Source organism: Gossypium arboreum, chromosome 4, assembly GCF_025698485.1.
Source record: "Gossypium arboreum isolate Shixiya-1 chromosome 4, ASM2569848v2, whole genome shotgun sequence".
NCBI classification, from domain to species: domain Eukaryota; kingdom Viridiplantae; phylum Streptophyta; class Magnoliopsida; order Malvales; family Malvaceae; genus Gossypium; species Gossypium arboreum.
Window position 1 is genome coordinate 115,446,776 of NC_069073.1, and position 72,089 is coordinate 115,518,864.

Consider the following 72,089-nt stretch of genomic DNA (forward strand, 5'->3'; position numbering starts at 1 on the left):
TCTTCTCTTATCATAATTTTCTTTTTTATTCCCACTTTTTAATTTACATAAATATTCTTGATTATCTTTTGGGGTTCTGCTTTAGTATTAAAGTGAAAAACAAGAGCTTGTGTTGGTACAGTTCGGAGATAGTGAAAGATACCGAGCAGGTTGCTTCCATAGAGATAGGAGCAGAAGGCATATATGCATGTGAGTGTTTACGAGTACCCATTGACGTGTTCGTCAACCGGATAAGCCTGACACATTAAGTAGGCAGACAGCTTTCGCCTTTGTTTTCTCCCTTTGTTTGGTTAAATCAAATTTATTCATCATCGAAATGAGTACGCACATTGCTTTGCGGGTACATTCAAACAATATATTTCATAAATTGAAAATAATGTGAATGTTGATATTTGAATATCAATTTCAGTATTCATTTTATTTTTATATTAATGTGTGGTTTATGATTCTACTTTTTATTAATATAATTTTTAAAGATTAAATATTTATTCTTTTATTAAAAGTATAATGTATCTTATTATTACACAAAACGTTTATTGATATCAATTTTAATATATAACTGATGTGAAATTCATGTCTTTTTATGATTGTGTATTTTTCCTCACCAATGAAGGGTAATGGTTTTAATAATTGTTAATATTTTAAAATGTTACTGATTACTTTTTATTAATATGTTAGTTATTTATTTAATAACACATTATCTAAAAAAAAGTTCATGTGAAAGTATTCAAACCTATATCAAACTTGTACCAAGCCAAATCCGACTTTATAATAGGATCTAAGTATGGTGTGTCACTACTTAAAATCAAACTAATTTTAATATATTTCAGCGAGAATTTTGGATAAATCTTACACAGTCAAATATTAGTACTTCATAAAAATCTCATCAAAACAAAGTCTTAACAAAAAGTTCTTTGTACAATTCCATTTCAAAATATAGTTATGCGCCACCCCCATAAGACCTGCATGATACAGACACAAAGTAGCTAGTTCACAATCCTAACAGCACTCAGGCGTAATCCTTGAACAAAATCTTCATTCTATCAACAATCCTGAGAAGGGAAAAAGAATAATCGAGTAAGTTCATTTGAACTTAGTGAGTTCCAAAGAAAAATCATATAATACATTACTTAGTACATTATCCAAACCTTTCTGAAGATCGTACATGAATTACATAGAGTACGCCCACTAGCGAATACAGAACACGGTTAGACTTAGAATGCCAACTTACTTATCATTTAGGCATATACTGTACACTAGCTTAACATAACTCAAACAAATCCATCTTCATGCCAGTCACATACCTAGAATACAAAATTAAAAGTGTATCATTTAGACTTATTCAAAATCATACTCCCCCTTAACTCCTCATCTCATTTCCATTTAGAACAACATGTTTTATCGTGTTCTACCAATCTGGTTTGCAATATATCTACCCTACCAAAGGCTACACAAATATATCTCCACATCCTCATCACCATATATCAGATCATATCTTATCATACATATCAAAAGTAGATGGTAGTGGATTAAGCATGAAGAATGACGCTTACTTCACTTTACAGATAGACTGTACTCCGACTGATAACTATGGATAACCATTATCCACACAAACATCTTTCATTCATTAATCACCCACACACTTTTCATACTTTACAAAGGAAGAATACTTACCTTACATAAAATATAAAATAAAGAAACTACAAAACATCGAAATAAGTTGGAACTCACTAGAAATCCTAACATAAGTCTATAAAAAAGGTCTCTTGCCATTATCGCTTGGACCTTCGTTATCTTCTTGAGCAGTAAGCTGGTACTAACGTATGAGTTAGCCTAATACTATGAACCTTACTTCAAAGAGGTTTTCTGAACTTCAGTTTTCAAAAAGTTTTCAGAGAAAATCAAGAAAGAAGAAGAAAATGTAAAAGTGTTAAAAAAGATCACCGCTATCCTTATATACTTAAGCTCGAAGACAATGATTAGTAGAAAAATTAGATAATTCCACTAACTCTCTTGATTCCCGTGATTAAGGACTTTTAAATTAATTTAAGTCTTATCATCTATAGTAGTTTAGTTTTCTTCTAACTAAGTCTCAACCTAACTAACTAAATTACCATACTTAAATGATAAAAATCTAAACAATTACGAACTTACTGAGTTAGCCCAAAAAATTTAAGTTGGATTGATACTTACCGAAAAGTTTGCCAAACCACAGAACACATTAAAACAAAGAGTTTGCCAAATGGTGCATTAGACAGAATTCTATACTTAGTCAAGCAAAACACTTTTACTTACTCATATTTATCCTTATTTCACCAATAACACACCAAACAGTAACCAGATACAGAGACTTCGTCGAACGGGCTATTACAATTCTCCCCCACTTAGAAAATTTCATCCCCGAAATTCATACCTGTGAATAATTGTGGATACTGCTCTTTCATTATACTTTCTCTTTCCCAAGTGGCTTCTTTTATACTATGATTTCTCTACAATACTTTCACTAATAGGATCCTCTTATTCCTTAGCTCTATTACTTCATTTTCCAGAATACAAATGGGCTCTTCTTCCTAAGACAAATTTGGTTCTACCTCTAATTTTTCACTCTGCACAATATGATTTAGGTTGCATCTATATCTTCTCAGCATAGACATATGAAACACATTGTGAATCTTTGACAACTTTGGAGGCAATGCCAATCTATAAGTAAATGGTCTAGCCCGCTCTAAACTTCATATGACCCTACAAATTGTGGACTTAATTTTCCCTTTTGACCAAATCTAATAATCTTCTCCCAAGGAGAAACCTTTAAAAATAGTTTATCATCTCAAAAGAAATTTCTTTCCTCTTCAGATTAACATAGGCTTTTTGACGATCCTGTGCAGCCTTTAAATGACTACGGATAACAAAAATTGTTTCTTCTATTCACTGCAGCAAAATTAACTTTTAGCGGCGTTTTTTAAGGTAAGCGCCGCTAAAACTATTTGCGGCGTTTTTACAAGCGCCGCAAAAAACGCTGCTATATACAGCGCCACTAAAGCTTGTGGCGTTTATTTAAAAAAACGCCGCTAAAGGTCATGACCTTTAGCGGCGCTTTTCCCACAAACGCCGCTAGAGGTCAAGACCTTTAGCGGCGCTTTCCCCACAAACGCCGCTAGAGGTTTTGACCTTTAGCGGTGCTTTCCCCACAAACGCCGCTAAAGGTCTTTACCTTTAGCGGCGCTTTTCCCACAAACGCCGCTAAAGGTAATGAAATTTAAAAAAAAAACGCCTTCAAGATGTTGACATGCTTCACATGATGCCCACATTAAGGATGCAAGTAAAACATAAGGCATAGGCAGAGAGAGAGTTACAGAATAATAAAATCACTATATGTTAACTGATTTTAGTCATAAAATAGACTAATAGAACAAAAGAGTCTTGTTATCACAAGCAAAGATCAACAAAAATCCTGAAGAGAAAAGTTCATAAAAGATATAACTATGATTGCCTTAAAGCGGCTCCCTAGCTTTGCTACTGACTACTCTTTTTCATTTCAAAGACATATAAAGATATATAGAAATCACCAACCAATACCAACATTACATAGAGACTACAATGAAATTCAAACAGGGATAAATCTTGAGCAGAAGAATTAAAAAGCTCTAATAAAATTTGCATACCAAAAGAGACAGTGATACATTGAATGGCTCTACTATATGTTCAGACTTATCACCAACACCGTGTGAATTGAACCAGATTCGAACCCCAAAGATTGCTCCAAATCAAATCCTTGGCAAGATCCTTGCAGATGCTACAATAAATTTCAAACCTTCAACCTCCACAACTTTGCTCACCTGACCCATTCTCAGCCTGCATTATAAGGTAAGAAAAAATTTATTTGAAATTAGAGCTAATTACATATCAAATTAAGAATCAACATTTGGACTTAATTTTTGCAAAACTTATGAAAAAGCGAAAGAAAACAAAATGAAAATTAAATTTGTCATTGGTTAGTGGTACTTCACAAAATTAATGCAGAACAAGGTAAATTTCACATGTAAGCCAAGCCACAACTATTATTGCCATTAAGTTGAGGAAATTCAAATAATCGACTCCTTCGTGTCCCTATGACAAAGTGGAAAAGAGTATGTGTCTGTGAAAATTACAATGAAAATCAAGAACATTACAAGAGACATAAGAAATTACCCAACCGAATTTTGCTTTAACATTGTCAAGCTAGAGAATCTTAAACCAAATAAAACTCGCTCTTGCAAAAACATTTAAGTAAATAAATGTTTTAAAATTTTAAATCAAATAAGTTGCATAATAACATAACAAAGAGAAATGTTAATATAAAACCTAAAAACAATTTAATGCCAATTTTAAGGAAATTACATATGGTTCTAAAATTCAAAACAAGTACTCCTAAAAGCATCCAGACGTTAAATCAAATAAGTTGCATAATAACATAACAAAGAGAAATGTTATTATAAAACCTAAAAACAATTTAATGCCAATTTTAAAGAGATTACATATGATTCTAAAATTCAAAACAGGACTCCACAAAGCATCTATACATTATTAAGCCTCCGTCTTCACTTATGCATATAAACATAAACAACCCAAGCTTTAAGCTTAATTTATCAAAGATCTCTAAATTCCACCTCCTCACTTCATTAGTAATTACCCTTCATAAACAACAATTTCCTTTATTCGAACGTTCTTATCTGCTCCAAACCAATTTATCCTCAATTTTGAGTTGATGAAATCTTCTCAAGAAAATTTAGAAATGGAGTTTAGCTTTGAAGATTTTAGATGGACAATTTAAAGAGATTAGTTTGCTATGATATGAGGTTTACCCATCAAAGTTCCTACCAGTCATTTTAGAAGTAACTTTAGAGACTTTCTCTCTGCATTGAGCGCACCTGCTTGCACTCATCACTATAACTAAACCGGAGTTTAAGCAATGTGATTTCTAAATTAGTGAATTAAACTCTAAAACAAAGAATACTTGCATGTGTGCAATTCACACGTCGCCGAGATTGCGAAGCTTGAAGTTACCCTTTTTTTTTCATGTTCATGATGAAACTATTAGAGGGTCTTTGATAAAAAAAAAATCAATATAGAAACATCATATAACCGTGAAGGAAGAACCAAAAGAAGTTAAAGAAATCTGCAGATACTACCACTCAAGAAAACCAAAAAGTTATATAACACCAAAGGTGTTCCTAAAAGTAGAGAAACAAGCCAAAGATGCAGAACCAAGAAGCTAAACCTTGGACAATGATGATCAATGGAAACAAACTTTGATGAAAAGAAAAGAACCCAGAAAACATACCAAAGGGAGAGCCAGATCCTCGAAATGCAAGAGAGTTTTTGTATTCGATGCCATATGCAATAATTAAATCAAGTCTTTGTTCTGCTTTTTCAAACATATGATGAACTCTCTCTCTTTCTCTCAACCTGGTTTTTTGCAAAATTCATGAAACCTATTAAGCTTCAAACAATCAAATCCTTCACAAGAAGAAACCGTTGTATCTAACATTATAAAAAGAAAAAAAAAAGTGAAGTTGCTATTAAGAAAATGAGGGATTATATTAGAAAAAAATGGAATTAGGGATTATATTTATATTAAACCATTTAAAACGAACCTCCTCTTGTAGAGCCTTAAGCTTTTCATCAGCAAGTAATGAATCATCTTGCAATTAACATAATATAGAAATTAAAATTCATAGCCGAATAAACCCTAATTTAGTACACTGTACTCTTCAATCTACGCTTCTTTAGGGAAAGACATTCAATAACTGAAAATAATTGAAAACATAATAATAAAAAGCAAAGCTTTTTAGGGAAATTTGGGGCAAATTTTGAGAGTAAAAGGAGATGAGAAAGAAGATGAGAAGCGGGTAACCAAAATTTTTTTTTTCGTTGTGAGCGGATTTTGAAAACGGATAAAATTAATAGTGTTTACTGGCGCTTTTAATAAAACGCCACTATAGTCCAATTTTTTGTGGTGTTTTACTCAAAACGCCATTATCGCTCAATTTTGATTTTTTTTCATTTTAACATATTTTTTCTATTTTTCTTATAAATTTTTGTCCGACATTATCATTTTTAGAATTTTTTAATTTTGAATATTGAATTTTTAACTGAAATATGAACTAAAATATTAAATATTAAATTTTTAAGTTTTTTATTTTTTATTTTTATTTTTATTTTTATTTTTTATTTTTAATTTTAAAATTTTTTGAAGATTTTTTAATTTTTAAATTATCATATAAAATACAAAAGGAAACTTTAATGAAATAAAATGAAATCGATGAATTAAAAAATACAAAATGACACAAGAATACAAGTATTATTCTTTTAAGTATGGTCCGCTTTAGTTGTTTAGATTTTTATATAAATGGCATTTAATTATATGTATACACCTAAATTTTAATAGAGATACATCTTAGAGTTATATATGAATTTCGGTTTAATGTGTAATTGTAGACGTGAAATTCTAATTGTGGTTTAAATGTATAGTTAAAACTTTAATTTTGATTTAATCATACAAATTTTAAAAATAAATACATCAATATATTTTTCTATAGGATAAATATAAATATTTATGTATGCAATATATAAATATAAAATGATGTTATATCAATAATTGAGTTAATAATTTACAAGAACTGGATCAAATTAAAGTTCATGTATACAATTGCACACTAAACCATTGTTAGAAAAAGAAACATTTATCGGGATTTTGGATTTTGAATTGGGGAAAAAGGGTGATTATTTTAAAGATTCGGATTAGGAAAATGGGAAATTATCTCTTACATAACCATAAATCATAATCCCTAAACCCATAATCCATAAACCTTAAAATAATAACTCATACACTTTAAACCTTAAACCCTAAACCCTAAACTATAATGATAATTAATTCAATATTTTAAAATTAATACTATCTCTTTTATAATTATATAAGAAAATATTTATCATATAATTAAAAATACTAAGTAATCTAAACCCTAAACTTCTAATCCCTAAACCTTAAACCTTAAAACATAAGCCCTGAACCATGAACCCCTCACCCTTAACCCCTAACCCCTAACCCTAACCCCTAACACCTAAATCTTAAACCCCAACCCTTAAACCACCTTTAAACCATAATCAAATACATTTAAAACAAATACATTTAATATGGGCCTAAAAATTTGTCCAAGCCCAGCCGAAATGAAATAGTTAAGCTCGAAAGCACGGCCGGCCCTACCTATATTAATTTTTTAACTTATTTAATTAAATAAAAATTTTAAAATATAATAAATCATCAAATACATTTAAAACAAATATTAAAACAAGAAACAAATAAAAATGATATTAAAACAATTATTAAAACAATAGACAAATTGAAAATATAATAAAAAGTGATTATATTAAAATTAAAATAAAATATCAATATGATTAAAAATAAAAAATATACATTTAGTATATAATTGGTAATGCCCGGCCAAAAAAGTTTTTTTGAGCCCGCCCATTTTCTAAACGGCCTCATTTTTTGCCCAAACCCATATTTTGGGCCTATATTTTTACCCAAAATATATATTTAGTATATAATCCCTTTTAGGATTATATGACTTTAGCTGCGTTTTATCGAAAAGCCGCCATCGCTCTGGTTTTTAGCGGCGTTTACCAAAAGCACCGCTAATTCTCTGTTTTTAGCGTTTTACCAAAAGCGCCGCTAATGCTTCTTTTTAGCGGCGTTTTAACAAAAAAGCCGCTATTGCTCTGCTTTTTAGCGGCATTTTTGGTAAAACGCTATTATTGCTCGCTTTTTATAATTTTTGTATGCTTTTTGATAAAACGCTAAAGCCCTATTTTCCTGTAGTGATTTCATACACTAACTTAGGACCTACTAATTTTCTTTCACTTAGTTCCATCTAGAGGTGATCATGGGACGGACTGGCCGGGTTCAGCCGGCCTGACAAAATTTTAGGCCCATCTACTAGGTGGGGCCTGCCTACCAAATATGGGCCTAAAAATTTGTCCAAGTCCTACCGAAATAAAATTACTAAGCCTGAGTCTGCCCTACCAAATTTATATTAAATTTTTTTACTTATTTTATTAAATAAAAATTTTAAAAATATAATAAATCAAATATATTTAAAACATAAAACAAATATTAAAATAAATAAAATGATACTAAAATCATTCTTAAAACAATACACAAATTGACAATATAATAAAAAATAGTTATATTAAAAATTTAAAATGATTAAAATAAAATAAAAATATATTAATATATAATTGGGTTGGCAGGTGATCCGGCCAAAATATTCTTTTCGAGGTCTGCCCATTTTCTAAACGGCCTCGTTTTTTGCCCAAGCCCATTTTTCGGCTTATATTTTTACCCAAACCCTCTCATTTTTCTAAGCGGGCCTTGCCGTGGTCAGCCGCCAACCCCATGATCAGCTCTAGTTCCATCCAACATGTGGGCGTTTTGCACTTTCTACCATACAGAGCTTCAAATGGAGACATTTTCAAACTAGCATGATAACTATTATAATACATAAATTCAACCAAAGGAACATACCTTTCCCAGTTTAACCCAAAATCAGTTGCACAACTTCTTAACATATCTTCTAAAACTTGAATAACTCTTTTAGACTGACCATTTGTCTGAGGATGATGAAATGCAGTACTAAATTGCAACTTAGGTCCCAATGATCCCTGTAATTGCTTCCATAATCTTGAAATAAACCTTAGATATCTGTCTGAAACTATGGAATATGAGGTTTCATACAAGCTAAGTATCTCATAAATATAAAGCTCAGCTAACTTTTCCAAAGAATAAGTAGTGTTCACTAGCAGAAAATGAGTTGACTTAGTAAGTCGATCTATTATCACCCAAATTGAATTTTTCTTTGAAGGACTGAGGGGTAGCCCTGACAGAAAATTCTTGGTGATCCTATCCCATTTCCACTCTAGTATTTCCAAAGGATACAACTCACCCGAGGAAACTTGTTATTAAATACTTTTAAATAAAAAGACAACTTTATTCCTTACTATTTACTTATTATTTTATTTTTTATCTTCAATCTTTATATTAAATAATTTTTAATTTAAAATAAAAATATTAGTAATAAAATATTTTAAATATTATTAAATTAAATTATAAATTGCATTATATTCTAATATAGTCATATGTTAAAAATAAAGTATTGTTCAATTAATATGTATGTTTTTTAGAAGTTACATATACAAACACAATTGCAATTACAAATAATATATTCAAATAATTATAATTAGCACTTATAATAATAAAACACGATTAGATTGATAATTGGAATATATCTAAACCTATACTAAATAAATATATACAGAGTTTACATATAGTGGGACATAAACCAAAATAAAAATAGACTGAGAACCTATATATGGTTAGGTAAAGTGAGATTCGAACTTGGGATCTTAAAGTTCCTAAGGCATTAACCTCACCATTAAGCTAAGATCTTGTTGAAGAAGGTCAATTTTGTTGGGAGAATTTTGCAAAATGTTGTTTACCGAGAGCTGATGACCTCTCATCGTGTCAGTATTATCTCTGGTGGGAGTTTACTGTCCTTAATCTAATGAGAGCCCAATTGCTTGAAAAGGCAATGAATTTATAGAGTGGGAGTGCCTTGTCAAGTGTCTAGAAAGGTGATAGCCAATGGACCCTTCAAAGGGTCAGTGTTGTCCCCAGTAGAAGGTTTTGTCTCTCGAATCTAATGAGATCCCGAGTTCCTAAAGAGGCAATTAATTCACAAAGTTGAATTGCCTCATCAAGTGCTTGATAAGGCAAAGCATGTGGATGTATCATGGGCCGAGACTTTAGCTCCACCAATTAATGTGAGACCTTAAGTTAGGGTTTTATGCCAATAATACTTAAGTAAACCCTACTATTTAGATCAAAGAGGCACTTGATAAGTGTTAAAAATAACATGTTTTAATCTAATTTTTAATGCGTTTTTAGTTGATTATTTGATGTTAATGGTGAATTTTATGCTTCTAATCCTTTAAATTCATGTTTTTATACTTAATAGGGCATTTAGAAGCAAAATGAGCGAAAATTAGAAAATTGGAGTAAGGTACAAGATCCACACGGGCTAACCCCTTCCACACGGCCGTGTGAGCCACATGGGCTGCCACACGGCCATGTCGATTTTATGAATTGGCACTCTGAACTGCGGGAGAACACGATTTTTAGGTTTTTCAAGCATTCTAAGACATATATATGACAAAAATAAGAAGGTAAGAGAGAGTCATCATAGAATATTCAAGAAAACAACTCAAAAAACACCATTGAAGTTGATTTTGAAGCAGATTCCCGTCAAGATTGAAGACTCCCAGTTGATTTCTTAAGAAGCCATCATGAGTTTCTTTGTTTCTTGTGGTTATACTGTATCTTGGATTTTTTATTTTAAGCATGAACTAATTTTCTAAATCCCTATGGAGATGAACCCTATGATGGATTATGTCATTTAATTTTTATTTTATGCAATAAATACTTAGATATTGTTCTCAATTATGTGTGCTTAATTTTTGGTTTGATATTTCTAGATTATTGACCCATGTTTGATGTGCTTAAACCAGAGGAGGAATAGACCCTATTTAATAGTAGATCTTGCGTGATTGAGTGGAGTTACATGCAATCCTAGAAATAGGATGACATAAATCTGCCATATTAGAGCCAAATCTAATATGAGAATCCATAGCATGAGTTAATGCGATACTAGAAGTTTTAATTAGAAAGAAATTTCAATTAATCAACCTAGAGTCAGTTGTTCTTACTCTTAAAAGAGATATTAGCATAATTTAGGAATTTCTACGAATCAATATACTAAGTAAATAAATTGTGTAATTGAGATTGATAGTGACAAATGAAGTCTAGCTGAATTCTTTTACTGGGTATTCTTTTTGCTTCTTGGTTGTTAATCAATTATTTTCATATTTTGTTCTTTGTCGTGTTCGTTAGTTAATTAATTTAGTTAATTTTATTTTTTAATCAATCATTCGAATTTATCAATTAAATAAAAGACAGTAATTACAGTACTTTTAGTCTTCGTGGAAACGATATCTTTGCTTACCATAACTATACTATTAATTGATGGGTGCAATTGTCTAGTCAAATTTTTAGTTAGTTTAAGACACATCAGCACTCTCTAGCCTTTGAGCCTTACATGCACACTAAGAGTGCACTCTCTAAGCATACTAAGGGTTGGGAGAATGCTAGGAGATGTATTTTGTAAGGCCTAATTTTTGCCTGGGCCCATACCAAAACCAAAATAATAAATAATAAAACTAATAAACTAACAGTCCATTTTACAGCAGTCCAATTACAGATAAATTTATGGCCCAAATTATATAACCCATAATGCTATAGACCCAAATTCCAAGCCTGATTGTCAAGCCCAATACCCAATGGCCTAAGACACCAATTGATACACTCATTAACCCAAACAAGCCCAAATCAGAATTAACCAAACCTTAACAGCCCAAGCCCAAAACAGAAATAAACCCTATCTTCAGCAAAAGAGCACAGGAACCCTATCCTTGCGCCAAAGAATAGCACCACTCATCAGACGGCCTTCGCACCTCCAGACACCTCCATGTCGCTCAAGACTGCAAGAAGACAACACGACAAAGAAGAAAGAAAAAAAAAACAAAATTTATATTTTTCCTTTTTCTTCTTCTTTTCGGCTATCAAAGGCTAGGAATCAAGCTATATTTTTTTTGGAGAACGAACGAATACGATACAAAAAAATCAATAAATTCAGAAAACAAAAAGTTTTAAAAGGTGGTGCCTTTATCTTTTGTTCAATTTTTTATCGTTATTTCTCTTATTTTTATTGATTAGAAAAAATAAAATATAAAAAGGGGAGGAAAAGAGAGTGAAAATCTCACCTGGGTTCGTCCGTCGCCACCACGGTGGTTTCTTTCGCCGGAATCAGCGCCCGGATGAAGGGGAGTTTGAGAGCATCTCAGGGGCGTTTCAATTTTTTTTAAGGGTTAACAGAATGAAATTTTTTAAAAAAATTCACTTTTATAAGATGATCAGACGACTCGTTTTGGGCCTATCTCAATGCCTTAAAACGGCACCGTTTAGGGGTCATGACCTGCGCTTTGACCCGACCCGTCAAGGGATCCGTGCGTTTCTAGCTTTTGGGTTATTTATGGCCGCGGTCCTTCCACCTTTTTAGATCTTTCAATTCAGTCTTTTTATTTATTTATTTATTTTTTAAATTTACCCTACCATTTTATTTGTGTGCCATTTTAGTCCTTGGGTAAACGCTGCGCATAATAGGGCCAAGTATATTTTCCCTTTCACCCTTCGGTACTTTTAGCGCGTTGCGATTTCGCCCACTTTATTATTTTTTTAATTTCGCCCGATAATTTCATAATTATTTCATTTTGACCCATGTTGAAATGCAACGCATAAAGGCTGAGACTATTTTCCTAGTCAGTCCCTTATTCTTTGCAGGTTTTATTTAGGCCTGATCTCCTTTTTGTTTTTCTTTTTTTATTTGGCCCCTTCAATTTTATTTTAATTTCAATTCGATCTAGGATCATTTTAACTTCATTTTTTTAAACTGTTTTGTTTTTTTATTTTATTATATTTTATTTATTTAGTCCTTTTACCTTTGTTTGGTTGCAATTTATTCCTAAAATCCTGCTTAAACTCCGATTTGGTCCTTTCCATATCTTTTTTATTTAAACCCAAAATTCGTATTATTTTCAAATTTAATCATTAGTCTAGGCGATTTTTATGCTTTTATTATTTTAAAATTATTACATATATCGTGTTGATTTATTTATTTAGTTTTTAATAAAATGTTTTAATAATACTCTTTTATTTATTTAATATCGCCTTTATTTAAATTTTTAATTTTTTTTTGCATTCTGCCCTTTTGTATTTTCTTTTATTATCCCTAGTTGTTCGTCCACTTATCTACCCTACACCAAAATTTAGATTTCATTACTTTTATGACCTTTTTATTATTTTATTGTTTTTCTTTTGTGTGTTTTCAATAATTATTATCATTGTTATTATTCACATTATTAGTTATTTTATTTTATTTTTATTTTGTTTTCTTGGATTCCTTTTATGTTAATGTTAAAAGTTAGTATGTCATGCGATTATCGTGAACTGTTTTATTAATGTATTCATATTCTTGTTGTTTATTAACACAATAATTTTATTCATAAGTCATTGTTTTAAATAAAATTTACACATCGTTTAAATATTACACCTATCATTATTCAAAACAAGTTCTGTGAAAACCGACAATATTTCGCATTTAGGAAATACGAGAAATCGTACCCTAACTTACGAGGTTTCGATTTTATCGTTAAACCTAGATAGCCAAATATTTTTAAATTATTAAAAAATGATATTTTTAAATAAAGGAAAATTTTTGCGTTTGGAAATTCGAGAAATCGTGCCCTAACGTGCTAGGTTTCGATTTACCGTTTGACCAAATAACTGAATATCCTTTTAAAATTTCAATGCATGACTTTTGGAAATCATGAGATGATCTTGGTATCGAGGGTTTGAAATGTCGTATCCTAACATGCTAGATATGATATTTTATTTTTTCAGAACAAGAGAATCTTAATATCCACTTCGAGTTATCCAAACTTTTTTTAAAGGGGTTGTATTTTAAAATCTTTTTTAAATTTTCGACATTAGGACATTAATTAATCAATAAGGTACCAATTTTGGGCTCTGCGAGGGTGTTAATCCTTCCTCGCACGTAACCGACTCCCGAACCTGTTTTCTTGAATTTCGTAGGCCAAAATCAATATTTTAATAAAATAAAATGTTTTATAGGTGATCCGATCACACCTAAACAAAAAGGATTGGTGGCGATTCCATATTTCTTTTTAAAATCGATCCCCTTTTTTTCAAAATAAAAAAATGGTTTCAACATATTTTACTTAAATGCGAAGTTATGTAAAAATGAAGGAGGGGTGCCTCCTATTTATAGGTAAATCCCATTGATCCTACAACCAAGATCATTTACATTTGATGGTCCACAACATGTCTTTAGAGTATTCTACACTAGCCTAGACTACTCTATACAAGGCTACAACATTCTAGAGCTTTTGAAACATTCTACCATGTTCATAAGGCTACAACATGTCTTTAGAATCATGCTATCTCTCTCTAGCCAAATAAAATAAGAGTAAATTACACCGGTGGTCAACCAATAATCAGTAAGTTTTTTTAGTCACATAATTATGAAAAGTTACAAAATGATCACTCAACTATTCGATTCTTTTCTTTTTTTGGTCACTAGACTGTTTTTAAAATTGGCATAATAGCAATTTTAACCCTTAAACATTTATACATTGTGCCAATTTAGTTTTGATTCTAAAAAAAAATTAACAATCAACATTCACACATTGTGCAATTTAGTCATTTTTGTAGTTTTGCTTTTCTTTGTGACCATTTCACCTAAAAAACTTTAAAAAGCAAATTTATCAATAAAATTTGACAAAAAATACCAAAAATAGAAACACCCAAAAACCTAATATCGTAATTTTCACATTTTCAAATTCATTCTATTGATTCTCCGATTTTTCGCAATTGGATGGGAAACTAATGACTAAGATTACTTAGTCTTCGTCGATTCACTCTTCATCGATTTTAAAAGATTTGCACTTGACTATATTAGGTATTGTGTAAACGTAGGTATTGTGTAAACGTTGAGGATTAAATTTGTTATTATAACATTTTTAAAAGTCATCATGTTTCCTTTCTGTTAGCATTTAACGGTTAGTGAGTAGAAAAAAAAAAGTCAAATAGTTGAGTGACAATTTTGTAACTTTTTATAGTTAAATGTACAAAAAAGAAATTAATAGTTGGGTGGCTACCAATGCACTTTACCCATAACACACCATGCACTGTAGCTTGTAGGGTTGAACAAGAAAATAAAAAATTGACCCAAACCAAGGTGTTTGGACGTTTATAAAATGTCAGTTTAAAAAATGTGACTACCCATAATTGAATTGAATTCTATTTTGTTTATTATATAATGAAGATATAAAATAAATACTTTATATTTAAAATAGTGAAATTAATTTAAATGTTTTTGAATTTTTTAGAAATATATACATAAAAAAGCTTTGAAATTTTTCAAATATCATTTAAAAGGCTTAAAACAAAACTCATTTCGTTAAAATAAATCTAAAATTTCAAAATAAAAAATTGATATGAAAAAATTAAGAACTGAACCGAATTATTAATAAAGATTAAAAAAATCTAAAAATCAAATTGAGCCATAACATCACTACTGCGTTGTCTCCATCCTTGACACAACTCTAGGCAGCGCCTTTCTTTTAAATGTTCATTGCATTCTACTAAAATCACAAGATAAAGCCCACCCCCCAAAAAAAAAAAAATAATAAATAAATAAATAAACCTGCCCGCACCCCCACCAAGCTATATATGAATGTCATGTTTTAAATTATTTCAAAAAAAAAAGAATGTCATGTTTTAAGAAGAAACAAGAAGCCAAAAAAAAACAAAAAAAAACTCTAATCTCAAGCACCTCAACAATCAAAACAAAATTAGTGTAAACAAGGGACCATGCCCATAAAGTAGTCCTTTTATTTAACAGTTAACCTACCCACTTTTTTTTTCTAGTTCACATGCATAATGCTCATCTCTTTGCTTTAGTTTCCTTGTAATTTTGTGACCATAAAGCATCCAAATAATTTTTCCCATTCCGCTGCTTTGATAAAAGAAAGATCAACGATCCCTCAACTTAATTGTAGCCTCTTGCAACATCAGTGATTGAATCTGCCTCAAGGTTTTGCAGTCAAATTGCATAAGCTTAGAACACATGCAGTGTTCCAAGATTCTGTTATAATAGAGTTTATAACCTATGGGAATCTAAACATGTGATCATTTTGTAGCACCCCTTTTTTGTTTTGGCAAAATCTTATCTTCTTCTCCTGAACGATGATAAGCGATAGTGGGCCTATCCCATGAGGCTTGAGAGCTACTAACAACAAGGTTGAGTCAATTGAAACATTGATGATCCCCCTTGTTTGCTTGGCTTGCTATACTAGATGAGTCCCATTCTTACTCTTCCTTTCATCGTCAGGTTGTTTGTAGCGTAGCCGCTCAGCTATCTGTGTAGCTCATAAAATTGACCACTCGAGGCTGTAAATTGGCCTATTCCAGAAGAAAATTATGTTAACCGGCCCAATTAAACTTGATTGGATTATAAAAAAAGTCAATAATTTAAATTTGAAATGACTTAAACTTAAATATTTTTTTTCGAGAGGTTACTTATAACATAAATTGTTAATTTGTAATAATTTATAGTTTGTAAATTCTACTTGCCATTGACTATTTTCATAAAATATACAATTTAAACTTATATCATATTATTTTGATAGACAATTGCAAATACAAGAAACAAATAAAAAAATATTATCTTGTTATTTGCAAGTAAAATTAATGAGTGAAGAGAAATTATTAAAATATAATGCAAAATATTTTTAAAAATCTAATATATTTCAAAAAATTGATTTTGATTTTGTTTGACTTCAAAAATTATTTTTACAAAATTGGAATTTTTTACATGTGTTTTAAATCCTAAAATCTAATTGATTTCTACTTACCCACAAATTTTAAATTAAATGATGTTATTAACAATAAAATATCAAAATTTAGATTAAAATATTATTAATAGTAAAATATTTGCAATGACAATTTAAAATAAATTATTGATTGAGTTTTAGCTCGATTAGCATAAGCATTCTTGTCAATATAACAAGACATGAGTTCGAGTGTGCTGAAGCGTATTATTTTCCTATTTATAAGTTGGGAGGAACTATAGATAGTTCAAGGCATTGTTTTTGTATAAAAAAGAGTTGGATATGATTAGTACCTATTATTTTTAGGCTCAAAAACCAAGGGATTTCCCCAAGTCACTATAAGAATGGTTTCATTTCGTGAATCTTTACTATCCCTATATTTTTCTTAAAGCTTAGATAAAGCACTTCACTAAATAGTAACTCTCCAAATTTACAATTGGTACAAAGATTGAGTAAACAATAAGAACCTCTAAAAAGATGGGTGTTTACAAATTTGACTCACTAAAAGATAAAAAGTTATTTATGAAAGATTTAACAATAAACTCTACGAGAATATGTATAAGAGAATGAATAAAATGAAGGAATAAATTTGATTCTATTGATTTTAATGCTTGGATATCTCTCTTGTGTCTTGTAGTGTTGTTGAAGAGTATTTATATCAAGGAACTCTTTTCTAATTGTTTTGAGTCGTTAGAGATGAAATTATAGCTATTGCAAGGTAAAAAGTTGAGTTGAAAAAGTGTCCCTACAACTTAGGTATTGATACCTACAAGGAGGGTATGGGTACCTTGGTTAAAAGCTAGTTGTTAGTAATTGTTACAAAGGCCATGTGTCAATACTAGTAAGGCATATAGCGATACCTAAAGAGCAAGTATCTATACAATGCCACTCTAGTTTGTTCTATGGCAACTGGCTCCTAATGTATTGATACCTAAACCCCTAGTATCGATATTTAACCATCAAATTACTTTAAAAACCATTTAAATCACTTTAAAACAATTTGGAATTGACTCAAAAACATTTGGTACAAGATGGAACACATTTAGAACATGTTTTTTTTTAGTATTATGAGGCTTTGAAAGAATACACTGAGATTCTATTTGGCATTACTAGGAATTTATGGAAAATATGAATAAATTGTTGTTTATTAATGTTGGGTGGGATTCAAATGAACTTTTAAAGAATGGAGTTAAATGGGTAAAATATGTTGGGACTACAATTGATCTGAACGAGCAATAACACAAAAAAATGTTGAGGTGGGTAGAATGGTTGCAGCAAAGGAAGGATGGGATAAGCTGAATACAGATAGATAAAAAAGATGAGGTCACGAAGAGCTTATATCGGAGGGGTCATCTATGATGAATGTGCGAATTGACTAGTTGGATTTTACTAGTTTGTTGGCACCAGTATTGTTTACTAGGCTGAACTATGGGCGATATATAATGGTATCTTGGTTGTATAGGATAAGAGCTACAAGAAAGATGGTTGATTGCAAAATGCTAAATGATTGAATAGGAACAAATAGTCCATTGGTACTTGTTAGAAGTATTCATGAGCTGATTTGTAGGACATAGGAAATTCAATTTCAACATGTTTTACCAAAAGGCAAAGTTTGCAGCTGATCACTTAGTAAATATTGCAATAATAAGAGGACCATGTTTGATCATTTTAGATAATTTGCCAACTAGATTGAGGGCATGGTAGTCGAAGATGCAATGGGAATTGCCTATAGACACTATTACTTGGGAAAATTTTGAGTCAAAATTAAGGTATCCATTGTCGGTAGCAGTAACTATTCCCCTTGCTATAGGTGCTTAAAATAGTTTGTAAATAAAAACCTTTGAATGAAATAAATTACAATGATATTTTTAAAAAAAATACATATTTACAATAATTAAAGTTAAAGTTAAAATTTAGTATAAAAATGATATGGGAAAAAATATATAATCCAAAACTACACAATGGTAGGAGTATGTAGCTTCAAAGGCTTTTCCAAATTCATGGAAACCTTTTGATAAAAAAGAAAAAAAATTATGGAAACCTAAACCACACAAGCAAGAGAGAGAAGGGAACACAAGAAACAAAGGTCCACGTGTCGAATCCTCAAAATTCTCCCTTCCTAAATTCACAAAAAATCCCCCATTTCCCATTTTCTAACGCACTGGATAAGCCTCTCTATCCTCCTCTCCCTTTCCCCTTCTTCAATTTCCAATTTCAAAAACCTCAGATTTCCACTATGATTTAACACCCAATTTCAAAAACCCAACCTTTCCCAAAAAATTTCCCCCTTTTTCTGTACATTTATACATAGTCAACAATATCCGTACTGATAGATTCAAAACCCAATGGCGGCCGTCAGTTCCCTGTCTTTCCCGGCAATCGGCCAAACTTCCGGCGACAGAAAACTTAATGTCCCATCGCCTCGTTACTTGGCTTCCAATTTCGAAGGATTCCGTTTCCGTACAAGCCTTTTATATCAATCTGTTGGACTTCGGGCTTCCACTACTGCTTCTCCTTCCGTTGTTTACTGCATGTCTACTGCTACTGGTTAGTTAATTTTCAATGCTGGAGCTTGGCTAAAGGGGATTAAATTATTGAAATGATTCGATTTCTTTTTATTGAGTTTGATTTTCAGCTACCCCGACTGTTTCTGAAACAAAGTCGAGCTTTTTAAAAGCGTATAAGCGTCCCATTCCCAGTGTGTACAACACGGTTTTGCAAGAGCTGATTGTGCAGCAACATTTGATGAGGTACAAGAAGACGTATCGATACGATGCCGTTTTCGCCCTTGGTTTCGTTACTGTCTATGATCAGTTGATGGAAGGGTACCCGAGTGATGAGGATCGAGATGCCATCTTCCAAGCTTATATTAACGCCTTAAAAGAGGACCCTCAACAGTATAGGTTTGTCTATGGAGTTTACTTGCCTTCATTTACGAATCAATGAATTGCATTGAAGAAAGTATGCTGAAATATAGGGAGTAGATTCTGGAATTTCTTAACTTGTTCATGAAGCTGGGATTATATTGCTTTTAATGTCTGCAGTTTTTCGAATTATGTGTTGAAGTGAAGGATAAGAAGGTTACTTTGTAATGCTAACTTTTTCCTGTTTCGTGCCTTTACAGAGCTGATGCGCAGAAATTAGAAGAATGGGCGCGAGCTCAGACTTCTAGTTCGCTAGTCGAGTTTTCATCTAGAGATGGAGAGGTTGAAGCGATACTTAAAGACATTGCAGAAAGAGCTGGTAGTAAAGGGAGTTTCAGTTATAGCCGTTTCTTTGCTATTGGGTTGTTTCGTCTTCTTGAGCTTGCCAATGCAACTGAACCTACGGTGTTGGAAAAGGTAGAATCCTCTTTTCTTTACACCTATTGGTTTATTGTTGGACTAAGTACCGAATTACTCACACCTCAGCACGATTTATATCATTGAAGTCTTAACCGAATCACCATTAACAATTCATGAATGAAACTTGCAATGTTAAAGTATATGCAATGACAGCACCTATGATTTTAACACATGATATCCGTACAACAGCTCTGTGCAGCCTTAAATATCGACAAACGAAGTGTGGATCGTGATCTTGATGTGTATAGGAATTTGCTTTCCAAGCTGGTTCAAGCTAAAGAGTTGCTTAAGGAGTATGTCGATAGGTAAATTCCCTCCTCCATGTTAAACTTTTTCTAGTCCATAGTATTACACTCTTTTCTTTCACCTGCTCTGTACTATGCGATGCGGTCTCCTCCATGTTAAACTTTTTCTAGTCCATAGTATTACACTCTTTTCTATCGCCTGCTCTGTACTATGCGATGCGGTTCAATATATATATCTGAGGTGGACCATTTACACTGTAAAATGTTGCTAAAGCGAACTTCCTTCAACTCTAAATGTGCTTGGCACATTGTATCTTTTCCGAATTATGAATGTACTTGAAATGCTCTGCACATTACAGATGTGATTCATTGCTTATTGTGTTGCTTATGTTGTTGCCTGAAATGTTTTCGGAATGCAGGGAGAAGAAGAAAAGAGAAGAAAGATCGGAATCACCCAAAGCCAATGAAGCCGTTAAGAAATGTTCGGGCGAATACCAATACCTAAGCCAGTAATTCAATCCGTCTACTCTCGATGTGCTTATCATATTTTGTGATACTTCGATCCCGTTTTTGTTGTCTGAGGTAGAAACAGTGACATCCATGGCACAATTTGTGAGCTTGTGTAATGTTTCCTAATTTGGTGGTTAAGATACACATCCTATATTTGTGTTTTTTACGATACAGTCTTTACTCTTCCAAAATGTATCTTTCCTTCATAGTCCATCAGCTATTTATGGTTCATAAAAACTTGTCTCTCATGTCACTTAATATTCTTTCATATTAGATTTTTATCATGCAAAAAGTTTCACCATTTAAATTATTTCATTTTTTTTCACTTTTTTGACAATACCAAGGCTTCATTAACTGATTCTTAGCAATATCTTATTTTTATGCAAGAACATGAATGATATAAAAATTTAAATAATAAATGGAGAATATATAAATTTAAGGCTTTTTAAAAATTGAAGTTAATTGTATTTATTTTAAAACTTCTTTAAAGATATCTTTAAAGAGAGTTCTTTTATGCAACTAACCTAAAATAAATAAATATTTATGAACATGATTCAAGTTGAAATTTACAGTGCCAGGCGATGCCGGTACTAAAGTCCATCATTGTGTAATCATTACTTTGTGATTGAGTTGAGGATAAAAAATTAACTTTTTTGGTGTTAACCATAATGCAATTTTTCGAGTACTTTTTAAAAAAAATTTGGTATTTCTCTTTTCAAAATATTTTAATAGTTGTCGGCATATAGGTGGCCGGCACTGAAAAATAATTTTAATTTTTTTCTGTCAGTGTTTTTTGGGGTCAGTATTCTCGTCACCAGTTGAAAAACAATTTTGCTGGGTGCTCTAGTTGCTAGATCCGGTGACCATTTATAAAAAAAAAAGACAAAAAAAAAAATCAGAAGACACTTCACAAAATGAAAAGACTTAAGAAGAAGAAAAAAAAAACAAAAGAAGAGAAAAAGAAAAAACTTGACAGTAAAGTAAAATGTGATTTCTTTTAAAGGGTGAGTTTTACTAGTTGTTGGATCTGCTTTCCCCTTGAAGCCAGGACAAATCCTTTGCCTAACAATTTCGACCATTTAAACCTTCTTTAATTTCCCCTTTCATTGCGGAGTCAATTTTCAATCTTTTCTTTATTGGAATTTGGAACCTGTTGCATAATTTTGGCCATTTAAACCCTTTTTAATTTCCCCTTTTATTGAGGTCAATATTCAATCTTTTCCTTGATTGGATTTTGAAAATAGGTCATTATATTTTTTTTTTGGTAAAGTAATAACATACAAAAGACTTAACTCTATGAAAATTCTATGGGCAGTGTTGTCCCTTGCTTGATCCATAAGGGAAAGTGCTAGCACTTTCTTCAGTATTTCGTCAAAAATCTTCAAACTTTGGTTTATATCAAAGGTCATTTTAGCTAAGCAGTTAACAATTTTATTACGGTCTCTAGACAAATATTGAATGGCCAACAAACTTACATTCAGCAGCAGGTGATGAATATGTCTAATGAGGGCAAAATTCAAGCTTGAGAAAGAGGAATCCTGAATGGCTTTAAACACATCCAAACTATCAATTTGTATCAATATGCTATCATAGCGCCCTTTCTGAATCAAAGCTAATCCATCAAGAACTCCCCATAGGTCAACATTGAAGATTGAGCATTTGCTCAGATTTTTGTTGTATCACATAATCCAATCCCTTTTTCCATTTCTTATGACTCCCCTCACTGCAGCATCACCTGAGGCAATCTAGATCGCCCCATCAGTGAAAAAACTGATCCAACTTTTTGACATCTCGATTGCTGACCTTTGTTCCTTCTGTCTAGAAACATCTTCCCTGTGAAAAGAAACAAATTGTTTTACCCAAATATATAAAATCTTAATAATCTCACTTGTACTCCGAGACGCACACCCTGAAAAAGAAAAAGGTTTCAATTTTTCCAAATACACCATATTAGTAAATCAAATAGACATGACCAGTTTACGTCACCAACAACTGGACTTGTAGGACTCTACAAATTATACTTAATCCACTGAAAATGATCTCTTGTAAAAAAACCTCCCACAAGATTCATTTGGAATAATTTGCCTCCATATTTTTCAAAAAGATTCTACAAATTATACTTAATCATAAAGACTGATGTTATACCCCTAACTTTTCATACTTAGCAACTCTTAATTTTATCTTTATTTAATGATGATGATAAATATATCGATGTATCATAATTGAAAAATTAAACAAATAATTTTATTTAATGATGATGATAAATATACAATCGTATCCATATCCCAATTTAAAAGAACACATTAATAAAATTCATCATTTAAAAGAAATGACATTTTACTTTATTACTAAGTCTTTTCATTTTCCCAATTTATTTTTCTTCTCTTCCTCTCTTCCCCCAAGTCTTTTCATGTTCTCAAGTGTCTTTGGCTTTTTTTTTTAAAATAGTCATCGATTCTGGCAACCAGAGCACGTTAACACCAACATTGACAAACTTTTTTAAAAAAATATGAACCGGTGTCGACAACGTGAATGTCAACATCAAAAAATATTGTAAAAAAAATTGAATTTTTTCCCGTGTTGACCACATACACGCCGAAACTTATTAAAAAATATTTTTTAAATCGGAAAATACTCGTATTTTTTAAAAAGTATACCAAAAATACATAGAGGTGCCAACCATTGTAGTGCCGACACCAAAAAAATTATTTTTTTAAACCCTAACCCAATCAATAAGCAATTATTACATGGTGATTAACTTTAGTGCAAGCCATCGGGGTGCCGATACCGCCCAACACTATAGATCTCAGGTCTTTTTCATCATAATTTTTCAACTTGAATCATTTTCATAAAAATTTATTTTTTTGAATTAATTAGATAAAAAACCTTAAATGGGAACATAAAAGAAAATATAAATGGAAAGTCAAGGAAGTAATCAAGGAAGTAACCAAGGGGCTTTGACCTTAGAAAATAATATATGCATCATCATACTATCAAAGCATTTGAAGAAAATACTGCGAGATTAGATAGGGTGTTAGAACGGATGATTGCCCATTTAGGTTTAAAGTCTCGTTTGAAAAGTGGGAGGATTTGGATAAAAATATAAATTCGAAAAATGAGTTTAGACAAAAAATAAGGATCGTTTTCTAAATAAGTTAGGCCTCGAGTAAGATTTTTTTACCCGGCTTGGCCCAAATTTGTCTAATTTTTTCCTGTTGTTTTTTGCTGCCATATTACTGTTATTTTGCTGTCATTTTGCTATTATATTACTACTATTTTGTTGTTATTGTTTGAATATTGTATAACTCTTGTTTTATTGTTAATGTTGTTATTATTTTAGATGTATTTGATTATTAAGTTACAACTATGTTAGTGTTATTTAATATAAAGATTTTTTAATATATTTTTAATTTGTTGGGAAACATTTATTTTAATGTTTTTAGTGTATTTGATGTATTATATTTTTAATTTTTTATAAAAAAATTTAATACGGGCAGGTCAGATTAGACTTGAGTTTAACATTTTTTATTTAGGCCGAATTTGAGTAAAATTTGAAGTTCATTTTTTAAGTCGAACCCAAATCTAGATAACACGAACCTAAAATTACCACCAACCTAAAATTTGACATTGAACTATAATCAAATCTAGGGTGAATCAAATTATGCACCTCTTTCATGATCGTCAATACCTAATTGTGGTGCTGGACTTAAAAGTTTATGGAATCCCATTTTATATAAATTATAGATGAATTCTATTTTAATTTATTTTAATTTAAATTTCTTAGGTATAAGTTGTTTTTTTAGAAGTAATATTTTGTTTTTGTTTGGAATACCAGTTCTCTAATTTTTTAATCTTTTATATGAATGTTAAGGGAGGTTTATTGTCTCAGTTCGTATACACTTAAAGAGTTCGCATGTGAAGCCACAAAGTCTAATAAGCAGTCTAGAGAAGTACACGTGTCTTATATACATAGAGTTTATTAAAAATATTAATTTTATGAACAATAATTATATATAAATATTTGATTGTCTCCTCTAATGAGATACAGCGGAAAATTATTCAACAACAATTAAAATATTTAATTTTATATATTATTTTAATTAAATGAAATTCAATATCCGTTAAGTATTCGAATTGGAATGATGATGTTAGCATCCTAGCAAAACCACAAAATTTAACTTTTTATAGTGACAACAATTGTCGAAAGTAAGCAAAGACCACAAGTAGTGAGAGGAAATAAAATTTGACTTTTGAAGTTTGCATACGTGTTTAAAATATAGTGGTCTGTTAAGAATAGGGTCAAGCAAGGAAAGTTAATTGGTAGCGTGGCGCCTGTCAACAACTGTCCTTTTGCATGGGTGCTGACGTACGCGCCACCCAAAAATTCAAATAAAATTATCAATGTTTATTAAACGGGATTGCTAATAGAACCGATTAGGTTATAATTTTTTTAGTCTAATCTATTTAATCAATTTAATTAAAATATTAAATTTAAATTAAATTTTTATTCGATTCAATTTCTATATCAACTTATTGATCAATCGTTTTAAAACGCTTCAAACTTGATTTAATAATTCGATCAACTATTCGAATCAAAATTAAATAACATTAAAAATTATATGAATACATGAATAATATAATTTTATATAATAAAAATATTTAATTTCCAAGTATCTGATTTGAGGAAATAATTCAATATTACTAAGATAACCCCAATCTATAATTATGATCGTAATGGATTTAATTTTGACAATATTACTAATCAATGTTCCTAAATTATTTGCTTTCATACACTGCAACATATATCGACGTTTATGCTTAATTTCATGTGCATATTGTAAACACATGTATTGTAATACTTAGAGAAACAGGCACGCGCATGAAGGACGGCACCAAATTCCGTTGACCTCAATCTTGTTTTCCAACTATATATGTATGGTGGTCATCGTTGCTTTTTTCATCTACCATTTCCACTTTTCGCCACCTTCACTTCTTTTCCAAGCCATCTCACACCTTCACGTAAACTTCACCATCTTTTTTTTTTTCCAAGGAAAATCAATGGGGAGAACACCTGGCTGCGACAAAAATGGCCTCAAGAAAGGTCCCTGGACTCCCGAGGAAGATCTTAAGCTTATTAATTATATTCAGATTCATGGCGCCGGACATTGGCGTAACCTCCCCAAGAATGCTGGTATGTATATGTATAAACTTGTTTTCTTTTGTATTTTTAAATATTGTGTTTTTCAGGCTGTGATGATGGGTTTTGTTTAAACTGTTTAGGGCTCCAAAGATGTGGAAAGAGCTGCCGTCTCCGTTGGACGAACTACCTGAGACCTGATATAAAGAGAGGAAGGTTTTCATTTGAAGAAGAAGAGACTATTATTCAACTACACAGTGTTTTAGGAAATAAGTAAGGTTTACACTACAGTGTTTTATAATATTGTTATATGAGTGATGAAGTTGGAGTTTACAAATTCATTTTGTCTGTAAATCAGGTGGTCCGCCATTGCTTGTCGGTTGCCGGGGAGGACTGACAATGAGATCAAGAATTACTGGAATACACATATAAGGAAAAGGCTTGCAAGGAATGGAATCGATCCTGTAACACATGCTCAACGTCTTGATTTAGTTGACTTGTCTTCTTCCATTATTAGCTCATTATTAGGTGTCCAAGCTCTCCTAAATCCTCAACTGTTAAGCTTAGCTAACACCCTCTTGTCGTTAAAACAAGAAAACCCAGAATTATTACTACAATATCTTCAACAAAACCAGCTTCTTCAAACTCCCACGTTAGAACCACTAAGCCAACTTCTTCAAGCTCCCATGACAGACTGTAGCGATCAAAATTCCCAGAAAAGTAATGTATTAGTTTCGCAACCAAATTATGAACATTCTAATCCAAATCCAACGGTACCATCACTTGTATCTGACAATTCAGATTTCCATTCAATGGATGGTAGCCAGAATTTTGGGTTGGATTCAGTGAGGTTCACGCCGATATCAAGTCCAACTCCGTTGCATTCATCATCTACATTCATCAACAACAGCTACACTACCCATTACGAAATAGAAAGATTCAACAGTTTGCTCAAATATGAAATTCCAGAAAGTTTGAATATTAATGACCTTTTGTAAATATATATACATACACACACATTATTTGTAGCTTGAGTCTCAGAGTTTTGGCTTGTAAAACTGAAGACACCATCTTTATTTTTTCTTTTTTAGATGTTTTATTTTATTTTGTTTTTTTTTCTCAGTTTATTGTGGGTTCCTGGGTTTGTATTATATATATATATATTATAATTATTTGATTGTGTTACTTATATTTTAAATATAATTTGTTAATTTTCACCGATGCATGCTCATGAAGATAAGCTAATATTTAATAATATTTGGAGTTATATATATGCATTAGGATATGTAAATTAATATATTAATAATAAATTATTTTATATCACTTTTTTTAATTATAATAATAGAGCAAAACTCAAACAACCAACGTAATTAGTGTGACTGGAACTCAAGCCTTTGCAAACTGCAAACTCATAAAATAGAATAACAGTAAACCAATCTCAAAAGCTATAATATTCCTTTTAGTCCTTTAAAAATAATAAATTAATAAATGATAAAATTATATTTTAAATTTTTATAAAATTATAATTAAATTTTGGCCTCGAGAATTTAAATTAAGAAATCATTTTCATAAATAGTAAAAGGACTATAAAGAATAACTTAATAACCAAAGGAGCTGTGTGATTTACAAACATTGTGTAATAATAGATGGTTGGATTAGGTGCAACAAAGTTAAACAAAAAATTAACAACAAATTGGAGAAAGGAAAAAGTCAAAGAAAATTATATAACTTTTATTTCTTCGATTCCAAAGGGTATGCATCCCTAGACACCTATGTCTGTCAACATTTTGAGGAAACATTATCGAAATTATTATCATTATATTTATTTATTATCACTTAATAATAAGAGTTTATAGTTATTCTTTTAATAATATTATTTTAAATTTATTTGTTTTATTATTGTATCTAATATTTATTTAAAAGTTAAGATTAATATTTTATTATAAACCAAATATGTTTATATAGTCAAAATTTGTTTAGAGTAGTAGTTAGAATTTCTGTTTAATACTTAAATGACACAAATTCAAATTTTAGAGTAGAACATCATATGTTAAGATTGATTTGAGTGCAATTAAATGTCTTCTTCTATTCGTAACTTTTTAATCTTGAAAAATAAAACATAATTAAATGTGCTCGAATTTATTTTATTTTGATTGCTACAATAATAATCGTGTGAATAAAATAAAAGCTATATCATAAAAAAACACAAAAACTTAAATATAAACTAAAATAGTACGCTTACTTTTATCATTATTTTTAAAAGTATTCATACAGGCATTTTGTAGAAGTATATCATTCAATTGCTTAAGAAAGGAAGAAGAAAAAGAAGTAAATTCAATGAATTTCTCTATCATCATTATTCTATTTTCTTTATCATCAAGCAAATTAAATACAGAAAATTCTACAGCTTTGAAACTAAATAAAAAGTGCAATCTTGTCCTTACATGCCTCTCTTTTTTCATTTTTTGTTTTCTTCCTCATCATCTAGCAATGAGAAAGCCACTTTGAATAGCTTTGAACATAAACCCTTTTTCTTCTGTCCTTTTTAACCTTTTATTGCAAATGGGAAAAGAAAAGATATGGAGGTTGCTGTTTATTTGGCTTTTGTTTTCGGTATACGTAGTCGACATTGTTGACTTTTTTCAGCTTTTGCTTTGTTTCTGCATTTCGAGTATATTAATCATGTTTGAGTAAATTTTAAAATGTTTTTATTCAGCATTTAAAAAGGGAAAGGATACCAAAATTAAGTGGTGGAGTGGGGCTGAAATTTAGATATACTTGGATAAGTTTTACTTGTAAGATAACATTTTGCACGTGATGTTTAATATGTAGTAGCGGAAGAGGACAAGTAATATAAGAAATTGTAGGAATGCACCGCCATGTCGCAGATACCTGACGCTTGTCCATTTCCAACACTGACTCACACAATCGAGTTTTACCCTCAAAAGGATTATGACATATAGGGTGGTAAAAAGAGAGCCATACATTTAGAGTTTTGGTTCAAACTCCAATATGTCACTCAACATGCAGGATATTCATGGCTTCCCATCATTTCCTTTTATAGTTCTTCACTTTTTGCTGAAAGAGTAAGAATCAATGGCAGAAATGGGCTCCTCACCCTTGTTTGAATTGTAAAAACGGCAAACGAAATCATTTATCATTCACCCTTTTCTATAATTTTTATTGAAATTAATTTTTAGAAAAAAATAATCATATAATTTTTAGATTAGAAGTGTTGGGTCGAATCGATTTAGGCTTAAGCATAATATTAATACACTTTATATTTGTTTAAATTCGATTCAGCTCGAAATATAAATTTAAAATTTTGTTCAAGTCCACTGATATTTGTAAATGACTAATCCAAGTTTAGTCTAGGCATGTCCATATTTTTTTTTTATATTTATAAAATAATATATATTTCATTTATTGAACATAGACAACTTAGCATTTTAGATTAATATATAGTTTTCTCCCTGAATTTGTCCACAAGTACATAGTTGATACCTAAATTTGTATTTCGTCACACACATTGCCCCAATTTATTACCAACCTTAATTTTTTAAGGGTTAACATATAGTTTGCTCATTGAACTTGTCTAAAAGTACCTAATTTGTACTTGACCTTGTCTAGAAAATTATACTTTTTTAAAATTAATTTAGTTTTTAAAAAGATTTTGAATTTTTTAATGTGTCCACCACATGTTATACTAAGAGGCTACCATGTGCCACTATAGAATTGGCTATTAGTGCCACGTAAGCATAAACTAATGATATTAGCGCGGAGGTACCAACCTAGATGACAAAATATATATACATTCAGGTATCAAGTAGGTGTAGAAAAAAGTTCATAGGACAATAGTAGGTACCTACTAGGTACTTTTGGACAAGTTCATAGGACAAATTACATATTAATTTAGCATTTTTTATATATTATTATAGATTTAATTTTTATATGTTATAAATTACATAATATATATTACAAACTTGGAAAATGCGATGGCTCGAGTCAAGCTCGGACCTTGAATGTTTAAGCCTGTAACCCAATTTTTTAGGCCTAATATTTTGACTCAAACCTCCCAATTTTCGAACACACCTTTAAGTATGAACAAGTACCCAACAATTGAATAGATTTAATTGTAACATTTCACTTTATTATTTAACATGTTAATGTAATATTAATCATTTATCATTCACCGTTTTCTATAATTTTGTTGAAATTAATAGAAGATTTTAACATTATTAATATTTGAATTTTTATTTTAAATATAAAAAATAAAAAAAATTAAATTTTTAAAATAAAATTTGAGGACTAAATTCTAAATATGAAAAGTGTAATAACTTATACTACATTTTAATCATAGAATAATTTTTTTAGCACATTCCATTTTATATTTTAAGAAATACTAATGACATATATACACAACACAAACTATACCTACTAAACCAACCCAAACCCAAAATATTACAGGTCCAAGCCCACTTAAAATCCTTAAAATCTCAAACCTCATAATATTAAAATAATGTGGGTGTAAAAATATTAAAATAAAATTTTAATTAAGATGGTAAAATGAAGATTTTATAGATGTTTACGTGATAAGTTTAAGTCTCACAATATATGATATTTTATGAATTATATTAAAAATATAAAAAGTCAAAAGTACTATCATAATGATATAACTTACTTTTACACAAGAGAAGGTATTTTAATAATTTTCTTGCTGGCCCTTCAATTACAGTGGATTTACTTTCAGAAGATTTTATTAGTCTGATTGTAGTCTAATGCTTATGATTTGAGGTTATGGGTGTATTTATTAAATCTCTATACATTGAATTCTATATCAGATGGAGTAAAATTCATCACTTTGAATAATGTGTGCATACCCAGATTGAGCATCAAGGTCGTCTATATTTTTTCTTCATTTAAGTACTAGTTTCATAAAAAGTAGTCACAGATTTGACATCAAAAGATTCCTACTTATTTAGAAATATCGACAATTATTCACAGACTCGTGTAACTCAACGCAACATACTTCAATTCAAATGAGAGTTATCAAAGCCCAAGACTTGATGCAACTAGCCACAAATGAAGAAGAAAAAAGATGAATATTGGGCTACTACTTGGGTCTCTTATTCGAGCCGAACAAGCAAAGGAGGGAGGCTAAATTCGAGGCCTAGAGTCGTTGAGGGAACACTGGGATCTTAGTAGTAACATCAATATTTTAAATAGGCTAAATTTTAGATCTATGCCGGTTCTAAAAAAAAATTACGGTTTTAGATTGAATTTTGTAATATTTATGCAAATAGGTTGATTTTGAAAAAGAAATAGGAAACGCATCTTACAAAGAGTTTTTTGACATTTTTAACATATTTAGTAGTTTTGTTTTTAGTCTCAGATTCGATTCATTTCTTATTCATATTTATATTTTTATTCATGTTGTTTTATGCTTTTTTAATTAATATTTTAATATATTAACACCTTCTGCTAGATAATTAAATAATAATTTCATTCTTGAGTTCTAGGTTCAATTCCTCTTCAAAGTACACATGTATTTTTTTATTTCATATTGTTTCTACTTTTTTTAATTCATCTTTTAATTAATAATTTTTATTAATAAAATCAAATAATGTCAGAGGTTTCAGACTTAACTCTTGATACTTCGCTCTGAGATCACACTAACAGTGATTTCGAGTACCACTTTACAACATTTCTAGAAACCTAGAAATGTTGAAGATCTATAGCCGAAAAAGACATCATTTTTCTTTCTATAGCCCTTTGGGAAATTCTTATATAGTATAGCACACCAATCCATGTATGCAAGAGAAAACACCTCCCCCCCTAAGGGCCCCGAGGGTCAAAGCTCAGCTTTGATCCACCACCGGGATACGTTATGGAGCTTTTTTCTTGGGTTTTTAGGCTTTTATGGAGTATTTATGGAGTTCCGCTTACGGTTTCTAAGGGGAAGGGCGAGCAAAAGCCTTTTCAAAGAGAGAATGTCCGTTAAGCCTCCCCGAGGGAGGTATGGAGGGGTAACGTTCGTTGTTAGCGTAGTTATAGTGTTGTTACCCTCTTGTTTGCACGGAATTTCATCTAACTTTCCTTGCGCTTGCGCAAGGGAAAACTCAAGAATAAAATTTCTAAATTTTATTGATTTTCGTCTATAATGTATAATTTGTTGTATTGTTTATATTCCAAATATTTCAAATACACGTACAGAGAGAATAAATGATTCTTATTCAACCGAGTTGAAGCTAGCAACATGTCGATTCCACACCGGAGGTTGGTAAGAACTGAGGGACAATGCCCCCCTAACCTAAGCGGATTTTCGACAACTTGTTTGAATTTGGAATATAAAACCGGATTATAAAACCGGATTATAAAACCGGATTTTGCGATATTTATATTGTAGAGGATTTTCGACAACTTGTTGCACAAAAGCCTCGATGGGTCAGATGTACCGTTACCCCCCATACCTCCTCGGGGGGGGCTTACACGTCACTCACACACTCTCTCTCTCTCGACCACACTCCCACTATATCTTTTTGGAATTACGGGGGAGTGTGGGGATATGAGAGAGCAAACTAAAATAAACACAATCGTTCGGTTGCTATACTCCAATAGCAACCTCACTACCTTACTAAATAAATATCATAAATGACGCATGAAACAACTGGAGTATGTTGTAGCATGGAATTGAAATATTTGATTAATAATTATATTTTTGTATGTGTATTTGAAATATTTGGAATATAAACATAATGATATTTGAAATAATTAATTGAAATATTTCAGATATAAAAATATTTGAAATATCATACCCACAATGTAGATGAAAAATAACGATATTTGAAATATTTTACATATAAAAATAATAATGGTATTTGAAATAATTATTTCATTTTATAATATTAGAAATCACCATACCCACAATATAAGTGGAGAAAATAAATATTTGACATATAAATATTGTATATAAAGAAATATATATATATAGAAAATTAGTTAATATTTTTAAAAATAAAATATATTTGACATAATGATAAATATCAAAAGTATATGTTTTTATTATATAATTATTAATTTATTTATATAAATAAAAAGTTATTAATTTCAAATATTTTTAACATAATGATATATATAAAATCATTGTTATTTAACCATCTAACCAAAATAGCTTATTTGCTAAAAACATTAATTAAAAAAATAATAAAAAGCATGAAACAACATGAAATAAAAAATACAAATATGAGTAGGAGGGGAATTAAACCTGAGACTCAAGGACAAAATTACTAACATTTATCCATTTGAATAAAAGAGTTGATATGTTAAAAAAGTAATAAAAAAATGCCCAGTAGAACGTGCTTTTAGCTGAAAACTCATTCAGCAAGACACGTTTTTTGTTTCTTTCCAAAATTGGCATATTTCCTTCAATATCACAAAAATCGACCCAAAACCCTATTTTTTTTTTTAAAAAATGGCATATTTCTAGAATTTGACTTCCTAAAAATCCTCAAGAATGTTGGAGAATTTTTACACTAGATAGGTTCATAGGAAAGAGAGGTTGGTTATAACAAACACTCTCTGTTAACACCTACGGTTAGTTGCTAATTATTGAGAATAGAATGAACAAAGGTATTGTTGAGTATTGAGAGAGTATACTGAGCATTTGAAGAAATCTTTGTATCTAGACTAGTAAGCTGTGATTGTACATTATAGTGATAGTATTTATAGAATATAATAGTAATTGCTATGGCTAACAACTTAACTAATTGAGTAACCGACTAACAGCTAGAAGGCTAGCTCAATAACAGAGTTACCTATACTCTTAACATTCACCCATATTCCTGATAGGAAAGGCCCGAAGCAGATTCCGAAATCTAACAAAAGATGATATAGAAAGCGGCTTGGTTAGAATGTCGGTGACTTGATTACACGCAGGAACATCACCAACAATAACAGAGCCATTGACGACCTTTTCTCGTACAAAAAATAGATCAAGCTCGACATGTTTGAATTTGGAATATAAAACCGGATTAGCAGCTATGACAACTGCACTGGAGTTGTCACACTAAATAGTCAGTGGATCAGTACTTTGGAGTTGCAACTCTTTGAGTAATGAGACCAACCAAGTAATATCACTAGTAGCCGTAACAAGACTTCGATATTCAGCCTCAGCCGTAGATCGGGAAACCACATGCTGCTTCTTGGAACACTAGGGGACAAGTGTGACCAAAATACACACAGTAGCCTGTCGTAGAACGACGATCATCAAAATCCAGTCCCTAGTTAGCGTCCACATAACCAACTAAAGAAAGCCAGTCTAATAGATGAAAATCAATCCCATAATCAAGTGTACCATATAAATATCGCAAAATTCTTTTTAAGGTGACCAGATGAACAGAAGTGGGCGCATGCATGAACTGGCATATACGATTTACCGCGTAGGCAATATCTGGACAAGTCAAGACTATATACTGTAAAGCACCGACAAGACTTCTGTACTCAGTAGGATCAGTGAGATAATCTCCTTCATCCTTAGATAGAGTAGAAGAGCTAACCATTGGAGTATGAATACTCTTAGCATGAGACATAGAGCTCCTTTTAAGTATGTTACGGATGTAATTTCTTTGACAAAGATGAAAACACCCTATGGAGGAACGGGTAACCTCAATCTCGAGAAAATAGTAGAGATTACCTATATCTTTAAGTGAGAACTCGTCATTCAATTGTTGAACAAAGCTATCTATACAGGTAGGCACACTTCCGGTAATAATAATGTCATCCACATAGACAAGCACTTATAGAACAGAGTTAGTCGTAATTCAAACAAACAAAGATACATCAGACTTAGATATAACAAACCCAACAGAAAGAAGAAAATACTTCAATTTATCAGACCAAGCATGCGGAGCCTGACGGAGACCATACAAAGTTTTCTTCAGACGACAGACTAAAGGTTTGCTATTTGACCCATATTGAACATAGCCCGGAGGTTGTTGCATGAACACCTCATCGGTAAGGCTGCCATTCAAAAAGGCATTGTTCACGACGAAGCTGCCATTCTCTGGAAACAACAATAGACAAGATCATTCGAATAGTAGCAGGTTTTACCACCAGACTGAATGTTTCCTTAAAGTTAGACCCAAGTATTTGAGAACATCCTTTTGCGACCAACTGAGCTTTTCGATGAGCGATAGTGCCATCAGGATTTTTCTTGACTTTGAAAATTCATTTACAGTTGATTGCCTTACGATTAGGTGGTAATGGAATAATATCCCAGGTTTAATTACTAATGAGAGCATCAAATTTTGCCTGAGCCGCAACACGCCATTCAGCGGTACGAAAAGCCTTCTCAATGGTGTGGGGTTTAAGAACCTCAATAGACAAAGCCTTGGGCTTAAAAATGCCAGCCTTAGATCGAGTAACCATCGAACGACTATTTTTCAGAGGCAAAAAAGATTCCAGAACTAAATGAGAGGACTGAACAATAGTAGTAGGCACAACAAAACTAGGAGCCGTATCACCATTGGGTAATGAAGGAGAACTATGGGGCTCATGATCAAAACCCACCCTAGCCTGAAGAACTTCAGAAATAGTGGGTGAGGGGCAACAAATTGGAGGGGAAGATGACGGTAGAGCAGACGAGAGCTCCAGGGGCCAAGAGAGATGGTCTTAACAAGAGGAACAAACGTTGTCATAGAACCAGATAAGGACACGGAACCCTATGTAGCAAACAGATGAGACAAAAATCCTTCTTCATCGAACACAACATGGCGAGAAATGATAATCTTACTATCCAGTAGGAGACAATGATATCCTTTGTGTTAAGAACTATATCCCAAGAATGTACAAGTTTGAGACCAAAAATCCAACTTGTGACGCTGAAATTGACATAAATAAGGAAAACAGCAACACCCAAATACGCGCAGATGATCACATATGTGATCTTGTCCATGAAGAGCTCTATACGGAGTCTGTCCGTTTAGAACCAAGGTAGGAAGATGATTGATGAAATGAACAGCACAACAAAATGCTTAGGCCCAAAATTTCATAGAGAGATTTGCTTGTGCCAAAAGTGTAATACCTATGTCAACAATATGCTGATGTTTGCGTTCAGCCACTCTATTCTGTTTGGAGGTATGTGGATAAAACAAGCGATGAATTATCCCTTGAGTTGCTAGAACAGAAGTGAAAGCTCGATACTCACCACCCTAAGCACTCTAAAATTGTTTAATAGATTTTCCAAATTGGGTTTTGACTAATTGCTGAAACTAAACGAAGTAATCCACGGCCTGAGACTTTTGTTGAATAAGATAAATCCAAGTAAAATGAGTGCACATGTCAACAAAAGATACATAATACAAATTTTACCACAAGCAACTGACGCAGGTCCCCATAGATCCGAGACAACCAAGGCAAATAGGTCATTATATTTAATAGTTGAATCGGGAAATGGCAATTTATGGGACTTTCCTTTTTGATATACATGACAAACATTATTGAAACAAATTTTATTTGAAGTAGTACTACATTTATTCAAAACAGATTTAACAATAGAAGCAGATGGATAACCAAGACGTTTGTGCCATAAAGAAAATATATCAGAGTTATCAGATCAATTCTGGAGTCTAATGTGAGTAGTAGAATGAGCTACAGTAGTCTGAACAGACGCACCCAACACATCAAAATGATACAGCCCATCTCAAATATGGCCCTTCAGTAAGATTTCACTAGTCATGCTATCCTTAATAACACAATACGTTGGGTGAAATTCAAAAAACACACCATTGTCAGTGGCAAACAGAGAGACAGACAGTAGATTTTTCTTTATAGTCAGAATGCACAAAACATTAGATAAGTGAAGCAATTTAGAGTGTGTAGGTAAAACCAAATTACCAACAGACGAGATCATGGTGGAGTCTTGTCACCTATTAAAAGAGAGGATTTACCTGAATAAGGTGTAGAGTCATGCAACGCAGAGGCATCGCGACATACATGATGTGTAGCACCTGGGTCGGGATACCAGGATGTAGTTCCGACCGGCATAGAAATATAAGAATCACTGCCGTCACTGTTGGAGCTGTATTAAGTGGCATTAATATGAGACTCAGTGGAGTCAGAAACATCAGAAGCATGCATATCGAGTATACGAGAGAGCCCAATACAGGGGTTGGACCTAATGAAAACACGAGCCTGTGGCTTAGTCCGCCAAGGAATGGATATGCTGGACACATTACAAACACAACCACCTGGACCCCTAAGGTTTTGGCCACGGTCATGAGTAACACCAAATTCTACACAGTTCGATATGGGCCCATTTAGAAGAGCAGTATCATACGGCCCAAAAGAAGATGAGGCACCTCCATACTCTTGGTTTGGGACAGGCGGTAATTGGCTATTAAAACCAGCAGGCCCAATCAACCTAGAACTTCTATCATTAGTTGGCCCATGAAGAGGACCAGACCCAAACGACCTAGAACTCATATGATGATGATACTTAGGTGCATAGTACTACGCACAATTAGATTTAAATTATAAGTTTGACCCATCGTGGACCCCACCTTATAGACCAACATCATCATTTTGAATAAAAGGGTTAGAATCTCTAATATTTCGAGACATAGGAGCATAAGGACAAAAATTACCTCCCAAATAATAAGTCTGCGGCTCCTTCGAAAAAGGACTTTGAAACCCACTATAGTCTAGCAATAGACCATGACGATTTACCGGAGTTGATGCTCGAACACCTGATGAATGTCCCTCGTAGTCATGATTATAGCGGTAAAAACACCTCTGGGCGAAATGCCCGAACCGTTCGCATATCTGACATTGAACACGGGATCGGAACCCTCTCCCGTGGCCTCTAGACGGGGGACGACCACTATGGACAGAACCCCTCATGACCGGTGACGGAACGATCTCCAAAAGGTTGGCATGAAGAGGGATCTCCTAAACCGCACTCCCCTGATAGTTCTCATACTCAATGAGAACGTTAATAAGGCGTTGAAGTGACAAAAGTTTCGATGAGAACGAGGCTAACATAATAACAGCATTGAACTCTGATGGTAAGCCCGTAAGTACTATCTCTACTTTCTCTGCTTTAGAATTTGAGATCCAGAAGCCTCTATCAAGGAACTTGTATTTTGGATCTTAGCCACATACTCTTTGACCGAGAGACTGCCTTTTTTGAGGGAATGTAAATCGTGACGAAGACGAGAGAGCTTCGCATTGGTGATTGGAGCGAAGAGACGTGTGGCGGTATTCTATACATCACATACTGATCGAGCTTCTGTAAAAAAAGATAAAAGTTAGGAGTTAATCATGGAGAATAACCATAAAGCCAATAACCTATCCTGTTGAACAAAGGTTGACAGATTCAGATTCAGAACGAGCGAGCCTTCTGGAGACTGTACAAAACACGGCGAAGTCGACAATGTTCCATCCAGAAAGTCGGTCAACTCATAACCTTCAATGATCAACCGAACATGCTGCTATCATTGAATAAATATGCATTCATCTAACTTAATACTCTCATGGCGAGGAAAGGACTGGACGAGCCTAGCATTAGTGAGCGCCAAACAACCAAGATCGACGGAGGCAGAACCGGTAGAGGCGGTGGTCGTCATGGGAGCAGGTCTCCAGAACCTTGAGGCGACTGATACCATGTTAACACCTATGGTTAGTTGCTAATTATTGAGAATAGAATGAACAAAGGTACTGCTGAGTATTGAGAGAGTATATTGAGTATTTGAAGAAATCTTTGTATCTAGACTAGTAATCTATGATTGTACATTATAGTGATAGTATTTATAGAATACAATAGTAACTGCTATGGTTAACAACTTAACTAATTGAGTAACCGACTAACAGTTAGAAGGCTAACTCAATAGCAGAGTTACCTATACTCTTAACACTCTCAAGTAACAAGTGTTTTTTTTAACTAGAACTAGAGAAATGCTAAGCTTGAGATGTATTAAACACTGTTCTTAAGGATTTTTAAACTATAATGTATCCTCTAAACTTAACAATTTGTACAAGAACATAACCAAGAATAATACTGCAAAAAAAAAAAAAACAACAAGGAGGGAGAAAGAAAGAAAATGAAAAACTCACTTGGTGCATTTTTGAAATCAATATATTGAACTTTTTATATAGACTTGAAAAATCCTCGTTCATCGCTTCCTTAGTGATTTAAAAGTGGGGTTTCTTTTGAAATATTCTATATTTTTAGAAGGATAATTCAAATATTGTAGTGACGTGAAATTTAGCTTAGCTTGGCCGCTAATTGTGGCGATTTATTGAAAATTTGAAAACTGAAGTTTGATTTTTAAAAAAAAAAGGAGTCGCCACTGATCCTTTTTATAGGTGTGATCGGACATCTAATAAATTTATTTTTAAAACAAAAAGAAGGCCGAGTTTAGGTCTACGTCAAAATCCAGAGAAAAAGTAGGGTTCGAGAGTCGGTTACGTGCGAGGAAGGTATTAGCACTCTCGTGACGCCCAAAATTGGTATCTTATAAACACGAGTTATCTTGATTTTCGAAAATACGAGTTCAATGTAACATTTAGCCGGGATCCGGTTAAAACACAAGAATTTTCAATTTTTTTCGATTTTTTCAAGAAGGACATACTGTTTTAACACGAGCCGACAAATTCCATCCAACATAGCGATGAAATTCGATGACTTAATGTTAAATCGGTACATTGCCTTGATTATTGAAATTAATTAGAAAACAAGAATATGATTTTCGAAGTAATGCAAAGCAAACTGATATGGAATAAAAATAAATAAAAGAACTAGAAACACATTGAAGCAAATCATAAACATGACAATAATATCAAAAATGATAAAGATGTATGCGGTATTAAACGTAATATGAGAATTAGATATGAAATGGAAACAATGTATGTATATGTAGACACATATAATAATGGTTGATATAGTTATGCAAACATGATATTAAAAATATTAATGATGCTACACATATGTATACTTAATAGTAACAAATAAAAAAACTATATACATAATGGTATTAAAAGGATAGATATATAATATAATATGAAGAATGTATATACATAAGATGATCAAAATATGTAGATGGAATAGTTTAAGAAATATATGTACATGAAAACATTAAAACTAAGTACATAATAAAATATATACAATATGTACCTATATTAAAATGATAATAGTATTTATATAAAAACTATACACATGCTACATAAATACGTATATATATATATATAAATAACAATGTGTTAGGAATATGTACATAAGATAGTATAAAGAAATATATAACTAATGATATCAAAATGTATACATAATAACATGAACAATATAATACTTCCTTTCTTAGAAAAATGTATATAATATATATAAATATATATATATATATATACCTACATAATATAATATTTACATAATGTATACATACTAGAAATAAAAAGACTATTAATAATACTACATAAATATATACATAAATATATTAAAAATATATACATATATCATATTAAAAGAGTATATACATAATAAATATAAAAACATAATGTGGTATTTGAAATATATACATGACGTGTATAAAGATATAATATTAAAAGATATGTACATGTAAGTAAAAATGGATACATAATAAGGTATTAATATATTTACATAGTTTACTCATATTAAAAATAATAATAATTTTATAAAAAACAGCTATAATAATATTACATAAAGTATACACATATATATACATAAAACATAATATTATTATTAAATTTTTTTCATAATATACACATATATACGTATAATATAGTTATATAAAAAATACGTACAACATATAGTATTAAAAAATAAACACATTCTAGATGGTATTTAAAATATAGTATTAGAACATAACATCGTATATACATGAGATAATATATATAAAAATAATAGAGTATTCAAAATATATACATGATATATATAAAAGTACAATATTACAAGATATATACGTAATATATAAAATATATACATGATAATATAATAAGAAAATATTATGATAAGTACTAAAAATATCTATATATATACATGTATAATAATAAAATAATAATAGGAAAATGATAAAATAATAATAATAAAGAACTATGATCTTGTATGAAAAGTATCTATATACATACATATATACTAAAATATATACTAACATTAATAATGAATATAATATTATAATACCAATAATAATATGACATTAAAGTAACTAAGTATAGTAGCATATATATATACGTATGCATATATAATGCAAACATACACTAAAAATGATAAATATATTGATAACATTAATAATATTAGAATAATAATGACAATATTTAATAATAATAATAACAATATTTAATAATGGAACAAAAATGAGTACGAAAGGATTAAAATTGGACTGCTAACAAAGTGTTCGGGCAAATTTGAAATAAAAACAAAAGAAAGGGACGAAATTTCAACACGCGCGTAACCTGAAGGGGCCAAAAGCATAATAAATCCCTTGATCAAAACGCAGCGTATCAGTGGGGGTTAGATTGTAAGGCGCGAAAACCTTCAGGGCCAAATTAAAAAACGTGAAAAATTTAATTACAAAACATCAAAAAAGCGGAGGGGTTAAACGTGCAAATAACCCCTCCCTTAAAAAAACACGCGGATCTTATCTGGAACGGGTCGGGTCGACCCGACCGGGGGCCAAAACGACGTCGTTTTATTTTAAAAAGGGGGGACCAAAGCGCACCGTTTTGGTCCCTATATAAGACAAATTTTTTTTAAAATTCATTTTGAAACGAGGAAAGGAAAAAAAAAGGGGGAAAAAAGAGGGAGAGAAGAGGAGAGGGGAGGAAGGATCCACCATGGGTAGGTCAGGACCCTCGTCGCCATTCATTGTATGGATTTTCAAAAAGGTAAAATTTTTCTCTCTTTTTTTATTGTTGTTTATTTTATTAATTTTTTTTATATTTTTTAGCTTAATAATATAGTATATATATTTGAATATATATTAGATTATAGAATAAAGAAGAAAAAGAAAAGCAAAAGAAAGAAAAAAAGATTCGGTAATAGGAAAAACGATGGATTTTAATCACCTCTTTGATGTTGATCTCGATTTGAACAATATATAGTACTGATCTATTGTTGTTCCTTTAAAAACTAATGCATGTATTCTCTGTTTTTGTTTTAACTGTCTAGAGAGAGGGCCAGCCCTTTTTTTTACAAATTTCATTCAGTTTTTTATAGCCGATTTTGTTACACTGCCTACTTTCTATTCTTTTGCTGATGTTACGTGCTCTATTTGCTTTGCAGGTAGTGGTTGAACGGTGGGAATGGGGGTTGACAGAGGGGATGGGACAGAAGCGGTGGCAAGGGGGCTGAGTTGGCTAGGTGCAAGTGGGAGCTGATTAGGGTTGGGGTATTGGGCTTGGTCATTGGGCTAGGTTGGTTTAGGTTGGTATTAGGTTAGTGGGTCTGTTGGATAGGTTTGGGTAGTGGGTCTGTTTTGTATTGGGTTAGTGGGTATTTAATGGGTTGTTGGGGATGGGTTTGGATGTAAACGGGTTTTGGGGTTAGGGTTGGCTGATGCTTTTAGTGGGCCATTCGGGTTTTGGGTATTAGGGTTATTGTTTGGGTTTGTGTAATGTAAGTGGGCCAAATTGGCCTATAGCAAATATAAATAAAAATTTTTCTTGTATTATTCAATATCAGGCAATTAATACACTAAGAGTGTAAGAGTAACTTTCAAGTTTCAATGCATTATTAAGAGTAACTTTCAAGTTTCAATGCATTATTTTCAACTTTGAAGATGCTAATTTTAAGTAATTTGAAGTGAATTCTCTTCTTAAGGTTAACACGATTTGCTCGATTAAAGTTCATGCTCATGACAATAACATATGTCATTAAAACTAGTTTATATATTTCAATAGATAAATTCACGTACTTAACTATTAGTTTATAAATAAATACATAAATAATGTATAAAATATAAATCTAAAATTAAATATTACCCAGTGCATACATCATGGTATTTCTTGCACCATTTCAATTTTATAATCAAATTGGTATGCATTTAAGTTAAAACGGGGTCTTGACTCTATAGAGCGGTGATCAAAACTTTTGTCAGACATTTGTTTAACATGGGTTCAAACTGAGTGACCTCATCCCCTACCCCAATTTTGTATAAAAAAAATTAAAAAAGATAACTGCACATGTATGAATTAGATATAAAAGAAAATTTGAATATACCAAGACCATCAGTGTCATGCCATAACTAATCTTAGATTTGATTAAGGCATCTTACAAGCTGCATTATACAAATGAGTAACTCTATGGTACAACATGATTGGCAATGCTGCAAAAACATACACAATACAAATATAGAGTACCTAAACTGCCATAATGAATATGTTTAAGCCCACCATGGAGCATCACCAGTTCTGAAATCTGTTTCGACCCATGGAACAAATACTACATTCCCGTCTTCTATACCAGCATGAGCCAATGCTAATGACTGTTCGAATCATCACACAATCAATTCATTATTTGTAAAGAATGAGATAAAAAACTAAACATAAATTTGGATGTGCAAGCTTGTGAGACTAAAGGAGTAAATACAGGTAATTTGTATTAGGCTCACTAGGGGCAGGTCCTCTTACAATGGCATGGACATATGAACTTGTTCTCAGCTTGATTCCATGCAACAACACATTCAAGGTGAGTGCACACAACATTGATACCATATGTTGCAAGTGTTCTATTTTTTTTCCACCACTAGGTAGGTGGGGTCTCCTTGAAGTTTCATAAACAATCACAGTTTTATAGACTTCAACAATAGGTAGAAAAGCTCAATAAGAAATATCTTATGGTTACCTTAAATCCTTGAGTTAGGTTTCTACTCTAGGGCCGTGAGTCTTAAGCAGCAATAATAACGTTGTTTCCAATCTAGTTAGCCGAGGATGTTCATTGTAGGAAAAACATTGACTTCGTAGATCAGAGTATTAAGGAGACCTCCTTAGAAATGTTAGCAGTACAAAAAATCGATATGAAACATATTGAGTTATTAGTGGGGCTACCACTTATGAGAGTGGTGGGTTGTGCATCAGACTTTGGGGGAAAAGTGGTGATGCAAATTAAGCAGTCTAATCAAGTAAATGCTATAAGTGAGGTACATTTCAAACACTTATCTAATATTTTACATTATGACTTATTGTTGGCTTGGCAAAGATATAGGGGCCCTTTCAAAATTCTGAAGCGGATAAGCCAAGGGCTACAAACTAGAGTTAGCGACAATACTCAAGGTGAACCCGGTGTTCAATGTGGGTATGCCAAAGCCTATTTGTGAGGATCAAGGGGATTCTGATCAATGCAAGTCACAATGGGAGCAAGTAAGAGCGGTGGCCATTTACGATCAAGATGTACAAGAGAGGAATACAATTCGAGTTAGGCGACAATAGAGACATAAGTTAAGGCAAATGTTCGAGGGGAAAAACTATTCGATAGAGAGACTAGTTGGGAATCAACCGAGGCATCGAGACCGTTCCGAGACAAGTTAAACTAGTGCCATTTTGAGGATGCGAAAAAAAGACGTGAGAATGGGTGAGGGAAAGTATCACATGCCGTAGATCAAAGCCTGTGACAAATGTGCGCGGAATGTCCTATGGAGGCCAACTGATCAAATGGGGCTTGTTTAATCTACTTGAACTGGCTTGATTAGTGGAACATATGGAGAAGCCCATTTACTTGAAGCCTTGGTGGCCCAGTAAAACACTCTAGTAATACTAGAGTTACCAGGGTAATTATTGGAGTTTAAATCCTTTAGGATTCTTATATTGTAGATAGGAATTAATCTTAGCCGTCGGTATAATTCAATCTGTACCGTTAGATTTTAGAGAACTCAACTATAAATAAAAGTTTTCCCCTCATTTGTAATCACCCATTTGTATTCCCTTCTTGAGTTAAAGAATATTTTGAGAGCCTTTAATCAAATGCTTGGTATGCGTTATTTTTTTTGGCTTTTGTGTTCATTCATGACTTTTTTCTCTTTCGAGTTTGCTTCCACTTTGCTTCGGTGCCTCAGAGAATTTCTCTTGTGAATTCTTGCTTTTCGAGAGTTAGCCTTTCAAAATACTCATATAAAAGCCAAACTTTTATGAAAGTGTTCAAATAAAAGCTTTTCACCAAGGTTTTCAGACTAGATCAGTAGTCAAATATCTCAGACCACCAGTCCCTAGTCTAACCGATTTGTCTAGTTCAATTGAATAAATTAATTAAAAAAAATCATAAAAATTAAAAATAATGAAAATCGGTTCAACCGACTCATATTGGTTCTGAGTCAATTAGTCCAACTCCTTATTTCAAATTGGTGCCCCGATCAACTTTTGATCCAAATGGTCGATTGATCGGTCTGGTCTAATTTTGAAAACAATGCTTTTCACACACTTCACCCCAAATTTGTAGTAAAAGTTAGGTGAATGTTGATGTGTTTAAAATAAAACACATGAAATAGCTGTCATGTATTACTTGAAAAGAAAAGAAAAAAAACATAATGGCATGTTGACAAAATTTAGCATTCAAGGTGTACATATTTTGTCAATTTGGCTTTTATGATTATTTTTAGCTAAATTTGACTATTAACCTTTTAAAAAGAGTTAAACCTTTTTTAATGAAAATACTTACTAAAACATTAATTTTTTAATAATGTTGTTGTAACATAGGTGTTAGCCCACATATATTTCATGCTAACATGTCACTATTGTCTTATATGACATGTGAATAAATAATTTAAAAATTATAGAAATATTTAAAAAAACATCAAAATTAATATATATATATATATATAGTTCATAAAAGTTCTAGCATAGAGTATAGATAGATTGCCATGCTATTATGTCCGAACGTTTTAGTCAATATTTCCTTTTAAAAAATAGCTATTTGACCTTTTTCTAAAAGATTGATGGTCAAAAAGGTCAAATTCAACTATTTTAAAAAAATTTGAGCATCAAATTTAGCTCAAAAAAAGAATAAGGACCAAATTGACAAAAGCTATAGCCATTAAGGGAAAAATGTATCATTATGTCAAACATAATTTGAAACCTGATATATGACATTTGAAAGGTACTTATTTGGGCACTTTAGCACATTTGAAAAGGTTTGGCCCTTATTTGATAATTTAGGTAAAAAGTCCTCTTTGGTCCTTCTCAATTTAAATATTGAGCAAATTGGTCCATCTAAAAATTTAGAGCAATTTAACCCGGTTAATGTCAAAAGTAAATTTTTCATCAATCTTATATATTTTTATTAGTATAATAATAAATTTAACTCTTAAGATTCACACATTCTCTGCAATGAATAATAATTAATAAATAGCAAAAGAAATGAAAAAGCAAAAAAGAGCGTTGGTCTTCTAATAGGTGAAAATATATATAGGACCCTTTGGTTTTTCTTTAGACTTTCTCTTCCACCAATGTAAAGAACAAAAGAAAAGTTGGAATCTATTTGTTTTTCCATCGTCAAACAAGAAGATAAAAGTAAAAGATGCATGGAAAGGCCAAAAAAGTAAATATATTTTGAATAAATGAATAGAAATGGAGCAATCCTCGAAAAACAAACATTGGAACGTTCTTCAAAGGCATATTACCAAGTTATGAACTCTGGAAAAAGTTTGTAAGCCAAAACCCTGCCCGCATTACCATGCACACACACAAATTGGATTATTTTAACATCTCATAGGATTACGATACTCACTCATGTTATTAAAAAAAGAAAAGAAAAGCAGATTCATTTCTTAAAGAAGAACCCTATGCAATGCTTTGTTGAATGTGAATTACAGCGAAAAAGGTTTAAACTAAATAAAAAAGGAGAGTATATTAGCAGAAAGATGCAACACAGTAATTATTTCTTGCTAGCTGCAGTTTTAAAAGTTGGTATAAGCTTTTAATTTGCGCATTCAATATGTTAACAAAAGATAGCTGCTTCGGATACCATTATAGGGATCATTCATATTTAAGGATGAGTTTTTTGGTACCATATTTAAATGCATAGACAAGTGATTTGATTTGTATCTTATGAAGAATATAACTCGATATCTATAAGTGTTGGTTTGTGATCATACTTTGAAATAAAGGCTTAGATTTAAATATAAAAAATATAAGTGTAAAATTAAACGTCAATAATGGTAATATAAAATGATTATAAAGCAATAAGAAATAAAAATAAGGATACTTATAAGTTAAAACACTTTATTCTAATTAATGTCAAATATTATAAAATATACGAAAAAATAGAAAAGTATTTACCACCCTTTTCATAGTAAATTAGAGATTTTGGCATTGTTGTATAGATTTTTAATCTAATGGGAAAGGATTGTATAAAACAGTGACACCACTTCATCTGTATCCTTTTCCAATAGTTTTATGCCACATCAGTACTCTTATCCTGAATTCAGAATTTTATCTTGAAAAAAATCAAATCCAAATTAAAATACTAAAATTCAGGATAAAAATATTGATGTGACATAAAACTATTAAAAAAAATACAGATAATATGATATCATTGTTTCATATAATCCTTTCTCCTAATTTAATAAGTTGACAAATTTTATAAGAACAACTGAGATATTTCATGTTTGCTCTGGTGTTGCTACTTTTGCAGTTTTGACTAAACTGCAGGCAATATATCAATAAATCTGCTCAACAGTGTTGGTCATTAAGAATAAAAAACAAAAAGTACATAAAAAGAGAATGGTGCCATGTGGGTTTCAAGCACTCAAGGCATGGGTCAAACTAGTTAAAGGGATTGGTATATAATTATAAAAAAGTAGGTGCATTTTGAGTGTCTTGGTGGAGCCCTATCTCACTTTAAATTTCCATACCTTATTTCATTTTTTGGTTTCTCTACTAAGATGTAATTTAGCATATCAAACAATATTAAGTTATGTTATAAAAAAATCAATTATAAGTTAAAGAACCTTTTCAAATAGACTTTGGAGTTCTCCTATCCATAATTTTCTTTTTAATTTTTTGCACTAAATGTTCAACACAGAAGACATGAAATTAACCCAATGTTTTCCACATGTGTCCTGATAATTAAAGGTTGCTCCCATGGTAGATTACCAAAAGGAGTTATTTAGTGGTAATGTATGGAGCTACATTTGTATTAATAATATGTAGGAATGGTGGGTGGTGAAACATCAATGGTTGTGATTAAAAGAAAGAAATGAGACTGTAACTGTTTGATCAAGTCACGTAAAAAATTAAATAATTGTATTAGTAATATAAAATTTGTTAAATTAGTTACTGAATATGTTCAAAAGGCAAACTTATGTTTCTTAGTCCAAATCCTGCATGACATGATTAGGGGTGAGCATTCAATTAAATTGAGTCAAGTTGAATTGAGTGAAAAAATTTCGAGTTAATTAAGTTGTCAAGTCTCATTTTATCATCCTAATCTAATTTGATTTTTTTGAATCGAGTTGAGTAAAATGAAATTCGAGCCAAGTCGAATCGAGTAAAATTGTTCGAGTTATATTAAAAATTAAGCATGTCAAATTAAAATCTTATTATAATATAATTAATTTCATGTTAAAGCATATAAATTTGAGACCATATATATTTGAAAACTCTTTCAAAGTAAAATAAGAGCAAAAATAGGATACTTTAGTATGAAAAACTTGAATAATTAATTTACTTATTTAGGTCCCAAAATTATTATTTTATATTTTTAATATTTTAACTTTTTATATATTCTTGAGAATATTTTGGAATTTTTAATATATATTTAAAATTTTTATATATTTTTAAAATATATAAAATTTGAAAATTTTATAAGTATTTTGAATTTTAAAATTATTTTAAATTTGTTTTATAAATTTTGATGAGAGAGATAGATTTGCTCATTTTAAAATTGACAAGGATTGAATGTGTATTTATTCCAATATGTTATTTGAGTTATTCAAATTATTCTAGTTATTGGAATTGTAAAATTTAACTCAATTAGAAATCGAAACTCGAATTACTAATTTAAATTTACTCGAAAAAATTGAATAACTCGATTCGATTAACTCAAAATTAAAAAAAATCAATTTTTTTAATAGAATCGAGTTTTACTTATCTCTAACCATGATAACAATGAAATCACATTTCGTTTTCGCTTTTTGATTTCAGCAGTTCCATTATATAGATGCATAGCTGAAAGATATTTTTCCCTTTTCCTTTTGCTTTTTTTAAACCTTTACCTAAGTAGTTTACAGACTTTAATAGAGGTAATTGCAGCAGTTGCAGCAATATTTAATTTTAAGAAGAATATACCTGGACAGGTAGGGTTCTTTCCATGTTGACAATGAAATGAACTGCATGTATAGTAAATTGTAAAGGGAAAACATGATGTGCAATTAGCCTTGTTTAAAAACATTTGGACATTTACTACTTTACCTATATGCAGATAAACAAAGTTATACTAAGTAAAAGGCCCACTCTCTCTCTGATTCACCTCCACTGAGACAGGAGATTCAGTGTTTAAGGTAGTATTCAATTTGTAAATCCAAATTTTAATTAACACTTTGAAGACTTTTTTTTTAAAGGAGCCGACCTACTCAAAGTAGCATCATATACTCCATAATTGACATGTATAGAATAGGTAAGGGGTTTAAATCTCACCAAGGTCGAGATGTTCATGTTGCCTCTTGGTGGATGGTCGTACATCCACATAGGGTTGGAGCGTTCCCCTCTATAATAGTACACGATTTTCGTGGAGTGGGAGACAAAATTCTCCTGTTAGACAATACTTTTCATTATTGAGGGATTAGATCAACATTCTCGAAGATGATACTTCGAAGACTCCTCTAAAAAAAATACCTCAACAATTTAATTAATATAAAAAGATGTAATATTTAACAAAGGTAAAATCTATATAATATATTATCATGATTTGGTGAAGGTCAAAAGCCTATAAAAGTTAAGAGAATGAGTGAATGTCGAATTTGGGCATTCACCAAATAATCTTATCTGATCACTTCCCTTTTAAAGTAAGAGAGATAAGCGTACATCAGCAAAGTTGAGGATTTCCAAAGTATTCAGATACCATCTTTTGAGAAAGGAACAAAAGAAAAAACTGGTAAAACTGTGTGTGTGCCTCTCTCTCCATGCTTGTTGTTTATCATCACTGCATCTTGTCATTTAAACGATGTGCATAGATATAGCGGTGCTCACTCTTCAACGCCACTGAGCTTTTTTCTAAAATCAATTTGATGGAGTTCGATCTTGAAAACCCATTAACAAACTTCGACGACTTCCATGTTTCTAGTACTGTTCCCTCTTTTATCCCTTCCTTCTTCCTTGTTGAATCTGATCATATGCCCACTGAGACTTACATTAAGACCCTCAAAGCTAGTGATCTTGCTACTAGTATTAGACGAGAAGCTATCTGTTCAATCTCGCAGGTATGGTACCAAGGAACGTAACTTATTAATGGCGTTCATGCTTATGCATATACATGCTGAATTTGGTTGTGTTTTTTGATTTCAGTTTTCATGCAAATTCAGTCCTTTTTTGTCGTATCTTGCTGTCAATTATCTCGACCGCTTCTTATCAAGCCAAGGGTTACCGGTAAGGAAACCTTATATCCATTTAGTTACCAACATTTCTGCAATTGATAATTTGATATAGTACTCCAAAACGGGGTAAAAAAAACTGTGAGAATATATTTGGATTGTATCCCTCACTTCTACTCAAATTCTCCTAAAATTTATCTATTTCTATTAATAAAAATTAGTTTTGTATACTCATATGAGATAAACACAGCATATCGATCCTATATTATTATTTAGTTATTTTATCAAACATGTCAATTTTTAATAGAAAGAATCAATTTATTTTTCACTAAGATACAATAATTAATTTTTCCCTTTTCAAAATACAATTTAAGTACTAATGCTGTACCATTATGCTACTTTTTCTCCATAACTGACAAAAGATGTGATATTGCAGCAACCTAATACATGGGTTCTTAGACTTGTTGCAATCTCTTGTGTCTCTTTAGCTGCCAAGATGAACAAATTAGAGTTTGAACTTACCCATTTTCAGGTAAAATTATATATTATATCATGTTTATCAAGATGTATAAATTGTTTTTATGATCAAATTAACCTTTTTTTGTGTGTGTGTGGAATATAATATGCAGGGCGATGGAGGTTTCATGTTTGAGGCACAAACAATAGAGCGAATGGAATACGTAATATTGGGAGCATTAAAATGGAGAATGCGTTCGATTACTCCTTTTTCGTTCATATCCTTTTTTATTTCATTGTTCAAGCTCAAAGATCCTCCATTAATGGACGTCCTCAAAGCTCGAGCTGTTGAAATAATTATGGAAGCCCAAAATGGTAGGTCTACTTCAGTGAAATGCATTTACCTCTACTACTGTACTTCAAATTTCCCATAAATTTTGATTTTATAACAGATATAAAGCTTTTAGAGTTCAAGCCATCAATAATTGCTGCAACTGCACTTGTCTGTGCTTCCCATGAACTCTTTCCCTCGCAATTCCCCAGTTTTAGAAAAGCAATTTCCTACTGTCCATACGTAAATAAGGTAAACCCCATCCCATTATCTTAGTTGGTACAAAATTTAAACCTACCAACAAAGATTTTAAATTAGAAGATTGAACTATAATAAAAAACCTGATAATTTGGGTGCAGGAAAACATGTTAAACTGCTACAATTCGATAATCGATATGGGTTGGAGGTCCAACCAGGCCGAAGATATGGTTTCTCAGCAATTTTCAAGTTCAGAAGGAGACATGTTCAAGAGAAGAAAAACTAATGATTATGAGAAGAACCACACGGGCCACCTCTCTCAGGTCCAACACTGTTGATGATAGTGGGTGAGAGGTTTGAATCAATGGACTGTTTTGAGAGTGAGCCTAGCTACCTCTTTACGTTCAAATAAGAAATGGGATACATGATTATGATTCTTAATGGCTAATCCGCTCCCTTTCTTAAAGAGAGCTGAAGAGATGAAAACCGAAGAGAATTTTGTTTGCTTTGATTATTTTCCTTTCCTTTCTAGTTGGTACCAAATAAAAACAAGGACAAAATTGACACTTCGAATTATATGGTTGGATTTTTGTTCATCTTTGTAGAGTTTCTAGCAGGAGAATAATGGTGATGGGTCGTTATTACCGGTGGCAAAATGAGAAAGCCTAAAAAAATAAAACTTGAAATCCATAATTATAACGTTGCTTGAAATTGAATCCAAACTTTTATGTCTAGAGCATAATATTTTTGTCATTAGATCAAGAAGTTGACAATAAAAATGATTTTTTTTTTATTTTTAAATTCTCTGTTTTGAGAGAGCTTTTTTTTAATTGATCTTTTTCTTACAAGGATTGGTAGTAGGGAATAATATTTTATTGTCTAGAAAAGTTTAATAAATTATAATTATTGATCAAATAGTTATGTTAAAAATATATGAAAAGTTATCTTGTAGAGACAACTTTGTGTAAAATTGTAAAACAACACAATCCTCTGAAATATGTATCATTAAAAGATATATTTTAGGATAAGGTATTTTATTCTGTAAAAGACTTTTCTATTAGTCATTTTTATTGTTTTGCTTGGAATATTAAGGGTTTTGTTGTATCTTGAAAGCAAATTAGAGCCTAAAAATATGTTGTATACACCTCAAACTATCTTATTTTACTAATGTTATTTTATTTTCTTGTTTCAATATTTTTTTTCCAACAGTATTTGGTAAATTATTGATAATGACCAAAATACAGCTTGAGTTGTAAAGCTTAAGAAGGGCTTTAATAAAGTGCATAGTCATAACTTCCCAACTCTGATGTTGTATAGGTATTGGATTTAGCTTGCCAAGGTAAACAAAAATGTTCAATTTTATTCCTTTGGCATGTATCACGTTGCTGAATAAATTCCTGCACTTGTTTCGACATGTTAGGCCAGTAAAAGTAGAGCTTAAGTTTATGGTAAGTGGCCTCATTGAGGTGAGTCATGCAAATCTTGAAGCAGTTGTTGCTTCAAAGGCCCACTATCACCAATGCACACTTTCTATTTGATTCTTACTATTCCATTTTCAGACGAAAATGAAGGTTGAGCTGTAGGACGAATTGCTAAGGCAATAATCTTTTCTTGCACATTCTGGTCTTCTTTTGTAACTTTCTTCAATATCTTAAACCCACTTATTACAAGAGTAGTAGATGTCAGAATTAGGCACAAACCCTACTCCTCAAAGTGCCTTTGACAAGGTATTTGTAATTGCATTAGTTTTTCCTTTCTTGTTTTCGATAGTATAATTTAGATACAACAATTTGGTTAAGCCTTTCTTTTAATACCAATGGTTTGTTTCTGCTCCAACAAAGGCTTTATGGCTTCATGGTTTGTTTGATGACAAAATTGGTTCTCTTAAGATAATGCCTCCATTTGTTACTACCATTAGTATATATAGGTACTCTTTTTCATATATGGACAAGTTTGAATGCCTTGGCCCTAAGGCCTTTCTAAGATATTATAAGCCACCCTTCTTATGTGAGCACAACTCTTATACCTATAGAATTGACATCTGTTTACAAAGAAAAAGACTTAAAAAAGGTAGATAATATCCAAATCCATAGCAGATAATAATTTTAATATCCGAATCCACAAATTTCGGATTGAATATCCTCAAATATCTGAATCCGCAATTTGAATTGCCATCTTATATCTCCTTAACTTCCACTAGTTGAAAGTTACTCCTTTTTACATGATTAACCAATGCTAAGAGTGTTTTAGATTAACATCACATATTTTCAAAATCTTAGCTACATTTGGTTTTAGAGAACATTTTCTGTTTTATTTTTATTTTCAGAAAACAGTTTTCATTTTCTATTTTTGAAAATTGAAAAATACTTTTGATAAATGAAAATGAAAATTTGTTTTAGTAATGAAAATAGTGAAAACAAGTTTGGTATATATTTTTAAAATAGAAATGAAAATAATTAAATAATTAAATAAAAATATAATTTATTAAAATATATTACAATAATAAAAAGAAAATGAAATTAAATAAAACAGTTTAAAGGTTAAAGAAATAAAAAGTTGTTTCTAAAAATATTTGAAACAGGATAAATTTAATGGATAAAATGAAGCTTTAAAAAATGTTAGTTTTCAATTTTTTCCAAAACATGTTTTCATTGTCTGACATTTTATTAAAAACAATGAAAGCATATTTTTATTCTCTAATTTTTCACATATTTTTATTTTTATTTTCCAACAATCATTTTCAAAAATTTTAACTAAATATATTTTCTCTTCAATTTTTAATTTTCTTGCAACCTTTATTTCCTGAAATTAAACGCACGCTTAAATTCTCCTTGAACTTGTGAATTGTAAAGTAATGTCGAATGATTTGAAGATTCTTTTTTTATAGTGTGAATAATCTAAGTGATAGGGTTTTCTTGAATAATATGATTAAAATTATTTATTTTGTTGTCGATTGAGTCTTATCTCAATTAGTATAAATATTATTGTCGAGCAAGTTAAAGTGAATTTGATCGCTTTAAAACGTATACATCATTCTATTTAAGAGTTGAGAAATATATATATAAATAGTTCTACTCATTGTATAAAGAAATCATTTTCTTAAAACTAACTTTTAATTAGTTTAATTTAATTTAAAATAAAATAACTTTTAAATAAATTGACGTCTTTATTAAAAAGTCTTAGAAGATTTTTTTTAGCGTAAGTCCTAGAAGAATCTTAATTCTAGATTTAATTGACAAAGCCCTGTGCCTAAATTGATTATAAATAATATAAGCATAACGATTTATTTGACCTTTTAACTTTATAAAAATGTCGTTTTAGTTATTTATTTAATTTTTTTGTCTTTTTAATTTTTAAATTATAATTTTTTCAAATCACTTCAAAATGTATGAAAAAATTAACGTTTTCTTAACTTTGCTGACGTGGCATACAAGGATTCAAAAAATTATCTGAATACTTTTTAAAATTAAAATCATTAAAATTATTTAAAATATATAAAAATACAAAATAATTTTAGTATTTTAAATTTTAAAATTTAATTAAATATTGACATGTTATCCAAGTGACAATCCATTTCCATCCATTTTGAGGTGGTTTGACAGAAAAATGCAAATTTAAAAACTAAAAGAAGTGAAAAACTAAATAGAAGACTAATGACTTTTTTTATAAAATTGGAGGACCAAAAAAAATCATTATGCTAATAATTGATATGCTGTAATTGCATATTATGTCATCAATTCACACCCTTAGAAAATCCAACAATTTTTCTTTAATTAAAAAAATCTATTTCTTTTGGATTAATAATTGTTAAGTTATATATAATGTTGTTTGAATCAGATTAGATTTATTGGTCGAATCGAAATTCTGATTCGAAAAGTGATTTTGAATCGATTAGACTAAAAATTAATACTGAATTGACTAAAAAATTAATAAAATTGATTATTTTTAAAAAATTAATAATATTTTAATCGAATATTTAAGAGTTGTGTTGGTTGTCGTGTATACTTGGTGTAATACTATAGAAAGGATTCTTTCATTTGAATATTGATTAATTATGCTTGTCCTAATCACTGGGTTTCTTTTGTTTATTTCTTTAGATGATGTTATAATGGGTTAAATAACGATTTGAATCCCATATTTTATTTATTTATATACTGCTAGTTTAATTTTAATAAATAAAAACTATAGTTACATGTGTACTTCTGAGCAACAATTTCAAGTCTTAAGACTAATATCGTGTTGATCAGTTCCCCAAAAAACATAATGAAAATAGAAAATCATGATAAAAATTAGAAAAACATATAATAAATAATTCCAAATTTCCAAAAATAAAAAAGATGAAATAATTACTCAATCCAAATCTAGAAACATCATTCCATCTTTTTTCCTTTCCTTGATATCTAATAGATTTCTTCTCATCCCTTTTTGAAAGATATATACAACCTCATACATATTACATCATTTTTGCAGACTAAACAACGGCTAAGATTAGATCCTAAGCCCCAAAAACCTACATGATCAAGAAGAAGTAGTAGCATACATAAAACTAACTCAGCTAATTCCTGGTTTCACCTCGAACTGAGTCATGGTTGATGGATGAAGTGAAAAAAAAAAAAAGAAGAAGAAAAACTCGTATTCAAGCTGGTTTCTAATTAGATTTCTAGATATCTCTTCCTTAAATTTAATTAGAAGTAAAAGCCGTCGAGCGGATCGTAGGAATCGAAATGACATGAGATTTCTTCATCAAGAAATGGAAAATCGGGTAATTCATAGCTAGCAGGATCCAACGTAACACTTGTATTTATATTACAACTGTCCCAGAAAAATGGTTCATTCCAGAAATTTCCACTATTTGCCTCGTACCCGTCAAACGAAGTCTTATTGTTGTTGTTATGATCATATGTAACTGAGTCTTTGCTGGATATAACTGTGTTATCTTTGGTAATGGTGGAATTTTGATCACTTGAAGTTGGTTGTGGGGATGCTGATAGTGAGCTCTCGAGAATTAATGGAGGACTTGTGGGAACATCAATTACAAGATGATGATGATTGTTTAGCTTCTTTTCTTTTTTCTCTACTGCCTTTTCACTGTTATTTTGCTTATCCATAAAGCGCTTCTTGAGATGCGTATGCCAATGGTTCTTTATCTCATTATCTGTTCGTCCAGGTAACTGTGCAGCAATGGCCGACCACCTGCATATTGTGAATTACACAGCTTTAGATCATTAGACCAAAGCAGTATTTGAATAGATTCAAATGGATTAAAAAACAGTACCTGTTTCCAAGCGACTCATGTAATCTGACAATAGTCTCTTCTTCTTCCTTGCTGTAATTCCCTCTTTTGATATTCGGCCTTAAATAATTCAACCATCGCAGTCTGCAACTCTTCCCACACCTCGCCAGTCCTGAAAACACAAGGATCGATCCTTATATCACCATTTTCAACAATAATCCCCAATCTATACTCAGTATGATATGGACCATATGGTGTCTTTACCTGCATACTTGGGGAGTTGTCGCCAATTCCAACACCCATATCTAGTAACATAAGCTGTTAGTTTCCTATCTTCCTCAGGTGTCCAAGTTCCTTTCCTTAGTCCACTCTTATCACTGCAAGGAGTTCTCACCATGTTTGACTGCTCTATTTACAAACTATGAAACTTCAAACTTGCAACAATTTATATACTATGCCCATGTTTAGACCAAAACGTGTGACACGTTTAATTTGTGGTAGTTATAAAATATTCATTTGCATTTAATAAGAAAAAAAGAACCCTTTTCGTCTATATCCAGGAAAATTCAGCAGGATGTCGTTTTCATGGTCAAATACTAGAACGATATAGCTGACACCTTCGAGGAAAGATTGCTACTATGAAACGTGATGTATGCAGCGGATGAACCAAAACTTCGACGAAGTTCAGTTTAATTTTGATCAACAGTAGATTCATTACGTTTTTTTTTTATCTTAAATTGTTTCTCTAATAAATCAAAAAACAAAAGCCATTGAAGATTTTGTAGGTTGTTTGATCGAGTCTGGTATATATATTTCCGTGTCAGTTTGTGAGTACAAAGTACAAACAATAAGTGCAATGTTGCTTTCAATAAAGTAAGACATTATTTAGATGTAACCATCTGTTTTGTTCCGTAGCTGACTATGATTCATCTTCTGAATATCAACCTTGAAAATCATTGAATGGTATATCCTTTCTCTCCAAACGTTCATATATCAAAAATAAAATAAAGCCTGTCTCGAGACATGAAATTCTCTATCTCTAAATACAACATTGAACTTTGACAAATGAGTTGGATTCGAGTCCTAACTCCGCTTATTATCTCGTTTAATTCTAAAAAAATTTTCGTGAGATTATTTGATATGGATTAATTATGTTCTTAAGTGTGTATATTTTGTAATGTGATTGAAAGTATTTATCATTGTTGAAATCACTTGAAATAGTCTGAGTTGATTTGGCAATATAATGTGATATCACGCATTTGGATCTAGCGATCAAATCGAGTGTGGGATGTCACATTTAGTGCTAATTTAACACAACCATGCATGTCACGAGTTGAGACTGCAATTATTGAATCTAAGATCACAATAAAGCCAAATCCTAACACCATTGCTTTGCAACAATCAAGAGGACATGGATTCGACCATATTGTGCAATTTTCCTCCGATTTAAGAGTTTAGAGATTAATGAATAGAAGTAAACATTATATATATATATATATATATAAAGGGAGGGATAGTTCCACTCCCTTTTGTATCTATTTTGTAATATTAATATTTTAACGATCCAACTGTTGAATTTATCGATTAATTGTAATTGTTATGCATGTAGATTTTCGAACCGATCCGATATCTCTATTATATCGATCTAAAATACTATATATATATATTAATATTTATTAAATGGCTGAAACTATTTTACATAAAGCAAATAGTTAAAATTTTTAATTTATGTCATGCATAGTCTACTTGAATGGAATATGAGATATGAAGGTTGAATTATTAAAATATTAATATTACAAAAATACGAAAAGATGTGGTGTAACTAGATCCCTCCGCTATATTATATATGAAAATCAATTAATAATTAATGAAATAATAAATAACTTATATTATTGATACCTAATTTCGAGTTTTAAATCCTCTACAACCCTTAAAAATTAAAATTTTCTTTATTTTTAAAGAAATAACATGGAATTTTATTTGAACAAAAGAAAAGAAAAGAAAGCACATGTGGACTACATCATTATTGGATGGTAAAAAAAGGAAAAGAATGAAAATTGTTGATACTAGTGTTCAACAAGAAAAAAGACAAGGATGAGATGATAGTGATGACTAGAAGATCGATTCACGTGAGTTAAGCAAGAGGAGTTAGGGAGATAAGGAGAGGAAAATGAGATCCCTTCCATCAAGCAGGGCTTGCTCAACTATTTCCTTAAGATTGTTGAAAGGGAAAAAGATCCCTTCCATCATTGTGCTCTAGGGTATTTATAAGGGGAAGGTTCCCATGCGTGGTGATGCCACGTCACTAACAGTATAGGTGATGGCTTGCTCATGTTGTGGGCCAGATGGCACATCTGTTATGTGTTGCTCGTCGTCAAGCAGGGCTTGCTCAACCATTTCCTTTGCCGAGATAGTATAAGGTCATTAGTCCTCAGTGATCTCCTCTTGTACAAATCAGAGTAAGGTATAACAAAACTAAAAAAGATTAATAAATATTGTTTTATTTAAGATTTTGTTTGATTTTTTTGGTCAAGACTAAATTGTTCTATTAATAATAGAGAAATAAATTAAAATATTTTGTAATAATAGAAGAATCTAATTATTATGTATCTAGTGAAAAGCTCATTTAGGAGAAATTATGGATTCTCTCTACCATATTATTCATTGTCCCTTTTCAATTATTTAATGACATTTCAACAATTATTTCATGTTATTGATATATAATTTTGATAATTTGTTAATATGAATCCCTGAACCCCAAATGTTCAGGTACAAGTTCAACGGTTCAGGGTTCGAGGTTAGAGTTTTGGTTCAAAGTTTAGTGTTTAAGGTTTGAAATTTGAGGTTTAAGGTTTAAAGTTTCAAATTTATGGTTCAAGATTTAGGGTTAAGATTTGAAGTTTAGAGTTCAAGGTTCATGGTTAAAGGGTAAAAAATTACCAAAATTGTGTATCAGTGACATGAAAAAAATTACTAAAATATCATTAAATAATTAGAAAAATAAATATGAATAATATGATAAAAAGGGCCTATAAGTTAATTTATCCATGAAGAAATCCAAAATTTGATAATGACATTTCTTTTAAGATTTATCCAGAAGTACACGTGTTCTGTTATTGCTTACATTTCATGCTTTTTTTTTTATTTTTTTCTTTTTTGACCAAAGTTGATGTTCCTTTATATGATCTTCCTTTGCTCTCAACATTAAATTATTCTCCACGTGTAACTATTCTTTTTCTTAGTTTTAACATGCAAACTAAGATTTCATCCAAAGTAATATCAAATAGTTCAATTTACATGAAGTATATTTTGGTTTAGTTTTGTGGGTGTTATTTAGATTATTGTTATATTCATTCAAATGTATATTATTTATATTGTGATTAAACTTATATTTTACATTTATAATTTCATATTTATTTTAATTTGAATATAATTATATTTAAATTTCAGTACAATTATGCATTATAAATTGATTATGATTATAATTATTCAAATATACTGTAAGTCTGTGATCATGATTGTATTTATATTTTATATTTATAACTTAGGATAAAAATTTCAATATTTGTATGTCTCATAATTAAATATGTTGTAGTTATATATATTTTTTAATATAATACTTAAAACTATTCATAATCTTCTCAACTCATAAATAGGAAGATAATGCACCTTAATACACTCGAACCCATGTCCTCTTACATTAACAATAATACTTATATCAATTAAAGTAAATATTCGATAGACAAATATTTAAAATATTAAAACCCTTAAAATGTGGTAGTCAAAATCAAGGAATTTAAAAACTGTCTTTCAAATAAACTACTTTATTATCCTTGTGAAAGAAATCTTAAATCATATCTTTTGAACAAATTATCTAAACCAATTTTTTTCCTGAATGAAACTTTCTCCAACACAGAATTCTTTTAAAATTTAATAGATGCTAAAGTAACCCGGAAAGAAATCAGGGAAGGAGACAAGGCGAGGAAAGTGGGAGGGGCTATGTCCCATGACCTTTTGACCTTTTAAATTTTCTTTTAAACTCTTTTTTAATTTTTAATTAGTCCCTCAAATCTTTCAAAATTTTAATTTATTCCTTGTATATACAATCTATTTTTTAAAAAAATCGTTTTGCTTAGAAGTTGGTTTATGGTTTTAAAGATTAGTATTTGATACACAATAAAAATTTTAATTTCACAAACAAACTTCAAATAGACTTGTTCATGAGCCGGGTAACTTGTCCAAGCTTGAAGATCTGTATGAATTTGGGATACTTTGGATAAAAATATTTCACTCGAAAAATGGGCTTGTATAAAAAAATCAAACTCGTTTAAAATATGGGTCGAGCTCAAACTTGAACATTCAAGGCTCAAACCTGGTCCGACCATTTTTAAGTTTATAATACTTTATGTTATGTAATTTATAACAACTTAAAAAATAAAGCTATACTAAATATATAATACTACTATAATATAAATATTAAAATAATGTTAAGATGACTATATAAAAATTTCAATGAATAAAAGAGTATAAAATTATTAAATATTATATTAAAAATGAAAATAATATAAGTGAACTTAAAAGAATTTGAATTAATTTTTTGCAAATATAAGTATACTTGAATAAAATTTTAGACCCATATTTAAAACTGAACCGAACTTGAACAAGTATAAAATATATCAATATCATATTTAGCTCGACCCGATTCAACCATGAGCACCTTTAAATTTCGATATGAGTTTCATTTTAAAAAAAGTACTATGTTTTAATTTAATAGAATATAATCTTTTGATAACCAATTAGAGACAAAACTGGGGCTTTGGCTTCCTTAGTTTAATGGAATAATTCCCTTTTAGTGAATTATTTATTCAATTTAGATAATCCCAAAACAATTTTATTTTCTAGTTTTGGCCTCGAACTTTTTAAATTTATCTTGATTATCCAATATAAATTAATTCTTAACTTTGTCCTTGTAATCAAAGAAGGGATATGGTTTCTAAGGATTGAATTTAATGTGTGTTTGATAAACTGAAAAATTAAGTATTAAATTTTTACTGTTAAATTTTATAAATCTGGTAAATTAATAAATATAATTACGGAATATAATTATTTTGTTTGATAAAAATAAATATTTGTTTTAAAAGATTATTATTTTTAATTTTAGTCATCTTAATATAATTTTTATATTTCATTTTTTAAAAACATAATTTATTTTAATTTTTAAAAATAAAATTAATTTAATATTTTAAACATTAAATGATAAGTAGATACCTACCTACTTATATTATTCAACATTTTTTCAAAATTTTATATTATATAAAAATTAAAATAATTATCAATCATATTTAAAATATTAAATATTAAAAATTTTATTTCAATGAAATGAGACAATACAAAAATATTGGCAAAAATACTATAAATAGACCAAAATTGGATTTTTTTTATTCATTGATCAAAATATATAATTTGATATTAATGATGGGAAAGTTCTTAACTTCATAAGTGATATTAAAACACATCAAATTCTTAATTAATATTTAAAAATAAAAGCACATAAATTTTTTTAAACATAAACTTAAAGAAAAGTCTCCACACTTTTTCGAAAAAAGAAAAAAAAGCTCCACAAATAATATGCCATAATAAATGTAAAGCAGAAATGATTTTATGATTTTATCTTTTAGAATATGAACGAATTACCTGAAAAAGATTTGGTCTTTGAAAAAGGTTCATACAAAGTGGAAGCGATGGCTAGCGGTATAAACTTGACCATTTTTCCATGGTGTGTTTTTTCTGAGTCACGTTTAGCACCAGTCTTGAGTCAACTGAGACTCAGACTCCACACTGGAAATAAGCAGGAACCAGCATCAAATTAAAAGGAGTATGAAGTAATGCACGAAGCTCCTCCAACCCCTATTTTATTTTATTTAAGAATTTATTTTTCTTTTTATTACTACTTTTTTAAGAACAAAATATCTAAGAAATGTAGTGTTAGAATTAAGTGACCCAAATTCTTATTTAAATAAAATACGATGGAAAATAAAATAAAAGTAAAATCCATATAGAACTAGACTTCTTTTATTTTATTTTAGAATAAGATTTTTTAAACCTTATTAAACTTCATCTATTTTACATTGATTAGGATAAGGTGTTTCAATCCTACTAGAATATGGCTTTACAAGCCTATAAATAGACATAGTCTATTCCTCTTGTATTGATTAAAATTAAAATTTTCGACATAGTGAATTTTCTTCTCCTCTGCCCCTGGTTTTTTTCCCGAAAGGGTTTCCACGTAAAATTTGTGTATTTTTTATTTTTATTTTTTATTTTATTTTTCTCAAATTGGTATCAGAGCTTCCGGGTTATTCATCTCGATCACGGTAATGGCGTCTTTAAAGTATGAAATTCCGCTGTTGGATCGCAACACCAGATTTGCGTTGTGGCAAATTAAGATGCAAGCAGTTCTTGCACAGATGGATCTGGAGGATGCCCTGCTAGGGATAGATAAGATGCCTTCGACATTAACAGATGAAGAGAAGAAGCGTAAGGATCGAAAGGCGTTAACATAATTACATCTGCATTTGTCCAACGAAATTTTGCAGGATGTGATGAAAGAGAAGACTGTCGCTGCATTATGGAAGAAGCTAGAACAAATATGTATGTCGAAAACTCTAACAAGCAAGTTGCATATGAAGCAATGTCTTTATGCTCATCGTTTGGAGGAAGGTGCGTCTGTACACGAACACTTAACAGTGTTTAAAGAAATTCTCTCAAACTTGGAGGCCATGGAGGTTCAGTATGATAAGGAAGATCTAGGGTTGATTCTACTTTGTTCGTTGCCCCCGTCTTATTCAACCTTTGGAGACACGATTTTATATAGCCGCGAGTCTCTCACAGTTGATGAGGTTTATGATTCTTTAACCTCGTATGATAAGATGAAGCATCTTGTGGTTAAACCCGACTCTCAGGGAGAGGGTCTCATTATTCGTGGGAGACAAGATCGGAATGCTGATGATGATCGTGGTAGGACACAGGAACGGAATCCTCGTGGTAAATCTAAAGGTAGATCGAAGTCTTCAAACAAAGGTAAAACTTGTAACTTCTGTAAGAAGAAATGACACATTAAATCTGAGTGCTATAAGCTACAAAATAAGATTAAAAGAGAGGCTGCAAATCAAAAGGGAAAACAACTAGAAAATTCCGGTGAAGCTGATGTTGTAGAAGATTACAACGATGGTGAACTTCTAGTTGCTTCTATCAATGATTCTAAAGTAAGCGAGGAATGGATACTTGATTCAGGCTGCACCTTCCACATGAGTCCCAATCGGGATTGGTTTACAACTTACGAAATAGTGTCTGAAGGTGTTGTTTTGATGGGAAATAATGCTTCGTGTAAAATCGCAGGTGTTGGAACAGTTAAAGTTAAGATGTTTAATGGAGTTGTCAGAACACTTAGTGAGGTACGACATGTTCCAGAATTGAAGAGAAATTTAATTTCGTTAAGTACTCTTGATTCAAAAGGGTACAGATATACAGCTGAAAGTGAGATTTTAAAGATTTCCAAAGGTTCCCTTGTTGTGATGAAAGGGCAAAGAAAAACTTCCAAGTTATATGTTTTGCAGGGTTCTACTATTACTGGTGATGCAGCTGTCGCTTCCTCTTCCTTGTCAGATGATGATATTACTAAACTTTGGCATATGCGCCTAGGGCATATGAGTGAGAATGGCAGGGTAGAATTGAGTAAAAGAGGACTTCTTGATGGGCAAGGAATTTGTAAACTAAATTTCTGTGAGCACTGTGTTTTTGGGAAGCAAAAGAGAGTTTGATTCACTAGAGGAATCCATAACACGAAGGGAATATTGGAGTATATTCATTATGATCTGTGGGGGCCATCCAGAGTGCCTTCGAGAGGTGGAGCTAATTATATGCTAACCTTTATTGACGATTTTTCCAGAAAAGTTTGGGCGTTCTTCCTGAAGCAAAAAAGCGATGTGTTTTCTCATTTAAGTCTTGGAAAATTATGATTGAAAAACAGACGGGAAAACAGATAAAATACCTCCTCACAGACAATGGCTTAGAGTTCTGTTCTGATGAGTTTAATAGATTGTGTAAGTCAAAAGGGATCATGAGACACTTGACAGTTCGTCATACTCCACAGCAAAACAGCGTTGCAGAACGAATGAACAGAACGATCATGGAGAAGGTTCGATGTATGTTGTCAAATGCCAACTTATCGAAGTCATTTTGGGCAGAAGCAGCCTCTACTGCATGTTTTTTAATCAACCGATCTCCATCCGTTGCCATTGAGAAAAAGACTCCACAAGAGGTATGGTCTGGTAATCCTGCTAATTATTCTGATTTAAAGATTTTTGAGTGTCCTGCGTATGCTCATGTTGATAATGGAAAATTGGAACCGAGATTCATTAAATGCGTTTTTCTTGGTTATAAAGCTGGTGTAAAAGGGTAGAAGTTATGGTGTCCTGAAAATAGAAAAGTTGTGATTAGCAGAGATGTTGTTTTTGATGAAACTGCTATGCTACCTAACTTATCTCTTAAAGACTCTTCCAATAAAAAAATCAAAAGCGGTAGAGCATCGAGTTAATACTGAGTCAACTCCTCAAGCCGTAACAAAAGTTGAGAATAGAGTTGCTTCTTCACCACAATACTCTATCGCCAAAAACAGAACTAGAAGAGAAATTAAACCTTCAAAGAAGTATGCCGAGGCTAATCTAGTTGCTTATGCTTTAAATGTGGCTGAAGATATAGATGCGAATCAAGAGCCATCTAATTATTCTGAGGCGGTTAGCTGTGAAGACTCAGAAAAGTGGATGTTTGCTATGCAAGAAGAGATGGAATCACTCCACAAAAACAGAACATGGGACCCTGTGAAACTTCCTAAAGGTAAAAAGGCTGTTCGTTGTAAATGGGTGTTTAAAAAGAAAGAAGGGACATGGCTTTACAAGCCTATAAATAGACATAGTCTATTCCTCTTGTATTGATTAAAATTTTCGACATAGTGAATTTTCTTCTCCTTTGCCCGTGGTTTTTTTCCCGAAAGAATTTCCACGTAAAATTTGTGTGTTTTTTATTTTTATTTTATTTTTCTCATGTAGTTTTATTGTTGTTACATTTATAATCAAATTACTTGGCTCTCTCTGATTTTTGAAAATAATTTCATTTTTTTCCTTTTATTTTTAGGTATAATAATCTCTAATTTTATGAAAAATCATTTTAGCTCTCCGTTTAATTTTACATTTTTTAGCTTTTAAACTTGTATTATTTGTTAAATCGCTCTAAAATAGATGGAAAATTAACATTTATTAACTTTGTTGATGTGACAACATAAGCAATTAATTAATTTTAAAATTTAAAATAATTTATATATATTTTTGAATTTTTAAAATTAAAAAATAAATTAATTGCTGACATTTAGATAACAATCCACGTATATGCCACGTCAACAAATAATACAAGTTGACTTGCTATATCTCTTTTAATTTTGTTGATTTGATTTCCACTTTCTTTTTTTCCTTTTTGAACATAATTCTCACTTTCCTTATTTGATAAAAATTCATGATATAAATTCTATGGTAAGCTTACAACGATTATCTCTCTATAACTACATGTTGTTATAGGTATGTAATAGCCACTTCTCTATAACAGGAAAAATCTGGACAGATAAATGAGACTGTATTATTTAAGATTTTAACTGAGTTAGTGTCACAAGTCAACTAGGTATCAACTTGATTAGGGAAATTACGAAAATGTTCTTCCATAATTACATTTTAATTGTATTATTATTTTATACAAGTGAACAAGGACAATATAATGAGAGAAGGGGGAAAAGGTTTACAAGCATATGGAGTTGGATATCATGTCAATCAACTTGAAACCTACACAAGTTTGCCACTAAGCCAGTGGTATGATTGGCTTAATTGTATTATTCATATTTTATTATCTTCATCAATTGTATGTCAACATTGTTATAATATTATTTAAACTCTTGACTGAGTTGGTGTTACGAGTCAACCGAAAACTAACTAGATTAGAGAAATTATGAAATGGTCTTTCGTGATTAAAATAAATTATAACATTTGAAGGTATTTTAGTCTTTTAATTTTCAAAAACCAATCTTTTTTTTTTGAATGTGGTTGAATTTGAACCCTTGCTTAAATTTATTGTAATGTATTTATATATTTAAATTTCATTTTATTCTCAATTTAAGCTTTTTATTTTAATATTGTACATATTATACGTGTCATTATTAATTAATTTTAAATAATACATTTTATTATTTATTATATATTATTTTAAAAATAATATCGATATTTAAAATACATAATTTTTACCTAGAAATTTTAATATTAATTAAATAAATAAGATTTTGGTAAATATTGAAAAACAACTTTCTGAGTGGAATTGTATTGAGAAAGATGGGACTCACAATAGTTGATGGTTTGGCTAAACACAGAAAAGGAAAGAAAATTGGCCAAAAATAAACAAAAGTTAATGGCAATGAACAATGTTGATTGTGGTCGAAATGTGGAAAAGGAAATGATTCTAGATTTGGGTTTTCCATTTGAACGAGAGGAAAGGAAGTGCCTTTTTATAAAATAAATAAACAATGTTTTAACAAGTAAATATTAAATATCAAATAATAAAATATAAGTTAAAATATGTTACAAATATTTCAATTTTAAATTTAGTCTCCTTATTTTTATTTTTAAAATATTAATCTTTTAATTTTTAGAACCAGGAAAACAAGTTCAATTGTAAATATTCTAAAAAATTTAATTAAATTTAGATTTATTAAAGTATTTTTTGCATAACTATTAAATAAATACTTTTTATTTTAAAATATCATACGCATAATTTTAATTAAAATTTTTAATAATTTTACTTAAAATTTAAAATCTGAAAATAAAAAGAAATTGAATTTCTAAAAAATGTATATATATATATACACAAAATTTTTACCCAATTTCATACCTAATTTGCACACTCCAGCCAAGTGGCATTGTTTTCATATGTAAATTATTAGAAACATTAACTAATAATTTATAATCATAACAAACCAAAGTCATTTATAATGGTTTTAAAAAATTGCAAGGGAGAGATTGAATATGTTGATTTCAACACCCTTAATGAAAATATGAAGTTATAAATCTTGTGTTGGTCTAATAATTAGGGTGTTCATCACTTTAGATGTGATTTAGATTCGAATTACGTTTATCATGCCCTAAAATATAGGAAGTTAATTAAAATTAATAATCAAGAAATGACTTAAACTTGATGGTTAAATAGTTAATGCATTCTTTAAAAGTCCCAAGTCCTATCCACTCCACTTCTCTCCCATTTCTTTCCTTTCTAATTTCAGCAAATTAATTAGGATAAAAACTACATTAAAACAAATATTATTTGGGGTAGATACTTAACAAAAATGGGCAGTAGCTTAATGGTTAACATGTTACTCTCCCTCTTGGATGCTTGAGATTGAGTTACTTTTTCCCCAAAATGCATTTTAATCTCAACAGACTAGGGGTAAATTATCATTCGGCCTCCTAAAATTTGAAAACCCTAGGTAATTTGTCATTTTCCTACTTACATTTGAATTATTGCTCCCTTTTCCAAGCCAAATAGAATTTTTGCTTTCTCTTCCCTATTTTTTCCCCTTTTCTTTTTCATCTTCTTCTTTGCATAAAATTTTCCCCACTATTAAAATTAATGTTGTTTTCCCGAATTAAAATATATTCTCGATTCAACCACTAAATGTAGCAAACCAAACCCGGCCCAGACGTTAAGGCCGAATCCGACGTGCCACTTTGAAGTCAAAAACCCGTGTTCCCTTTTTAGTGTTTTAAAAAGCCGACTTTTGTCAAACTAACCAAGTGAATGGAAGTGGGCACCGGTAGGTATCCATAACGAGAGGAGGTGAGCCATGAAGGTCGCTAAGTACCAAGCTCTCCGATTGGATCCAATCCTAGACATGTCCACATCCATTGCCACACTTGGTTATAACAAGTTGAAATTTCTTTGGTAAATCGAATATTCGTGACGTCGTGTTATTTAAAAAAAACAAGTATCGTTTTGAAATCACGTCCTAAGTCTAGCCCATTTGAATTAGTATCCATCAATTTAAAGTTGTTTTTAATAATATAATCCCAGAAAAATCAAATAAGAAAATAAAGTTAAAATGGCTTTATTACAACCCAAAAATTAAATAGTAATTAAAAATAACTTAAGAAAACTAGTCTCTTTTTTTCAACCCAAAAGTATTCACCATGGCCACTCTGAATCCCCTCCGGCTCCAAGTCACCCACATCAAGGCTCACCTGCAAGGTTAAAGAAGGGGTGAGTTTGGGGAAACTCAGTGTGTAAGGAAAACCCATTCAAAGCCCAATTCAGCTCAAGCCCATTGGGCCTAAGCCCATTCAGGTAATAGTGGTACTGGGCCAGAGCCCTTTTTAGATTACAATAAACTGGGCCTTAGCCCCTTATTCAGATAACAGATGGCCCATAGGCCCATTTCAAAATACATGCAACATCAAGTAAACATATACAAGCCCATTTGGGAGACTACTCAACCCACCAACCACTACACTCCACCCGTACCAGCCATACACTCCATGTGGGGAATAGCTCAACCCACCCAGCCCAACACTCCACATTTGCGGACTGCTTTGCTCAAGAACATTAAATTGAGGCAAAGCCTCCAGTACGTGGACAGGCCACTTTCAGTACTTCCTCCGTCAATATCCCAGTCCCATGCATCAAATAATAACAACATGGCATACAATAAATAACAACTGTCAAACATGCATTTAGGTCAATTTAACCCTAGGGGTATTTCGGTAATTTATCTCCTAGGGGTAAAACTATAAATTTTCCACTTTTAAAGGTATTTTAATTTATCTATTTTAGGATTTTTCATGCATATTCCTACCTTTCACGTACTAACAGAATCACTACCGAGGGTTCTTACTGAATTGGGCCCGTTGGCCCATCATTCCAATTTTGGCCCATTAAGCCCAAAAATATCGAGGGCACAGAAATCATGCACTTTGCAGTCCAAACATTGCAGCTTACCAAAAACATTAATCGATTTACCTCACGAGCATTCGCATACTCGCAAATCTACAAAATACCGGTTTTCGGCATTTTGGCTTTTCAACTTTTGCCGATCTAGACTAAGAAAGAGGGTGTTAGTTACACACCTGTTTGCGACGATATGCTGACGAGATCCACACACGAACCGCCTTCAATTGGATTACTAACACGTTAATCTAACTATTCAAATACAAACTACGTATTAACCCCTTACAATATTCGGCCAACCACACCTACACACCATAGTAAGCTTATAAGAAATCAATAAGCAACTCATTAACAAATTTTTGTCAATGTTTACCACATAATCATAATTTCACTGCAAGCTGTCTTCCTGAGCAACAGTCACTAAATCATTTATAACTGGAGCTATGACACTCCAAACCAAGTGCCGTTAATTTTCCCTGAAAATAGACTCATATGTCTTCTATCCATTAAATTTTTAGAATTTTTGGTATGGCCAATCAATACCAGATTTTTCTTAAAGTTTCCCATGTTTCACTGTTTGACTAATCTGACCACTCTTCATTACAAATCAAATTTCTCATTGTACAGAATTCAAAATATGTTCTCGTTTATTTCATTTGAAACTAGACTCATTAAGATTTAATTGCATAATTTATTCAGCTTCTAATTCATCTCCCACAATTTATGGTGATTTTCCAAAGTCACGTTACTGCTGCTGTCCCAAGCAGATTTATTACCAAATCACTCTTTCACACCTAACTTGCATGCTTGTTATTTAAACATGTATATCACCAATCAATCATCACATATCTATGATTTCACTTAAGTATAATCTCCATTTCATCATTTTAAAACACAACATGTTAGCTGATTTTTCCCCTTAGCATCTAAGTCACATGCATGCTCATTTGTTTGGCTCAACTTCACCTATCTTCCATTTTTCATCAAAAGAACATGAAACAACAACCAAAAACCAAAATATGCTTCATGAGTTAGGGTAGAATCAAGAAGAACTCATGAACATCAAGATAGAAGCAAAGTACCAAGAACTTACCTTCAATTTTTCCCCCTCCTAGTGACCGAATATTCAAGGGTTTCCTCCCCTATTTGCTCTCTCTCAAATTCAGCTATGAAGAACAAAGAATGAACAAAAACCTTCCTTTACTTCCTTTTGTTATTCTTATCACTCAACTTTTTATGACACATAAATGATATACTAATATTTGTGCCATACTCATGCCATAATTCCAATAAAAATATGCCCATAATGCTTACCATGCCCATCATCCATTAACTATTAAAATGCTAATGCCCATCATCCATTAACTATTAAAATGCTAAAATGCATACATTATCAACTATCCATCACCTTGGCTGGCCACTACATTAAAAGTGGGGAATTTGACATGCAAATCCTCCTATTTTGCACTACTATTTAATTGGCCACTACAAATTAGCCTATAGCATTTTCAAACATTTTCACATAGGTCCTATTTCATAATTTCACCCCCTTTTTCTTATGGAACAAAAATTAACTAAAATTGTCGGGTTCTATCTTAAGCTTGGGCCTTCTAGAGGCCCACTAACATAATTAAACCTATGCCAACATTCACAGAGTTCTTGAAAATTGGGGCGTTAAAGCTCTACCCCCTTAAAAAAATTTCGGCCTCGAAATTTACCTGATCCAAATAGTTGAGGGTATTGTTGACGCATAGTCTCTTCTGATTCCCAAGTAGCTTCTTCCCTTCCATGATTACGCCACAGTACTTTTACCAACGGAACCGACTTCCTTCTTAGAACTTTAACCTCTCGATCTAAAATTTGTATGGGTTCTTCTTCAAAGGTCAAATCAGTCCTTACTTCAATCTCCTCCACTGGCACAACATGTGAGGGATCCGATCGATATTGTCTTAACATAGACACATGAAAAACGTCATGGATTCTGTCTAACTCTGGTGGTAATTCTAACTGATACGCTACTACCCTACCCGCTTAAGAACTTGATAAGGCCCTATAAACCGCGGACTCAATTTGCCTTTCTTGCCGAATCTCAAGATCTTCTTCCAAGGTGAAACCTTTAAGAAAACCATATCCCCAACTGCGAACTCTATCTCTTTGCGCTTTAGATCGCATACGACTTACATCATCGATGCCTCCTTTAATCGATCTCTTATCAACTTAACCTTACTTTCAGTATCTGCCACCAACTCCAGTCCAAGCACTTGTCGTTCACCCAACTCTGTCCAACACGTAGGCGTACGACATCTCCGCCCATAAAGTGCCTCATGTGGAGCCATCTGAATACTTGCTTGGTAGCTGTTATTGTATGCAAACTCCGCCAATGGCAAGTAGTCCTCCCAACTCCCACTAAAATCGATGATACAACCCCTTAACATATCCTCCAAAATCTGAATAACCCTCTT

The 72,089-nt window shown here is 31.3% G+C and overlaps 4 protein-coding genes across 4 annotated transcripts; 3 read left to right on the forward strand and 1 right to left on the reverse strand.

The window, feature by feature from the left end:
- Nucleotides 1–18,747: 18,747 nt before the first annotated feature.
- LOC108457839 (protein THYLAKOID FORMATION1, chloroplastic) lies at nt 18,748–20,956 on the forward strand. The gene is made up of 5 exons (XM_017757009.2): nt 18,748–19,167; nt 19,256–19,523; nt 19,745–19,961; nt 20,154–20,269; nt 20,629–20,956. Exons 1-5 carry the CDS (start codon nt 18,966–18,968, stop codon nt 20,720–20,722), a joined length of 897 nt encoding a protein of 298 aa, XP_017612498.1. The 5' UTR covers nt 18,748–18,965; the 3' UTR covers nt 20,723–20,956.
- Nucleotides 20,957–25,684: 4,728 nt separating this feature from the next.
- On the forward strand, nt 25,685–27,028 carry LOC108459048 (transcription factor MYB41-like). The gene is made up of 3 exons (XM_017758416.2): nt 25,685–25,910; nt 26,000–26,129; nt 26,215–27,028. Exons 1-3 carry the CDS (start codon nt 25,778–25,780, stop codon nt 26,852–26,854), a joined length of 903 nt encoding a protein of 300 aa, XP_017613905.1. The 5' UTR covers nt 25,685–25,777; the 3' UTR covers nt 26,855–27,028.
- Nucleotides 27,029–49,818: 22,790 nt separating this feature from the next.
- LOC108459642 (putative cyclin-D6-1) lies at nt 49,819–51,961 on the forward strand. The gene is made up of 6 exons (XM_017759043.2): nt 49,819–50,269; nt 50,355–50,435; nt 50,817–50,912; nt 51,010–51,211; nt 51,289–51,419; nt 51,527–51,961. The coding sequence occupies exons 1-6, from the start codon at nt 50,078–50,080 to the stop codon at nt 51,701–51,703; spliced, it is 879 nt and encodes a 292-aa protein (XP_017614532.1). The 5' UTR covers nt 49,819–50,077; the 3' UTR covers nt 51,704–51,961.
- Nucleotides 51,962–55,684: 3,723 nt separating this feature from the next.
- LOC108459047 (transcription factor MYB30-like) lies at nt 55,685–57,091 on the reverse strand. The gene is made up of 3 exons (XM_017758415.2): nt 56,863–57,091; nt 56,641–56,770; nt 55,685–56,558 (listed from the first exon to the last, which is right to left on the reverse strand). Exons 1-3 carry the CDS (start codon nt 56,993–56,995, stop codon nt 56,051–56,053), a joined length of 771 nt encoding a protein of 256 aa, XP_017613904.1. The 5' UTR covers nt 56,996–57,091; the 3' UTR covers nt 55,685–56,050.
- Between the last annotated feature and the right edge of the window lie 14,998 nt (nt 57,092–72,089).

Bases quoted from the DNA above. Each gene is read 5' to 3' on its own strand.
- LOC108457839 (XM_017757009.2), top strand. From the start codon at position 18,966: ATGGCGGCCGTCAGTTCCCTGTCTTTCCCGGCAATCGGCCAAACTTCC. The intron at 19,168-19,255 runs GTTAGTTAATTT...TTTGATTTTCAG, and splicing joins CTGCATGTCTACTGCTACTG to CTACCCCGACTGTTTCTGAA. The intron at 19,524-19,744 runs GTTTGTCTATGG...GTGCCTTTACAG, and splicing joins GAGGACCCTCAACAGTATAG to AGCTGATGCGCAGAAATTAG.
- LOC108459047 (XM_017758415.2), bottom strand. From the start codon at position 56,995: ATGGTGAGAACTCCTTGCAGTGATAAGAGTGGACTAAGGAAAGGAACT. The intron at 56,771-56,862 runs GTAAAGACACCA...TTGTGTTTTCAG, and splicing joins ACAACTCCCCAAGTATGCAG to GACTGGCGAGGTGTGGGAAG. The intron at 56,559-56,640 runs GTACTGTTTTTT...CACAATATGCAG, and splicing joins CATGAGTCGCTTGGAAACAG to GTGGTCGGCCATTGCTGCAC.
- LOC108459642 (XM_017759043.2), top strand. From the start codon at position 50,078: ATGGAGTTCGATCTTGAAAACCCATTAACAAACTTCGACGACTTCCAT. The intron at 50,436-50,816 runs GTAAGGAAACCT...GTGATATTGCAG, and splicing joins TATCAAGCCAAGGGTTACCG to CAACCTAATACATGGGTTCT. The intron at 51,420-51,526 runs GTAAACCCCATC...ATTTGGGTGCAG, and splicing joins ACTGTCCATACGTAAATAAG to GAAAACATGTTAAACTGCTA.
- LOC108459048 (XM_017758416.2), top strand. From the start codon at position 25,778: ATGGGGAGAACACCTGGCTGCGACAAAAATGGCCTCAAGAAAGGTCCC. The intron at 25,911-25,999 runs GTATGTATATGT...TAAACTGTTTAG, and splicing joins TAACCTCCCCAAGAATGCTG to GGCTCCAAAGATGTGGAAAG. The intron at 26,130-26,214 runs GTAAGGTTTACA...TCTGTAAATCAG, and splicing joins CACAGTGTTTTAGGAAATAA to GTGGTCCGCCATTGCTTGTC.